At 35.7% G+C, this 72089-nt stretch overlaps 2 protein-coding genes and 3 non-coding genes across 8 annotated transcripts in view; 1 reads left to right on the forward strand and 4 right to left on the reverse strand.

Annotated features, from left to right (window-relative positions):
* Positions 1–31356: 31356 nt before the first annotated feature.
* On the reverse strand, positions 31357–38282 carry LOC136222099 (splicing factor U2af small subunit B-like). Of its 4 annotated transcripts, none has more exons than XR_010685502.1 (6): positions 37968–38282; positions 37490–37576; positions 37317–37398; positions 37105–37231; positions 35375–37024; positions 31357–32145 (listed from the first exon to the last, which is right to left on the reverse strand). XR_010685502.1 is itself a non-coding variant. In XM_066009579.1 (6 exons), the coding sequence occupies exons 1-5, from the start codon at positions 38202–38204 to the stop codon at positions 36667–36669; spliced, it is 891 nt and encodes a 296-aa protein (XP_065865651.1). In that variant the 5' UTR covers positions 38205–38282; the 3' UTR covers positions 34956–36538; positions 36623–36666. The 4 variants fall into 4 exon arrangements, 2 of the variants coding, with proteins under 2 accessions (XP_065865651.1, XP_065865650.1); XR_010685501.1 differs by lacking the exon at positions 31357–32145 and having other exon boundaries at positions 34956–35535; positions 35627–37024; XM_066009579.1 differs by lacking the exon at positions 31357–32145 and having other exon boundaries at positions 34956–36538; positions 36623–37024.
* A 90-nt stretch (positions 38283–38372) lies between these two features.
* TRNAL-UAA (transfer RNA leucine (anticodon UAA)) lies at positions 38373–38455 on the forward strand. Its single transcript has one exon. It is a non-coding gene; the product is annotated as a tRNA-Leu (tRNA).
* A 6164-nt stretch (positions 38456–44619) lies between these two features.
* TRNAG-UCC (transfer RNA glycine (anticodon UCC)) lies at positions 44620–44691 on the reverse strand. The gene has a single exon. It is a non-coding gene; the product is annotated as a tRNA-Gly (tRNA).
* A 71-nt stretch (positions 44692–44762) lies between these two features.
* Positions 44763–44834, reverse strand: TRNAG-UCC (transfer RNA glycine (anticodon UCC)). Its single transcript has one exon. It is a non-coding gene; the product is annotated as a tRNA-Gly (tRNA).
* A 25469-nt stretch (positions 44835–70303) lies between these two features.
* LOC136222822 (glucomannan 4-beta-mannosyltransferase 2) overlaps positions 70304–72089 on the reverse strand; it is a 7466-nt gene continuing 5680 nt past the window's right edge. Inside the window, exons 8-9 of the mRNA XM_066010531.1 lie at positions 71888–72089; positions 70304–70937 (exon numbers count right to left, since the gene is read on the reverse strand). The exon at positions 71888–72089 is cut by the window's right edge and continues 11 nt beyond it. Of these exons, the coding sequence (XP_065866603.1) occupies positions 70775–70937; positions 71888–72089 (365 nt within the window). The 3' untranslated portion in view covers positions 70304–70774. The remainder of the gene's footprint in view (positions 70938–71887) is intronic.

Below are 72089 nucleotides of genomic sequence, written 5' to 3' on the forward strand. Positions count from 1 at the left end.
TGGATAATAATAGGAGTATATTAATCTAATTAAAACTCCTAACTTAATTATCTCTTAATTAATTTAATTCATATTCCTAATCTAATTAGGATTAACAAAATCAAATTAATTATTCATGTATGTCACTACATGAATTTCGACCCCCTTATGTCCATGGGCCTTATTGGGCTCAATTGGGCTTCTATCAATTAATTAACATCTATCTCTCTTTTAGGTTCCAAGTCTTATGTGTGATCCATTAGGTTCTTATTGCTTTTAGCCGTATGCAACGTTATTAAATTAATTTTCAAAGAATTATATTTAATCTTTGCATAACGGAATGATGTACAAAGTATGTGATTAGCAAGTCCGTAATCATTCCCGCAGAGCTATAAGAAGACAGGTTGATTCTGTCGTTAACCTTTCCGTATTAGTTACAGTATAATTCGATCCTTTATCAACTACATCCTTGAACTTGAATCTTATGACTATGGGTGATGTCAAGTCACATATAGGGAGACGTTCATTTTACTTGTACAGGCCGAGTCAACTCAAAAAGATAGGTTAAGTGAACTCTGTATTTCTTACTCTTAAGCTATCACCTTGCAAGGATTTAGAGTCGAGTCTTCCACAAGCGATCCATGGATGTATCTCCCATTTATCGGGAGTGATAAATGCTCAATCCAATATATAACGACTCCGAAATTACTTCCTGTGATACCCAACGTCTACTGTTCACACCCCAGAGTCATCTCTGTTAAGGATCGTGTTACACCAGAGTCAAAGCATCACATTCCGTAATCCAGAATACCAATTAATATTCCTTTGAATCTGAGGATTAGTTATACCTATTAATACCAATGAGATGAACAGGTGACAATGATGAATCTACCCATCCTGTTATCTCAAATCGGATCCCCAATCCTAATGAACAACGTTTCATCGGATCTATGTAACTGTCCAGATATCTGTATATATGAAGCTTGTGAGATCAGCTTTCTGTCGGACAGAAGACATTGTTACATACAAGTCTCAACAGTGATATGTCAATCCCAAACATATCACTTGACTTGGGGTGGTTTTAAGTTTATCAGTTTACTATAAAGTTTTGTCTCACTTCATGCTTGTATGAACACTTTATAATCACTTTAAATAAACTTACGGGTTTCCTTTTATTAGACTTTATTTAGTGCTTAAAAGGGATTGCCTTTATATAGTTATAAAACATATATCTCATTAAACAAATGATATAAAGAACAATTCATTTACATTAAGTTTGTATCCTAGAACAATTGTCTATAGGATACTAAACCCCAACATACTCCCACTTGGACTAAAGCCAATTGTTTCTAAAACTTATCCCAGTAGAAGTTAAATGACGATCATGTATTCTCTGGGTTAAAGGTTTTGTCAACGGATCTGCAACGTTGTCCTCTGTAGGTACTCTTTCTATTCTCACATCTCCTCTAGCCACAATTTCTCTAATGATGTGGTATCACTTAAGGTAATGCTTGGATGCATTATGAGACCGTGGTTCCGTTGCTTGCGCAATGGCTCCATTGTTATCACAGTACAGTGTAATGGGATTGACAATGTCAGGCACCACACCTAGTTCTGAAATGAACTTTCTAATCCAAACCGCTTCCTTTGCTGCTTCCGCAGCTGCGATATACTCTGACTCGGTCGTAGAGAAAGCTACGCTTCCCTGCTTGGAACTTTTCCAACTAACCGCGCCCCCATTCAAGATAAACAGGTATCCTGATTGGGATTTATAATCATTCTCATCTGTGAGATGACTTGCATCTGAAAATCCTTATATTTTCAGATCACCTTCTCCGTACACTAGGAACATATCTTTAGTTCTTCTCAAGTACTTAACAATGTTCTTGATGGCAATCCAATGCTCGTCTCCCAGATTCCCTTGGTAACGACTCGTTACAGATAACGCGAATGCTACGTCAGGTCTAGTGCATAGCATAGCATACATAATCGAACCGATTGCGCTGGCGTACGGGACTACAGCCATGCGTCGTTTATCATCATCGGTTTTAGGACATTGATGATTGTTGAACTTTACTCCATGTACCATGGGTAAGTTACCTCGTTTCGATTCAAGCATGCTAAACCGATTTAGCACCTTTTCAATGTATGTAGCCTGTGAAAGACCAAGCAGTCTTCTCGATCTATCTCTATAGATCTTTATACCAAGTATATAAGCTGCTTCACCAAGGTCTTTCATTGAGAAGTTACCAGATAACCATACTTTCACTGACTGTAAGAGAGCAATGTCATTTTCCATTAATAATATATCGTCCACATATAGTATGAGAAATGCTATAGAGCTCCCACTTGCTTTCTTGTAAATGCAAGCTTCTTCGCAATTTTGTTCAAAACCAAATTGTTTTATGGTTTCGTCAAAACGCTTATTCCAGCTTCTAGATGCTTGCTTGAGTCCATAAATGCATCTCTGAAGTTTGCAAACTTTATTTGCATCGTTCGATATGAAACCTTCAGGCTACATCATATATACATCCTCAAGCAGGTTTCCGTTTAGGAAAGCTGTTTTCACATCCATTTGCCAAATCTTATAATCGTAGTGAGCGGCAATTGCAAGCATGATTCTGATTGATTTGGACATAGCCACAAGAGAGAAAGTTTCGTCATAATCAATTCCTTGCTTCTGACGATATCCTTTCGCTACTAACCTAGCTTTGTAGGTGCTAACCTTTCCATCCATGTCTGTCTTCTTTTTGAAGATCCACCTGCACCCAATGGGTATTATCCCTTCGGGTGGATCAATCAAAGTCCACACTTGGTTAGTATACATGGAATCCATTTCAGAATCCATGGCCTCAAGCCATGCTTTAGAATCTGGACTAGTAAGAGCCTCTTCGTAGTTTTCGGGTTCGTCGTCTAACACGGAAACCTCATTATCATCTCCCACTAGAAAACCATATCTAACTGGGAGTTCACGAACTCTTTGTGATCTACGAATAGGTGGCACTGGAGTCTCATCTAATGTGACTCCTTCGGGTACCTCAACCGCCTCTGTTGTTTCAGTCGGTGTTTCTTCTTCTTGAACTTCGTCAAGTTCAATCATGCTTCCCTTTTGTGTTTCTTCGAGAAACTCTTTCTCTAAGAAGGTTGCGTGCTTGCATACGATTAATTTCTGATCATCTGGATGATAGAAGTAATATCTCATAGTTTCCTTAGGGTATCCAATGAAGAAACATTTATCAGATTTCAAATCTAGTTTGTCGGACGCAATGCGTTTGACAAAGGCAGAACAACCCCATACTCTCATAAATGAAAACACGGGTTTCCTACCAACGAACAATTCATATGGTATGGAACTAGCGGATTTAGTTGGTACTCGATTTAGGGTGAAGGGGGCAGTTTTTAAGGCATAGCCCCAGAACGTCTTTAGAAGTAAGGCCATGCTCATTATGGATCGTACCATATCTAATAGGGTACGGTTTCTCCTCTTGCACACACCATTGTGTTGTGGTGTATAGGGAGGTGTCCATTGTGAGCATATCCCACATTCAGTTAAATAATTCAGAAAATCATCTGAAAGATATTCGCCACCTCGATCAAATCGAAGCGTCTTTATTTTCTTTCCTAATTGATTTTCTACTTCATTCTTGAAGCATTTGAATTTCTCAAAAGCTTCTGACTTGTGCTTCATCAAGTAGATGTAACCATATCGGGTATGGTCATCTATGAAGCTTATGAAGAATCTGAATCCTCCTCTTGCTTGGACTGACATAGGACCACATACATCTGAATGAATGAGTCCTAGAGTGTCTGATACACGCCCACCTTTATTGCTAAAGGGTGTCTTTGTCATTTTACCTTTTAAACATGATTCGCATGTTTCCAATGATTCGGGATCGATTGGATCTATAAGCCCATCTGAATGTAGCTTTAGCATGCGTCTCTTGTTTATGTGGCCTAAAATGATAATGCCACAAGTAAGTTGAATTATCTAGCTTATGTCTTTTGGTATCAATTGCAAAAGCAGGAATTTTGTTATCTAACACATAAATCCCATTTTGTGAAATTCCTGAAAAATAAAAGATCGAATCTTTATAAAAATTGCAACTCTTGTCTTTTATTGAAATATGAAAACCGTCGTCAACAAGACGGCTAATAGAAATAATGTTGCGAGACATTTGAGGAACGTATAAACAATTCCTTAATTCTATTACAAGCCCAGAGGGCAAATTTAAAACATAATCTCCAATTGCGAGGGCGGCAACTCTTGCTCCATTTCCTACTCGCAAGTTTATGCTTTCTTTCTTTAGTTCCCTAGTCTGATTTAGCTCCTGCATATTTGTACAAATATGAGATCCACATCCGGTATCTAATACCCAAGATTCAGACAGTGAAACTGTATTTATTTCAATATAAAACATACCAGATGTTGAAGTACCGTCATTTTCCTTCTTGTGGAAGGTCAGGTACTCCACGCAGTTTCTCTTCCAATGCCCCAAGTCACCACAATAGTAGCACTTTCCTTTGGACCTCTTTAATTCATTTTCCTTCGTTTCGGTGAGCTCAGCCCCCTTGCCTTTATCAAGATGGTTTGGATTGGGAGAGATCCCTTTCCTTTTTCTCGATCCTTCAATAGCAAGGGCCAGTATCTCCTCGTTTTCTTTTATAATGGGCTCGACTGACTCGAGCATATGCGCAAGCTCTACAAGAGAGGTTTGCAAGCCACTCATTTGGTAGTTCATGATGAACTGTGAGTAACTCTCGGGGAGGGACTGAAGAAGTAAGTTTTCACTTCGTTCATGGTCCATCGCATCTCCAATACTAGAAAACTTGGTGATAAGGCTGGTCATCTTTGCACAATGTGCCATTACAGATGTGCCCACCTGCATCTTGCTTTTATATAACTCCTTGGTTATTTCGAAGCGCTCGCACCGAGTTTCATTCACAAATAACTCTTTTAGGTGCTTGACCATGGAATAGGCATCCATATCTGAATGTAGTTGCCTTTTTACTTCCGGTGTCAAAGATGCAAATATGATGTCTCCCGTTTGATCGTCATCAGATTTATGTTTCAAGTAAGCATAAAATTCTTGGTAGGGAGCATCATCCGTTGGGTAAGGGGGTATCGGTGTATCAAGTACATACCCTTTCCTCTCGAACTTCAAAACAATTTTGAGGTTGCGATACCAGTCGGTGAAGTTTGAACCATTCAATTTGTTATCGGTAATAATGTTTCGCAGATCGGTGTTAGTCATGATTATAAGAGTGGGTTTAATTTAAACCTGAGAGTGAGAAAGAGTAAACGTATGTCATTCATTTGCTTAAAGTATATCAATCTAAAATTATAGGCCTTTTAGTTTATTTTAGATTGCTCCCACTATTTTGCCAAATTAATAGCCCTCCATATTAATTCGAAGAATTTCACAAATCCTTTAGTGAGCTAGGATCCTAACTCCTAAGATTTCGCCTTGAGTTTACTCAACAAGCTAGTCTCATTCATTAGGTAGATTCATGTAATCAATCACATCTTTAATGTGATTCCTAGGTTATTGGGTTACTAACCACATTAGTAACTAATATGCTATTCATATTAATCCCAACCGTCTTGCCCATTAGTTTATGACAACATGAGTTTACTCATCCAATTATCATAATCTAATTTAAGTATTACCCCATATTCATGAAAAATGATTTCCGATAATTCAGGTGTTACCGAAAGGACCCCGAGCTTGAGTTTACTCAACAACCCAAAGGCCCTCAGCACTGCCGGCTGAATTATAATATTAGGGAGGGGCAACCGATTTTAATAACTTGTTTATTTAATTAACTTTTTAATGAGGGATTTTATTTTAGGTCTCATAATCTAACTTAGTCTTGATTTGCTTTAGCATACATCAGACACATACATTGGCGTTATGAGCATATCATCTAAATTATTCCGTCGAGCCAGAGACGGAATAAAAGGGCAAACCTAAGGAAATACTAACTATTACATATTTCTCTTTAGGTCCTCCGTCTTCTCCATGGCGTCTTGAAATTACATATTAATTTCTATACTACTAAAGAAAACTTCAATTGAATTGAAGGGAATCAGATAAGAGGAGAAATTACAATAGATAGTAGAAAGGCAGGACTCGCAGGCCCTATTTCAAAAATACCAAAAGACTAAAGAGGGTCCAAATATGTCCATAACTCCAAACATGCATAGACTCAATTAAATAAATTTAATTGGTTGATTGCATAACTATCTTATGTAATATTTATGTTAATCACATTAACATATCAAATTAACTTTCATCCAATTTTACTTCTAATAGTTTCGTATCTTTTATATTAATCTCTAGATTAATATAACTATACAAAACTTTAATTATGCACGTCCCAATTATTTTGATTTTAATTCATTTAACATTTTGATTTACAAATTGGTAAAACAAACTTTTAAACAAATTTTCATTCGATAATCAAAACAGAAAACTATCAATTTCTGAAACATATATATTTAAATATAAAAACGATTTTAAATATATATATATCAGTTCTAAAACGATTTTCAGAAAATAGGAAAAACTACTATAGATTTCCGTTTTATCTTTAGAATTAATAAAACTGACTTTATCAATCTAACTATAAAACTAATAGATTTCGTTATAATGATTATCAACCAAAATAATTAGGAACATACGCATAATCTCTTTTAATTAACAATTAATTAAAACTTATTTATCTTTAGAATCAATTAATCAAAACAAGTTGTTAATTAATCCTAACTATAAATATTTATTCAATCCTATTGAAAAACTTCTAAATTTTCATATATGAAATAACGGATTTAACGATGGCTCTGATACCACTGTGTTGGAAATTAGGCTAAGGTATAGCAGCGGAAATATAAAATTTTTAACCTATTTTCATAAACCACAAGATCTGTTAACCGTTATTTCATATAAAGAGGGATAAGAAGAATTACCTCTTGATGATCAATCTACCGTTGTTAATGAAGTGCCCACAACTTCAAAAGAGATAGAAACTGTCTACCAATCTGCCCCTATCCGAAACAGACCTTCCAGACCTCCGAACGACAATCCCTTCGGTGGAAACGTGGAAGAATATGTCTAAAAGCTCCTGTCCAAAAATCGCGATGATCCGACGGTTCAATCTCCGGGAATCCGCGAAATCGTTAACTGACCTGATGTAGGAGTAGTAAAACGAATTTCTCCCTTTTGTTTGTTTTTCTTCTTCGAGTTCCCAAACACGAAATAAAACACGGGAAGATTAATTTAGTATCAACCGTTGAATAGCAACCAAAGTAGATTGCCTCTAACTAATCAACACAAGATCAAGGATAAAAAAAATAGATGAAAATCAATTGATCAAACGAAGCCGTAGAGAAATCTCGTCCTCGAACTAGGGGTGTCGAATTTTCTCTCTTTTGGACTAGGTGAATTTCGAAAATCACAAGTAGGGTATGGCTTGCTTGGATTTCGAAAATCTCAAGGGAATGGGTATTTATAATCTCTTGTATCTAATCCCTAGTTAGATAGAATTAGGTTACTGAATAGGAATTCCATTCGGAATAGAATTCCTAATTATTATCTCACTATATATCTAATATATTAAGGATAATAATAATAACCTCATTGGATAATAATAGGAGTATATTAATCTAATTAAAACTCCTAACTTAATTATCTCTTAATTAATTTAATTCATATTCCTAATCTAATTAGGATTAACAAAATCAAATTAATTATTCATGTATGTCACTACATGAATTTCGACCCCCTTATGTCCATGGGTCTTATTGGGCTCAATTGGTCTTCTATCAATTAATTAACATCTATCTCTCTTTTAGGTTCCAAGTCTTATGTGTGATCCATTAGGTTCTTATTACTTCTAGCCGTATGCAACGTTATTAAATTAATTTTCAAAGAATTATATTTAATCTTTGCATAACGGAATGATGTACAGAGTATGTAATTAGTAAGTCCGTAATCATTCCCCCAGAGCTATAAGAAGACAGGTTGGTTCTGTCGTTAACCTTTCCGTATTAGTTACAGTATAATTCGATCATTTATCAACTACATCCTTGAACTGAATCTTATGACTATGGGTGATGTCAAGTCACATATAGCGAGACGTTCGTTTTACTTGTACAGGCCGAGTCAACTCAAAAAGATAGGTTAAGTGAAATCTGTATTTCTTACTCTTAAGCTATCACCTTGCAAGGATTTAGAGTCGAGTCTTCCACAAGCGATCCATGGATGTATCTCCCATTTTTATCAGGAGTGATAAATGCTCAATCCAATATATAACGACTCCGCAATTACTTCCTGTGATACCCAACGTCTACTGTTCACAACCCAGAGTCATCTCTGTTAAGGATCGTGTTACACCAGAGTCAAAGCATCACATTCCGTAATCCAGAATACCAATTAATATTCCTTTGTGTCTGAGGATTAGTTATACCTATTAATACCAATGAGATGAACAGGTGACAAGGATGAATCTACCCATCCTGTTATCTCAAATCGGATCCCCAATCCTAATGAACAATGTTTCATCGGATCTATGTAACTGTCCAGATATCTGTATATATGAAGCTTGTGAGATCAGCTTTCTGTCGGACAGAAAACATTGTTACATACAAGTCTCAACAGTGATATGTCAATCCCAAACATATCACTTGACTTGGGGTGGTTTTAAGTTTATCAGTTTACTATAAAGTTTTGTCTCACTTCATGCTTGTATGAACACTTTATAATCACTTTAAATAAACTTACGGATTTCCTTTTATTAGACTTTATTTAGTGCTTAAAAGGGATTGCCTTTATATAGTTATAAAACATATATCTCATTAAACAAATGATATAAAGAACAATTCATTTACATTAAGTTTGTATCCTAGAACAATTGTCTATAGGACACTAAACCCCAACATGCCAACCCTGGACTCCTTACCGATGGCTAAGTTTCAGGCTTCTAGAGCTTCATTTGCTTTGGGGAAGATTCTACTGGGCTCTATCTACCATTAGATCCATCTATCTTTTACCAATGACCCCTTCTCTAGGCTGAGTGGCACTGTGTGGATCCTACAGCTTTAGATGTTCTCCTACTTCCCCACTTTGGTGGGAGAAAGCCCTTTGCAAGAGGGTTTTTGCTGGGCTGTGGGTGGCTCTTTGTGAGAGTTCTCTCGATACTGCAGGCACCAAACACTTCTTCTATTCTTTGCGGATGTCCAATACTGACTACCTTGTTTTTGATAAATCTCTTAAGGACTTGCCCAAAAGTGCTTGGACTTTTTACCTGAAAGATTCTGACACAACTTGCTCCTACCTCTGGCAGATCTTCCTTCACCAGACCTACTTGCAAGTTGGCACTCACAAAGATGCATGCCTTGGAACGGGGATCTATCCTTGCTTTGAGGGTTATTTCCCTACTTTGTGGGAAGACAGTTTGGGATCACTCAAATGAGGACAACGATCTCTCGTTCTTTCTTGCTCTCTGTTCCAAGGTGAGCCTAGAAGATGTAGAGCACCAGAGTGTCATGCCACTACCCCCCTTGTCCAGTCTGATATTTTCCTGTCCAAGGAACCAAGAGGCCATTCACCATGACTTTGAATTCTATTGGTCCGACTTATACAGTAAGTTGATCCCTACTAATACATGCAGTAAGTTCCTTTCTTCCTTTCTTCCTTTCTCCATATTTCTCTGTTTCTCTTTTTTTATCTTTACCTTTTCTATTGTTAGCTGCGCCTGTAGCCAAGGCTTCTACCCAAAAACAAAAAATCAAGATGGAGCAAGCCACGCAGCACGCAAAGAAAAAAAAGGTTGGAACTTTTTCCAAGCCTACTTCGAGTAGAAAGTCGAAGAGAAAGGCTTATCAACCTCCATCTAAGTCTAAGGCTCGTGTCTCTGTCGACTTGACAGATGATGATGTCAATGAATCTAACCAGGCTGAAGATCATGATGATGTTGTGGTTGGGGAGGACCTGTCTGAGGAGAAAGATAATGAAATGGAAGTTGATGATGTTGAGACTCACGATGACTGTGATGAAGAAGACGACGCAGAAGAAGCAGAGGTTTAGTCCGATAAGGCTGCTGCCCATGGAGGTAGTGCCGTGATGGCCATGGCTCAAGGAGCTGGTGAGAACTTCTCTTAGCTTGTGGTTTTTTTATACTGTGGCTCCTCATTTGTTGTTTGTTTATTCCCATGTTTCCTTTGGAAGATGTTGGAACTCATGAGCCGGCATCAAAGGGGAAGGGGGGGGGGGGGGTTAAAGAATTTGTGCTTCATACTCCATCTGTTGCTCAACAACCCATTGTCAAGGACTTCAGATCTACCTCCACCCTTGGCACAGACTCTACGGGCACTCCTTCTAAACTCAGGGTATATGGCTCATACATCTTCAGTACTTTGTTTTGTCCCTTGTGTTTCTTTGCGTTTGATTTTGTTGTTGTTTGCTTGTGTAGGGCTCTAGGGCTAGAACTCCTCGGCATGGGCTGGCTGCTCCTACAGACCCTTTGCAACATTTGGACTTGAGCTTCATGGCCAAGAGGATTTCTGGCCTTGGCAGTAGTCAGGCCCCGACAGCTTCTGCAGAGTCAATTCAAGTGGCTAAGGACACCATCCAGCGCTGCCTGGCCCTGGAGTTGCCTACTCTGGATTCTATGTAGGTGGGCATGCTAAAGTGAGCTGTCAGAGTGTTCTCTTCCTCTTTGTCTTCCCAAGCCAGCAAAGATCTCCTGGCTTCTCTAGCTCACAAAGCCTCTGATTTTTTATGATGATGATAACTTGTGGAAAAATCCTTGATCGGAGCACTTCCCTGTGAGGCGCCGTTGGGATCGGCTGGGGACACTCCGATGCCAAAGTCAGTAATATTTCTGAGAATAAACTGTAAGCACAAAAATAGAGAATCAGTAAGTGTACCTTTGATCCTAGGAAGCTGGGGTATTTATATAGGTTTCTGTAACCTTCAGCATTAATGGGGAAGCAGGTGAAGAGTCGTGTCATTACTCATCTTTGATTGCTATCAATTCTCCATTAATCCCAGCATTTAGCATTGAAACCCTCAGAGTCGAGGTATTCGAACAGTCAAGCCTTTATTCCCCTTTAATGGCTATTAATTGCCATTTAATTGTATTTATTCCCATTCATGGATGGTAATAAAGGCGCCTTTTCGTATTCTTTGATCCGTCAAGGCGTATGTACGCTCTCCTTGAGAGCTATGGCGGGTCTCAACTACTCGCTCTTATCGGGCGTATCTCGTTATGGCATATCTCACCATGGTCCACGTGATGTGGCATAATGCTAGAAACTCCTTCCTTTTCTTCATTATTTATATATTCACCCCTGCATTAATCCTGCAATAATTGTCATTAATTCCATATTAATCATGCATAAATATCTCTTTTAGAAGGAATAATGGTTTGCCATTATTTATATTAATTTTCCCTTATTCCTTATTCAAGAATAATTTGGGTTGTTATCAGATGAGATGCACACAGCTAACAATAAGTTGCTCCAGTTGGAAGAAGAGATTCAGGCTTACTCCGCCTACTTATGGACCATCCAGGAACTTCATGAACGAGCTGCTGAGAGGGCCAAGCAAGATCAAGAGAAAGAGGAGTAGTATAACACTCAAGAGAAAGAGCTGTTGGCCATCGAAGAACGTATCAGGCAGATCAAGCTTGACCAAGAGGCCGTGGACCATGAAAGAGCTCTGTTGGCTGCTGCACAACAAATGGATCTTGCTGAGTTGGAGGTTGCTGAATAAAGGGATGTGTCAGATCAAGGGAAGATGGAGCAACAAGTACACGATGTCGACGCCCTCAATCTCAAATGCGCCACCTGTCTAGAGGCTTGACAAGATTTCAAGAAGATTGACAATTTGATCCTTTCTGAATATTTTGAAGTGCCATGGTTTGGCACTCTTGCTTTTTTTTATTTTGAACAATTGCTTGAAAATGGCCCTTGGTTTTGGCCTATTTTATTTATTTGCTCGTTTTTCCCTTACTCAAGCTTTATGCTGAATGCAATAAATGAATGAATCAATCATTCGAAGATAAAAAAAAGCAGCATTAACGGGCCTGCGATTTATTATTGAACTTTCTAGTTACAAACTTTTAGGTAACCACAAGGAAACCTCCAAAAAGGACATAATGAAGTGGCTTTACACTTGTTATTTCCAACTCCCAATATAGTACCTTAACAAGACTAACCTAGTCTAGCCAGAACTTCCTGCGGGGCTATTGCCTTCGTTTCTTTTTTTTACAGCTTTCCCACATCGTAGGAAAGAACTTCTTCAGATATCTCCCATTTATAACTCTTTGATGTGGTTCCCCTTCCAAACTGGCTAGCCAATATGCATTTCCCTTCAATACTTCATAGATCTTGAATGGACCTTCCTAGTTTGGGGACCACTTGCCGAACTCCCTGTCTTTTGATCCCAATGGTAGGATAGACTTCCATACTAAGTCCCCTTCCTCAAAAGTTTTACTTCTCACCTTCCTGTTATAAGATCTGGCCACGTTCTTCTTTTGGATCAACATCTTATTAAAGGCACTCAGCTAGCTTGCTCCAAATCCTCCATTTCTGTCAGCATGGCTTCCATGTATCCTTCGATAGTTATACCTGCCTGACGTGTCACTCTGCATGATTGAACTATTAGTTCCATCGGTAACATGGCTTCAGGCCCATAAGTTAGCAGGAACAGACTGGTTCCAGTTGCCTCCCTTCTGGATGTTCTGTAAGCCCATAATGTTTCTAAAAGAGTTGTATGCCACGTCTTTGGATTATCTGTCAACATTTTCTGTACGATCCCAATCAGGATCTTATTGGACGATTCAGCTTGTCCATTTGCCTAAGGATAATATGGGGAAGAGTTGAGCATTCAGATCTTATAGGCTTCTGAAAACTCTCTCATTTTATCCCCCGGTGAAGATTATTCCTTGATCTACGATTAGCGTCTCGGGGATGCCAAACCATTGTATGATATGGTTCTTCACGAAGTCAATAACATCCTCTTGATCCACTTTCCTCATGGGCACTGCCTCTACCCACTTCGTGAAGTAATCTGTCGCTACAAGGATGAATGAATGCCCTTTTGATGAAGATAGGTAGATCTTCCCAATAAGATCCATGGCCCAACCCCGAAAGTGCCATGGTTTGATTACGGGATGCATGATGTCGGCAGGTACCCTTGAGATGGGGCCATGTCTCTGGCACTGTCTGCACCCTTTTGCATAGTTGACACAGTCTTTCAAGATGGAGGGCCAGAAAAACTCGTGTCTTCTAAGCAGCCAACGCATTTTGATCCCTGCCTTGTGTGCTCCGCACACGCCTTCATATGCCTGGCTTATAACCTTCAAGGCTTCAGGCATACCTAGACATCTTAATAATAGGCCATCATCACCTTTTTTATACAATACTTCCTCCAGCAGGAGATAGTGATGCGCCCTGATTTTAATCACGTACGGAGCTCTTTATGAAGGATATTTCAGGTACTTCTTTATTGGATCTCTCTAATCATTCATGTTATCGGCATCAATGTTGAAACTTTCTACCTTGATTCCTCTCTGGAAGATGGACGGGTGTCCTTTCCTCTGAACCAGGGTCAAACGCTGAGTAAGTTCTTCAGAAATTCTCAAGCCTGACGCCATTTGTGCCATCTCATTGGCCTCCCAATTTTCCTCTATAGGAAGGTGCACCATATATAGTTCTTCGAAGTCATCTGCCAGTTGCCTTTCCATGGTGTAGTATGGTGCTAAAGACAAACTTGTGCATTTGTATTCCCCACTAATCTGTCTTAGCACTAGTTGAGAATAACCCATCACCACATCTTCTTTGGCTCCGAGGTTTTTTAGCAGCTCCAACCCAATTATCAAAGCCTCATCCTCGGCTTGGTTGTTAGTTAAATCAAAATCCAGGTTAAAAGACAAAGCAGTTTTAACATTGGAAGGGAAGATGATTATCACACCTGCTCCCACAACTCTTTCTATGCTGGAGCCATCAAACTTGAGAGTCGAAGGAGTTCTGCTTGCTCCGCAAATAGGCAGATCCAATTCCTCCTCCTTTTCCATGCTAAGGGGTGCTCTGCCAGGAAGTCCGCCAATGCCTATCCCTTCATAGCTGTCTGAAGGATGTGCACCATTGTAAATTCTGCTAGCGCTAGAGCCCATTAACCAATCCTTCCCGTGATCAATGGTTGGGATAACATGAACTTTAGCAAATTTGTGGGAGAAATCACGAACACTCTAAATTGGATCAAATAATGCCTCAACTTGGAGCAAGCAAAATACAAGGCCAAACATTGTCTTTCTACTACTGTATATCTCTTTTTTGTGTCTGTCAAGCATCTGCTTAAACAATAGACTGCCTGCTCGTGGCCTGCCTAGTTATTCTGGGCCAACAAACAACCGATGGATCTTTCTGTTGCCAAGAGATATAACTTCAGTGGTACTTCTTTCAATGGTGGTACCAGCACTGGTGGACGCGTCAAGTACTCCTTGATTTTCTCGAAAGCTTCCTGGTGCCTACCTTCCCACATGAAATCACTTTCCCCCTTCAAGGTTAAAAAATTGGAAAAAAACGTGAGATTTACCTGCCAGATTGGCAATAAACCTCCTCAGATAGTTCACCAACCCCAAGAACCTCTGTAGCTCTTTCTTATTACTAGGTGGTTTCGCTTCAATAACTGCTTTCGCCTTGTTCTTGTCCACCTCTACTCCTCTTCGGTGCACTAAGAAACCTAGAAAGTTCCCAGCTCTGACTCCGAATGCACATTTCCATGGGTTCATCTTGAGCTTGTGCTCCTTCATTCGTAGGAAGCTCTTCCTGAGATGCTCTACATGATCATCATCTCTTTCAGACTTTACCAGAATGTCATTAATGTACACCTCCATGAACTTCCCTAACATGTCATGAAAGATGGCATTCATAGCTTTTTGATAAGTTACCCCGACGTTCTTCAAGCCAAATGGCATGACCAGCCATTCAAATGTCCCCAATGCTCCCGAGCATCTGAATGCGGTCTTTGCTATGTCTGCTATTGCTATTAGGATCTGGTTGTACCCAGAAAAACCATCTAAGAAAGATATGATATCATTTCTGGACACATCATCGATTAACATATCAGCAATGGGCATAACATACACATCTTTGGGGGAAGCATTGTTTAGATCTCTGAAATCAATGCAGACCTTGAGCTTGCCATTCTTTTTTACTACGGGAACTATGTTTGACAACCATTGGGCGTATCTAGTCGGACGTATGAACTCTACGCTCAATAACCTTTTGATCTCCTCCTTGATCTTCAACTCTACTTCTTTTGACATTCTTCTTGGTGGCTGGCAGTGGGACTCGAACTCGGGTTTAATTGGGATCTTGTGTTCTACTAAGCTCCTATCCAAGCCAAGCATATCCTTGTAGTCCCAAGCAAAACAATCTTTGAACTCATGTAAGAGCTCGATGATTTGCTTTCTCAATTTTGGCTCCAGGAGTCCGCTGATGAATGTCAACTTGGGCTCTTCTTGCGTCCCCAAGTTTACTTCTTCCAAAGGATCTTCTACCTGCCGGGGACTATCCTCCAGCTTCTGTGATGCAGCCTTGAGCTCATGCATTTGGATCTCTTCCTCTCCCTCTTCGAGCTCTTTCTTTTGCTCCCAAATGACTTTGGTCCCGACGCACTCATATTGTTCCACCTGTAACATCTTTTCAAGTAGCTCCTGTATATGCACTTTTATCTTAGCGGCTGTAGATATCGCCTTTTGTTCTTGAGAAGATTTAATCATCATCAATCTACTCGATGATTGGAGCATCGTCTAGTGGCCTGCTGGTGCTTGGGCCTACTAGAGTTCTTCTCTGTCTAAAAATTGTTTCTTCTTTAGCCGGACTCATAGAGATCCTTTTTGGCATCCCCAGCTTGCTCTGTCCGACAAATCTGATCGGGCTTATCTCCCTTCCGTAGAACTTGGCATCAATTGCATCTGACACTGCCATGAATGGTTTGTTGTCTGCCCAAACTACCTCCACCTCATTCCCTTTCCAGAACAAAAGAACTGCTGGAGAGAGGACGGTACGCACCAATTTGAGTGTATCCAGTCCCTCCCCAGCAAGACTTAGTAATTGGCTGAAGAATTCACCATAAAGAAAGCGAATAAATCTGACTTAGTTCCCACTTTTACCTCGAGAGGTAGAATGCCTAAGGACTTGGTGACTTCTCCATTGAATGTCGATACTGTAACCTCTGTGTCAATGAGATCTGCCTTAGTTTTTCCTAGGGCCTGCACCATCTTCCACGGTATGATGTTTATAGTTGATCCATTGTCTATCAACACCTGAGAAGTGGGTCTTCCGTTGAGGTGGGCTTTGATATACAATGGTTTAATGTGTTGCGTCATCTAGACGGAAGGCTTCTCAAAGACTACTTTCTTGGGGACACCATTTTGCAGGAGCTTGGATGGTGATTCTACTACTGATTTTGGGCACTTCTTTGGGTATCTCCCGAGCTTCGAACTCCACTATCACTTCCGACACTTCTAGCTTCTGTACTGTATAGTCCTTCTTATTGTTCTCTCTTTGGAAATCTGCAGGTAGGGTCAGTGATATTGTGTTGATTGGGATCACAAAATCACCTATCCTTATTTCGATTGGTCTCGAGAATTTGGCAACCTACTGCTTTGGTCTCCATAGTTTCTCCTTTTTCTCTGCCTTATACTTCTTGGCCAGTTTCTTCCTCAACAACCTGCGCTTCTGAGTCATGGTACTGGGACTGGGATGAGGGGAATTTTTGTGCCTCACCACCTGCCACTCCTTGCTGACCTTTGTCGAGGCAGGAACCACAAACCTAGACTGCTTCCTTGTGAATTTAGGTTGTGGCTCTTTTCTTGTGGTGCTAGCCTTGCTCTCTGGGAACTGTAATCTCTCATGGATGCTAAGCCTCTTCTTTGGCACCCAACGATTGTTCTGAGCTGTCTAGGGCCCACTTAGCTTTTGTTCCGCCATGCTCCTTCTGTTGTTTAGAACCTGTCTAAGATCAAAAGAAGCCATGTTAACCGAAGTTGCTGGCGGGAATGGATCTTCATCAATGATTATGGGCTCTTTCTTTTTTGGGAACTTCAGTATCCCCTTCTCAATATGATCCTAGATCAGGTTGCGAAAAGTCCAGTAAGCTCCGGTGGAATGTGTCCACGCATCATGGTATTTGTAATAAGTCTTCTCCTTTAGCTCATCTCTTCCTGACATTTTATAATTCGGCAGGAAAACAATAAACTTCTCATTGACTAGGTACTCAAAGATCTCTTCAGTTTTCTCCACGTCGAAAGTGTACTGGACGACATTCTTCTTGGGATCTACCTCATTGATTAGACGAAAATGATCTGGGCATAATTTTGCCCCTTTGCTCAAAATTTCTTCCACTGCCACCTCCGGTTTGTTGGTTTCCTGATAGTAAGAGCCCATCGAGGTCTTTTTCTGATAATTATCCTCTCTTAACAAATCTTCATACTCAGACACTTTCTGAGCCAGCTCGTAGAAATCTCCAAATTCCATCCATTGGAACTTCTTTTTGGAGCTCTATATCTAACCCTCTCTAGGCCATTTTGACGAATTCATGCTCTGGCAGGAAGACTCTGCAGTGACTTCTCAGTCGCTTGAACCACGCGATGTAATTGCCAGTTATCTCCCCATTCCTCTCGGACATCCTGGAAAATTCAGCCACACACACCTCTGGTTCCGCATGATTGAACTGAGTATGGAACTGTCTCTCCATGTCCTGCCATGTAAATATCGAATTTCGCTAGAGAGACAAGAACCAAGTGAAGACCAGCCCCGTGAGAGAATTAGGGAACAATCTCAACTTGAAGTAATCGAAGTTAAAAAGGTTAGCTAATTCCCCATATTGGATAGTGAATCTAGCCACATGCTCCAGCATAGATTGACCCTCCTCTGTAGAAAAAAAGAGTAAAGTCAGGAATTCAATATCCTCGGGGATAAGGGTCATCTTTGTCTATAGCCATAGGGTACGATTTGTGGAACTCTGGCCTCCCTACTTGTCGGAGCCCGGGTCCATAGAGTTCTTGAACCATGTCTCTTACTAGTTCCATGTTCATAGCCAGATTTCCTACTTGGTTCAAGTGGGAACTAAATTGAGGGCCATAAGAAGCTCCACATGGGCTGCCTCCTCCTCGCAGTTTGCCCCCTTGCTCCTGAAGCATATCATCCTCCCGGTGATAAAGCTGGGGACCAATTTGCATGCTAGTATGTGCCTGGAAATGCATTAGTGGTGGAGCGGACTGAGTGATTCTAACCCCAACAGGGTTTTTTCATCCACTCAAAAAGCCTTTGTGGATTCTGTCTTCTCTTAATGGTGGTATCTGGTACTTCTCTGGTGGACCTTCCAGTAAGATCATGTCTTCTTTTCTTTTGGCCAGTGAAGAAATCTTGTTCACCTCAATGGTGACTTTCCTGGCTCCAACTGGGGATTCTGGCTGCTTCTGAGAGAACCCTTCTTCCATCATTTTGATCATCAGGTCTAGGGATTTCTACAAGTTGTTCAAAGCACTTGCCACAGTTAGAGATGACTCTGGCTCCGGGATTTGTTCGTTGCGCTCCCTTGCCCTGTTTGGTCTGATATGTCCCACATCCTAAAATTCTGGGAATGTTGCTTCAGTTTCATCAGTCACCTCTACAAGACCTTCTCCTTGCCCTGTAACTCCATACATGTCTGCATCCACCGATGCAGCAGTATTCTCCTTTGCATTCTTTTTGGGTGCCATCTCAGTAGTGTCCCACTGGGCGTGCCAAAAATTGTTTCATGCCTTTTTGGTGTGGATTGGATCGAATTGCGAGCGTCCTAGTAGCTTTATTGAAAAACTACAAAAAGAGCTGATAGTTGAGATCTAACTTCTAATCAAACAAAAGTGTAAAAAGCTTAAAGGACATAAAATGCTTAAAGTTCGTAGTGGAACCTGGAAGACTGGTTATGACTACACTAAGATGTTGCAAGAGAAAGAATTCAAAGAGAGAAACGTGAACTTGAATTGAATTGAGATGTTTATATTGATCAATCTGAAAGACTAGAGCTAGAGCTTACAAGTTGAAAGTAAGATTCAAATGAACAAACTAAGGCTGTAGAATAGCTAGAGTCCGTAATGTGAGAATTGTTTGAATTCCATTAGGATTTGATTTGATTTGATTTCATTGTTGTTGAATTGGTTGAGTTGGATCCCTCTTGCTCTTTGTTTCCTCCCTTAAATACTACTTCGTGGTGCTAATAACTGCTGCTCCCACGTTCTCTCTCCACTACTCACGTTCTCTTCATTGGCTCCCTCTCCATAATGAGCTCTGGTTTCATTTGTGGATTCACACCACGTCTCTGAACCACCCTATCCCACATTCTTGTTCATTCTCGGTTCATGGAGTAAGCTGTCGTCTTGAAGAAACACTGTTTCCTCTGTCGTTTTGGCCAGCTTGTTCTGCTTCTCATGGGCAGTGCTAACTGAGCACCATTCTTTGGCTCTTTCTCTTGCTGGCGCTTTCTCCACGCTAATCCCTCTCAATTAGTCCCATCATAATTGTAGGGGAAACAATAAAATAGATAAAATTTTATAATTATGTTGTGGCTAGACTTGTCTATTTTCTTTCAGATGCCTTACTGGGAAACCAGAGCTGCTACTGTGTGTAGAAAGCTCTTCATGCTAGCCATCTCATTTAGGAGAAGTGTGGTTTCACTAAGTGACGAATGACCAGAGGTGGGCATAGGGATGGCAACGGGTAGGGTATCCGCGGGTAATATCAATCCCAAACCCTTACCCGTTTATTTTTTAATTACCCGTACCCTTCCCATTACCCTAACGGGTATATGTTTTGCATCCCATACCCATCCCATTTAATTCACAGGTACCCACGGGTACCCTTACCCGTTAAGAATCACTAAATAAAATAAAAAATATTACAAATTTAACAAAGTATAAATTTAATAAATCATTCATTTAAAAATTGAACAAATTCAACCTTAACCAATAAAAATAAAATAGCTTAGTGTTATCACTTAATGGTCGAAGAACAAAAGGTTGGTGTTCAAATCTCACATCTTATATCTAAAACACAATAATATTTTTTAATATATAAAAAATTATGACGGGTAACGGGCACCGGGTACCCTAGGGGGTCTTCCCATACCCGTCCCATTACCCTAACGGGTAATGATTTTGATCCCATACCCGTCCCATACCCTTTTACACAGGGTACGGGTAGTCCCATTAGGGTCGGGTAGTGCCGGGTACCCGCGGGTAGGGTACCCGTTGCCATCCCTAGGTGGGCATCAGAGGAGTTAGGGAAGTGGAATGGGCCCTGATCATTTCAGCCACCAATCCATGGGCATCATCCAGAGTCTTCTGAACCTCAGATGGAGAAGCTTATTGAGAGGTAGAAGCACACTGGTTCTGGATGGTAGTGGAAAGAGTAGCACTCTTATCTTTCAGCTTTGAAGTAACCTTGGGAAAAGACAATGTCACGTCCATGTCCTTAATTTTTATCTATTATACCCCGAATCTTAGATTATATTATAGTTGGTTTAAGATTGTTGGATTAATTGGATGTTATGGGTGTAGTTTAGAGGATAATTGCATATTTTTAAGAATAATTAAAAGTTTATGGTAAGTTTTAAAAAAAAATTAGATTTTTGAGGATCAAAAAGGATATTTTTAAATCCTTCTAATACCTATATAAAGCATTAATTCTAAATTTAAACCATTTAGATCAAAACGGTTGTGCTTCTACATTCTTCTTCCTCCTCCATTCTCTCTCATTTCTCATCCATCTTCCACCACCGTCCAAAACAGGGCAGCTCCACTGTTTTAAATAATGGCAATAAAAAACATTAATTACTACTGAATTTATTGGTTTTAAGTTCTTATTATTGGTATTGTAACTTAAAAATTTAAGTTATATATTTTAATGTACCAGAATAAGTTATTAAACACATTTAAATTTAGTAACTGTTGAAAATATTTATTTTTAAGTGATTTCTGATGGGTGCCGAATCACCAAAAATAATCACAACTTTCCCTAAACGAATAACTTGTAATAGAGCAAGTAGAGGTCGAACCCAAAGGAATAATATTGATTTAAAACTTCTAACGACCTAACAAAATAATTAAATGGGGGTTTTAAAATTGTGGAGCTTATTAAATTAAAGGTAGCAAGTAAAAGATATGACAAAAACAAAACAGAAATTAAAGAAGGTTTGTGAATAATATTTGGAAAAGTTCAGTTAAGGGGAATTGCAGGGTAATTCATACGTTAAAGATCATTGACAGATAAAATTACATCCTCATGTATTGTCGGGTCAGTTTGACATGTTCTTCCTTAATAGTGAACTAGTTAAGCACGGCTAATAACTTGTTCCTAATCAATAAACAACCCTATCTCAGCGCCTACGGTTCGATTTACTGACAGCTTAAGAAATAGAAGAACCTGATCTTAGTTAATCGTCTCTCAGCGTCGGCGATTATAGACTAACTTATCTGTTCATTTGACTTTGATAAACCTAGCTTGATTCATGTTAATGTCACGCGGAATAAAAACTCAGGTTTGTCAGACTTGGGTCCGTTCTTCCAAACACGAAACTAGCTTGGTTCAAATAGTCAATAGCTACTTTGTTCGGTTGTCTTAGGTGAAACTCTAATAAACCAAATCAGCCTTATGATTATTCAATTCGACAAACAACCTGCAGTAATCATTCATGGAACAAATAATCAATTGAGAATAATTCTCTAAACACGATGAACAAATAAACGACTTAATAAATGGAGAAAAGTGAAATACAACGATCTCACGATAACGGAGAAAAATCTCTTGAATTATCCCTTAACCAAAATTAAGAAATTAGCTATCAATAGCCATGGAACGTATGTGTTTTTCTGCTAGAAAAAAAATGAAAATGTAAAAGCTCGTCCCCTGGACTTGGAAAATCTGCCGTTCTTAAGTCTATTACGGCTCCTCAAAATTAGGGAACTAAATCCCTTCAATTAGCTTTAGAATCTCTTTTCAAATTTGAACTCATTTGTCTCCTACAAATTCGTGCTCTAGCTGAAAATCTTGTTCTCAAATCGTCCAATCCGGATCAGGAAAGCAATCCTATTTGAAGTAGGGAACTGTCAGCCCGTAACTACCTTAGTCTTGTGCAAGACTAACTCTGACTCAGACCAATATCTGCCCAATCAGCTCCGGATCACGACCCGACATCAGCTCGGCCCAAATTAAGCCCAATTTATCTCCCTTTAGTCATCATTGGCCTGTAGAGATGAAAATACCAAAAACAAACAATAAAACCCGCAAAAATAACAAAACATGACAATTATAAAGCACAAAAGCGGGGTTATTTATTGTCGAATTATGCACTTATCAATTTCCTTGGTTATCAAACGGTGCCTCAATTTTTCATATATAAAGTAAATGAAAATTTTCATATAAAAATGTGATAACTTGTGGAAAAATCCTTGATCGGAGCACTTCCCTGTGAGGCGCCGTTGGGATCGGCCGGGGACACTCCGATGCCAAAGTCAGTAATATTTCTGAGAATAAACTGTAAGCACAAAAGTAGAGAATCAATAAGTGTACCTTTGATCCTAGGAAGCTGGGGTATTTATATAGGTTTCTGTAACCTTCAGCATTAATGGGGAAGCAGGTGAAGAGTTGTGTCATTACTCATCTTTGATTGCTATCAATTCTCCATTAATCCCAGCATTTATCATTGAAACCCTCAGAGTTGAGGTATTCGAACAGTCAAGTCTTTATTCCCCTTTAATGGCTATTAATTGCCATTTAATTGTATTTATTCCCATTCATGGATGGTAATAAAGGCGCCTTTTCGTATTCTTTGATCCGCCAAGGCGTATGTACGCTCTCCTTGAGAGCTATGGCGGGTCTCCACTACTCGCTCTCATCGGGCGTATCTCGTTATGGCGTATCTCGCCATGGTCCACGTGATGTGGCATAATGCTAGAAACTCCTTCTTTTTCTTCGTTATTTATATATTCACCCCTGCATTAATCCTGCAATGATTGTCATTAATTCCATATTAATCATGCATAAATATCTCTTTTAGAAGGAATAATGGTTTGCCATTATTTATATTAATTTTCCTTTGTTCCTTATTCAAGAATAATTTGAGTTGTTATCAAAATGATAGTGTTCATGACTCGACCAATAAAACTATTTGTAAAATGTGTTATAAATATTATTATTTTGATTTGATATTTTCTTTTTTCCTTTTCATATTTCAATATAAATTATCAAAAATTAAAAATGCATGAAACTAAAATTTAATTTTGTAATAATTTATTTTCATCACTATTATAATTTAAATTTATTTTATCTTATTTGTAATCACTTATTCAGGTGTTGATGATCTGGCGTGTTGCTGCTGTGACTTGCATCTGGTTAATCTGGCATTGCAGGAATGAAGCAATCTTTAAGGAAGTTTCTCCTTCTATTCAGCACTCGAAGATCACCCTCTTTCGAATGATTCGAGAGTCCTTGGCCACTTCTAAAGGTTTTGCCTCTTCTCGGAGAGATGCTGCTATCTTATCCCGCCTTCTGGCTTCTCCTAGGCCGCCTCCTGCTCCCAACATTTTTCCGGTCCATTGGCTTAAACCTCCTCCGGGCTGGGTTAAAGTCAATGTGGATGGCTTTGCTTTTGGCACTCCTGGTGAGGCTGGAGCGGGAGGCATTTTTCGCAACTATCGTGGCTTTTCTAAATGTTGTTTTGCTTTTTCTACACCTCCTTCTTTTGCTTATTTGGCTGAATTGAGAGCCGCTATTTTCGCAATTGAACTTGCTTGGGAGAAAAATTGGCATCAGCTTTGGGTTGAGTCAGACTCCATGTACGTAGTTAATCTGCTTCGACATCGTTCCATGGATGTTCCTTGGAGTATTCGACAAGAGTGGTTGCATTGTCTCAACATTTGCTCTAGGATGAACATTCTTTTTACACACATCTTCAGGGAAGGAAATAGAGTTGCTGATGCATTGGCAAAGTTTGGAGTCTCTTCCTCAGTGATCAATTGGTGGCCTTCAGCTCCTGCTTTTTGCCACAGGTTTATCAATGACGACATTTGTAATATTTCTCACTTGCGGTTTTCTTGACCTTTTCTAAACTTTTCTCTTTCCCCTTTCTTCTTGTTTGTTCTCCTTCCTCTTCTCTTGTTCATACACTCACTTTTTCTTTTTTAATATATTTTTGGGTTTGTCAGTTCTTGGGCCTCGGGTGCTCATCCACCCAAGTTCTGTCTCGTCCCAATTTCTATCAAAAAAAAATATTATATTCTAAAATGTTATAGAAATTTAATTTACTCAAGTATCACGCGGGCATACGACTAGTCATGTTAATGTAAATACACAAGATTATTGCTTGAAAATTTTAATATATAGATTTTGTTTTCTCAAATAAAAATTGACCATCAATTGTAAAATTTGGAGCCTTAGAAAATGCGAGTCCTAAAACGTTTGCTTTAATAGCTTTATGGTTAAGCTGATCCTGTTTAGAGGAAGAAAAAAAGACCAAATTGAAAATTTAATAATAGACTCGTGTGATGATGAGTAAAATAAGTAAAAAATGAGATAAATGTCAGTTTTGTTGGAAAGTTAAATTTTGATTTTAGTTCATTTTGCTAGTTAGAGAACATATATTATAATTTTACTTTTTCTCAAAGGAATTTTGTTTCTAGTTTATTTTTATCTTTAGTGTATAAAATAATTCAAATTTGTTTCTATGGTAGAAATTATATCGTAATTTTACTATTTTTTTAAGAAATTATGTTCTAATTCTTACCAACATTCACTTGCATAGAAAAGGACGGATGGAATTAGATATATTTTAATCATAAAAACAAAATTAGTTAAAATTATAACTATGAGAATAAAATTGGATTATTTTATATGATAAGAATAAAATAGATTTTTCTCCAATAACTTTAGGGGCAAAATTAACTCATACAACAACAACAAAGCCTTAGTCCCGAAATGATTCGGGATCGGTTAACATGAACCATCATATAAAACCGTGAAATCAAGTCATGTCAGTGACATAAATTCTCTCCCTCCACACCGTGCTTTCCACTATCATATTTTCCTTAATCCCCAATAAACTCATATCACTCTCGATCACCATCTTCCAAGTTTGCTTAGGTCTTCCCCTACCTATCACCTTCTAACCGGCGCATCAAGCGCTCTTTGTCTTACATTGCCAAACCACCTTAGTCGGTTTTCCCTCATTTTATTCTCAATAGATGTAACCCCTACTTTTGTCCTAATTATTTCATTACTCACTCGACTTTTCTCGTATGCCCACACATCCATCTCAACATACGCATCTCCACCATTGACATCTTATGAATATGACAGTGTTTCACTGCCCAACACTCCGTACCATATAACAATACATGTCTAATTGTCGTGCGATAGAATTTTCCCTTCAATCTATTAGGCATGATGGGGTCACAAAGGAAACCCGTAGCACTCTTCCACTTCGACCAACCAGATTTAATCCTATGAGCAACATCCCCATCTACTTCTCCATCCGTTTGGATAATAGACCCTAAATACCGGAAGCAATCCGAGCCCTAGACAACTCTCCCATCAAGGGTGATTGTCCATGCCTCCCTACTCCTATCACCGCTAAACTTACACTCCAAATATTCTGTCTTACTTCGGCTCAACTTAAAGCCTCTAGATTCCAAAGTTTGTCTCCATAGTTCCAACTTCCTCTCCACGCCTTCTCTCGTCTCATCAACCAACACAATATCATATGCAAACAACATGCACCATGGTATACCATCTTGAAGTGAACTCGTTAGTTCATCCATAGCGATGGCAAAAAGAAATGGGCCAAGTGTGGAACCTTGATACACTCCAATCGTAATAGGGAACTCTTCAGTCTTCCCAACATTGGTACGTACACTCTTGCACGCTCCCTCATACATGTCCTTTATGATGTCAATATATTTTCGTGAAATGTCTTTCCTTGTTAAGGCCCACCAAAGTACTTCCCTCGATACCTTATCATATGCCTTCTCCAAGTCAATGAAAACCATAAGCAAGTCTTTCTCCTTATTTCGATAGTGCTCCACTAATTGTCTCATTAGATGCATGGCTTCCATAGTTGATCTTTCCGGCATAAAGCCAAACTGATTTTCCAAGATCTTCACCGTCCTCCTTAGCCTTTGTTCGATCACTCGCTTTCAAAGTTTCATAGTGTGACTCATTAATTTGACTCATCAACGATGGCAAAATTAACTCATATCCAAGAAAAATAATGAAATTATTACAAATCTAATAGATAACGATTCTACATTAATAAAAAAACTGAGAAAACATTATCCAAACTAATTGATTCTATTTATATAAAATTGAGTTTAATTACCTCAATGAAACATTGTATAAAAAACTTCATTAACCGCTAATGCTTTCAACACGAAAAACTACTTATAATAATTTGCTATTGCTATTGGGAAAAAATCCAACATTTCATAGTCACATTCATTGACTGTTACTCCATTGTAAGAACAACCATATTTCGATTTGTTACGTCTGTACCAACCATACCAAAAATGTTCAACATTGTAATAACAAGACTTTCCTTCGTGAGTAAATCCTTCTTGCCAGAAATTTGGAACATACCAGAAAATTAAGTCACCTCCCATATTCTTAATATATGAAAAATACCCACCTCCTATCAAATAATAAGGTCCCATCTAAGCGAAATGGTCAAGGCTTTCACAAACCTCCAACATAATCAGACCCCCCTCTGACCAACGATCAAACTATGAGCTCAACCACCATCATCTTAAATGAGCTTGCCAGCATCAAGAGTCTGGTTCATACAGTAATAGTTCTGATGTCTTAGCAGAGCATCCACACCTATGTAGAGAGAATATGCTCTATTCAACTGACTATGCTTCAACATATGTCTCTTTTTGAGACTATGAGCAAGAGCATCGCCTCCGGGTCCGACACAACTAAAGTTGGCTCTGCCAAACTAGCTGCTGAATTTGGCAAGATGGCCTCTAAGCTCCAAAACATCATTACTCATGTTGAAGCTCATGACCCTACTAACCAGCTGACTGAAGCCATACATCTTCTAACCATAAACCGTGTTGCTTTCGAAACATTAGACAAGAAGGTCACAATATTCTACTCTCAGCATCAAATGATGAACCAGAACCTTCATGCTATCATCAACCAGCATAAGACTATGGATGTAGCCATTCTGAGCATACGTCAAAAGTACATTCATGCATTGGCTGATACTTCAGTCTGGAACACAAAAGCTCTATAACTTCTGCTAAGTGAAGCTGTTAGGTGTAAGGAATTTTGTCCAAAGGCTGTCACCTTGAGTAAGGAAAACTTTGCCAATCTACATGTTCAAAAGTCTGGATTCTTTGACTATGAGTATATTAGCACCACTGAACCATTTTTCTTCATGGATTAGAGCCAAGAAATGGGAGAATGTCTTTAATATTCCCAGCACCATTTACCCCAAACTTTTACTAGAGTTCTATTAGAACCTCCACGTCAATCCACAGAACAAAGACCAAGTGGTCACTACTGTTCAGAAGACAACGTTCTTTGTAACTACCCAAACATTAGCAGATCTAATAGATGTAGATCTTACTAGAGAAGAACTCTGGAAGGCTGGAGATGAAAAACGTGTCATTGAGTTCCCTACTGACTACTTGACTCCGAGTGATCTCTATAGTGAACTCATCCCTACCTGTCTCCCAACAGCACCTCGCTATGCCCACTACCTCATCATTAACTACATTCTACCCAAAAAGGGCTTTGTTAACTCAGTATCAAAATTTGAGCTCTGCATGCTGTGGCATATTCTCGAAGGGAAAGCTTTGAATCTGCCAGTGCTACTGATTGCTGCCATGAAGAAATGCAACACTTAGTTCATCTATGGATCTCTGATCACCCTCATCCTCATCGATAACAAGGTTCATATCCCAACTAACATGACACCAACATCCGGAACCATTATCAATGAAAAGATCATAAATGCTCTAGAGCACAGCAAACCCTACAAGGATCTCTCTTCTACACCTGAAACCAAGAAGATTCCGAAAAGAAAGGCCTCTGAAGCCCAAGCCTCTGAACCCACAATTGTCAAACCACTAAAGATTAAGCTCAAGAAGCATAAAACTGTTGAGCCTCCCCTCATCTTTTTTGATATTGCTCCAACAACTGTCAAACATATTGCTAAGAAGGCATCAGTAGCTGTTGAACTAACAGCTACTGAAAAAGACTACAACCGTGTGGAAAACTTACGTCTTACTGGTTTTCCTAAAGAAAAAGAAAAGTTCGTTTCTGCTCAGGCACTTCTAAAGGGAAAAGGAAAAGCTCAGGGAGCAAAGAATCCAGAAGCCAAGATTACTGAGAAGGAAGCCTTTGACATTCAGAAGGCTATGAACCTAAGCAAAACCAGCCTCTAGGACAGTTGCCTCGAAAGCGGTTCCAAAAAATCACCGCCTAAACAACCTACATAATCACCACCTCCTGCTTTATCACCTCTCAAGACTCTTGCTACTGTATCAAAGTCAGCAAGGTTCAAAAAGGTCTCCTCTTGAAAGCCTTTGAAAGAAATCATACATGATGTTGAGACTAACTCAAAATTAGCCAACATTCCGAAGGTAAATAAAAATCTTGAACTCTATAAGCAAATTTATTTTGCTATATATCACGTGGAGCCTAACATCTTAGAACCTCATTCTATTGTCCATTCCCAAGAAAAGCAAGCATCTGATCTTGCTCTCGAAGATCAAGCCTCTCATTTGTTTCAAAATGAGGGTCTGCCATCAACTCAACCAGAAGAAGTTTCTGCTCAAGAGGAAGAAAATTTGACAAAGGATGATGATCAGCATCTCATACCTTCCTCTGACACCATCCCTGCTGATAATAAAAAAATCCTCTAAAACCACTGAGCCCCTCGACAATCTTGATGAGCCTATCATCGAAGATGACTCCTCTTCATCTTCCGGTTTCTCTACTCCTCCTCCAACCAAGAAACCTAAGATCGTTGATCTTCGGACTCCCACTCATTCACCTGAAAGATAAACTCTCCCAAAGAGCAAACTCTTCCTAGAGGTACTGCGGCCTCTAAATCCCTAAATACTGCCAAGTCTCATTTGCCTAAAAATCCCATAGCCAAAACAAAGACGGTCACTTTTGATATCCCAACTCAATCAGAAGTTGATGCTTTAATGGCTGGTTTCAAATCTCCTCATCCCTCTAATACAACTCTTGATGGGAATGTGGTTCAGCTACCCAAAACCACTGCTAAACTTGCCGCTGCTAGAACTCAATTTACAAATCAAGTTTAGAATGTCGTTGCCTCTACTTTTGAGAACTTGACTACTCTAGAAGTAGTTGAAACCTTAGCAGCAGCAACTGCTCATCTAAGCAAAATGGCCAAGGCTTTCACCAACCTCCAACATAATCAGACCCCTCTGACCAACGATCAAACTTTGAGCTCAACCACCATCATCTTAAATGAACTTGTCAGCATCAAGAGTCTGGTTCACACAGTAGCAGCTCTAATGTCTCAGCAGAGCATCCACACATATGTAGAGAGAATAGGCTCTATTAAGCTGATTATGCTTCAACATATGTCTCGCTTTAAGACTATGATCAAGAGCACCCCCTCCGGATCCGACACAACTAAAGTTATCTCTGCCCAACTAGCTGCTGAATTTGGCAAGATGGCCTCTGAGCTCCGAAACGTCATTACTTATGTTGAAGCTCAGGATCCTACTGATCAGCTGATTGAAGGCATACGTCTTCTGACCATAAACTGTGTTGCTGTCGAAACATTAGACAAGAAGGTCACGACATTCTAAGCTCAGCATCAAATGATGAACTAGAACCTTCATGCTATTACCAACCAGCATAAGACTACGGGTATAGCCATTCCGAGCATACATCAAAAGTACACTCACACATTGGCTGATACTTCAGTTTGGAACACAAAAGCTCTACAACTTTTGCTGAGTGAAGCTGTTAGGCGTAAGGAATTTTGTCCAGAGGCTGTCACCTTGAGTAAGGAAATCTTTGCTGGCCAGATGAAAAGCTATGAACGCCTCCGAAGATATACGGAGCAAATTATGGCAAGAACTCCCTCTAGACCCCTTGCACTTGAAGTTTCAAAAATGGGTATATATATATATATATATATATATATAAGTAAAGAGTTAGACAAATCTGAGGCCTATATTAGCCGTTTCCTTAAGACAATGTCGTCGCTATTGACGGTCATCTCCCAAGGTTGGAACAATTTTAGACATCATTACGAAATACATATATTTTATTTTTTATTCTGCACAAGGTTTTATTTGTTGCTTCTATAAGGTATTAAAATGATCTTAAAATGGCGGCATCAAGAATGGCCTGTTCTGTATGTCCTCTTGGATGCACGTTTGGGAAATGGGTGCCTTCCCTAGGTACCTTGGATTACCAACTATTATAGGCCGTAGTAAGAAAGCGGTCTTTGAGGCAGAGCTATCATTTTTGCCTTAGACAAGTTTAGATCTTATCTTGTGCTATTGGTAATTTATTACATTTATTTTAAACAAAGCAAAGTTTAAAGATATATATATATATAATATGATGCTTCTGAGTTACAATTCTGAATTAAAATATCAATAGTTCCAATATGCATGTGTCTTTTAATCATAACCTCTGAACTATTCTAAAAACATCTCACATATCCTAACTTAGAACAAAATGACTTAATTGTTTAAAATTAATTAATTGCTTCTGATATCAATTCTGTCTTCTAATACTAATATTTGCATATCTTTGTGCCATTCTTGCAATACTATTGCAAATTGTTTATCATTAAATCTCTAAGCTTTTATATGCCAAACATTTGTCTACTACTCATTCTCTGAAATTTTTGTCACCTTCAAAAGGAGGGAGATCGTTGAAACACAATTTTCAAAAGTTTTTTATTCTGACAAAAAGAATTTAATCAGAACCCCAAAATTAATTAATCAAGAATTCTAAATTTAAATTGATTTGTTTTCACTAATCTTGTTGTTGAATAATTTAAGACAAAGGCATTATTTCTAAACAAAAGGAAATGGGCTTACAAAAATTAAAAGGCCCAAAGACTACCTAGAAGCCGTTGTGAATCGGAAGCCCAGAAGCAAAACGTAAGGACAGCTGGCGTTGACAAAGGACATCACGCGTGTTCCCAAGTTTGACAATAAGTACATGCTATAGAAGCAATGTCCCCTCAACAGTGCCTTTGTCACAACTGCAGCAAAAAGCTGGTAGAAAACCACGGCTCAAGACAGAAGAGCCTCTGGAGTCTGGAACAAAAAATTTTTTGCTAAGGACAACGGATGTCGATGATTTTCTAACTCTACCCTACTACTTCTGATTACTTATGCTCTGACTCTGTTTCTCTACATATATATTGCTTCTGTTTGACTTTGTTTTTTAAACGTCATATATATACACACGCATTATCATCATAAGCTCTGTCCAACTAAAAGGCAACTACAAGCATAATATCTAAAATCAGAACCATACTCAGTAGACGATACTTTGTGCTTATCTGAACTTGCTTCTGATATTAAATATTTGCCTCTGTGCTCTATAAATCAAATCATGCCAAGTGAGTATTTTTAAAAAAGGATTAAAATTAACCAATAGTTCCATTTACCACTCATTTGGAACTAATATCACCTCACAAGGGACCAACATAAGTCAACTCTATGATTTTTGTCTTCCGGTTGATTTGCTTCTGGGATTGGATCAGCTTCTGGATCCTTCTTGCTTCTGGGCCGTAATAAAGCTTTGAGCCTTTGTTATTGCTTAAGCCCATTCTTTGGAATTCTTTCTCTTTTCTTTTTAATCAAAATACTTAACATAATCATGTTCAAATAAATCAATATTTATTTTTATACTTAAACTATTTTAGGGATTTTAATTTCCTATTGAATATTTTTGTCATAATAAAAAATCACTGTGAAAATCATGTTTCAACAATCACCCCCATTTTTTATGGTGACAAAAATTCAGAGGATAAGAACATTTAAATAACTCCCCCTAATAGTTGAACTTGCATTGCTTCTGGGTACTCCTCCATAATAGTTGAACTACTGAAAAAGTTTCACTTAAGATCAAAAAATATTAGAAATAAATTGATTCAATAGTAAATAAAGTTCAGAGTCAGAAGCATAATATATATCGGAAGCAGTAGTACTATGCACATAAGAGATAGCATGGTTATTGAAACACTGTGTAAATTGGTTAAGTGTTGATTTGACATACTTATACACTAAGAAAAAGAAGCAAATAAATGCGTTTAGAGGCAATATTGGAAGAAAAGATATTCATTAAGTTCACATAGCAGCATTAAAGAAATATGAAGCCTAATAGCTTATAAGTACATAAGAAAGAATCCTATTCATATCCATAATAGATCTTGTATCTCAATGAGGTAATTATGGTTTTGTGTTAAGAGACTCTGCTAGTTCTACTCACGCTCAAAATGGTAGTCTGTCTTTTACATCTGATGTGCTTATCGTTGAGGGCATCGGTGTCTGGAAAGCTTTGAGTTGGTTGAAGGATAGTTTTCAAAATGTTATTGTAGAATCAAATTCTCAACTTTTAGTCAATAATATCAACGATCAAGAGAATGTGAATTCTATGTTAGAGCTTATTGTTTCTGATTGTAAATTCATTATAAAGGAATTTCATAACTATTATGTTCGGTTTGTCAAAATATATGCGAATCTAGTAACTCATACTTTAGTTAAGACAATGGATTCTATGTTAGATTACGAAAATTTGAGTACTTTACTCACTCTCTTTCTTGTTTCAATTTTAAGAAGTGGTCAATAAATTTCTTCTTTTCTTTAAAAAGCAAAAAAAAAGTTTCATACATAATTAAATAAGTTAGTAATTACACATCTTACCTTGTAAGTTTACTGTTTGACATTTTGGTGTGGTGCATACATATAAAGTAGGTTTTATACATAATCAAATAAGTTAATAATTGCATATCTTAACTTGTAAATTTTTTTTGTTTGACATCATGTAATTATACTTGAACATTTCACATACCCAAACTTGTCAATTTTGACATATCACAAATCAATTTTGAACATCTGGCGCCCTTATTTACTAATTCGGCAAATTTAAAATTTAACATGACCATTTTTTAATACTTGGCGTCAAATCAAGAAATAAAAGTATAAAAAAACTTAAATTAACCAGTTCATAATACATGTTGCCAAACTGATTGAATGACAGAATCCTAATGAATTGTAACTAACGAAGGGTGGATTTTAGGTGCATGTTCATGAAATGCCTATCGGATTCATATCAGAAAAAGTTGTTGTCCATATAACAAATTACATGGGTGAATTCATAAAGGCATATTCAAAGAACTTTAGAGGGATAGAGAGAACATATATGAGGATTTATATTGTTTTGAAAGTGATGATGCCATTAAAAAGGGTAAAACGGGTGGAGAAGTCTCGCGGATGCAATTCAAATATGAAAAACACCTAACGTTTTGTTTCTTTTGTAGGCCAATTGGGCATATGCTCATAAGTTCTGTGAAGCATTACTTGATATCCCTAATCCGGATAAATCTTAACGCTTGTATAGGACATGGCTTAGAGCTCCAATAAAAAGAAATGCGAACAATCAACCAACGTTACAATGGCTATTGTCATCGCTGTCGTCGGCTGTACTTCTGATCATGGTGGAAATCCGTAACAGATATCAATTCCTATTAAGCCGCAGTCTAAGGGAGTTGTTACAACTAATCAAGACATTGAAAATGAGGGTGAGAAAGGCAAGTCTATCTCTTTAGAGATGGAAACAAAGCAGTAGTCTGGCAGAATTAATTGAGGAGGGCGCTGGTAATAAATGAGACAAAAAGAAGACATAAAGATGAATGGTTGGGTGAGGCGTTGGGTGGGCTTGGAACTGGTAGCAACAGCCCAATCAGTTGTTATGGACAAGTGGATTTCATTAATTCATTTTTTTTAGAATATCGATTGTTGGCAAAGAAAAAAGATCTCTATAATTCTCGTGGTGGACAAAGCGGAAGTGAGAATGTTGGCTTTCAAAGAATGAGGATTCAAAAAAAACGAGATATTGATGGGTTCTGGTACCCGAGCCCGCCAGACGCCATGAGTACTTTAAGTTGAAATTGACGAGAAATAGGTTATCTTCAGACAATACATACACTAGTAGACCTTGTGTCTCAACGAGTTAGTTATGATTTTATATTAAGAGACTCTACTTATTTTATTCACGTTCGAAATGGTAGTCGATCTTTTACGTCTGATGTGCTTATCGTTAAGGGCATTAGTGTTTGGGAGGCTTTGAGCTAGTTGAAAGAACGGTTTCAAAAAGTTATTATGGAATCAGATTTTCAACTTTTAGTGAATACTATCAACCATCGGGAGAATGTAAATTCTATATTAGACCTTATTATATCTAATTGTAAATCCATTATAAAAAAAAATCTGTAACTGAGTTAATAATTGCATATCTTAACTTGTATATTCTTACCGTTTAACATCATATAATTATGCTTGAACATTTCACATACATGAACTTATCAATTTAGATATATCACACACTTAAATTTTTCAATTTCGAACTTCTGACGCCCTTATTTACTAATTTGGAAAATTTGAAATCTGACATGACTATTTTTTAATACTTGGTGCCAAATCAGCAAATAAAAAGTATAAAACACTAAAATTGACAAGTTTAAATGTGCATACAATGACAAATCATTGTAAATTCATGTGTGTATAATTATGTATTAAGCCTAACAAATAGCATAAATTAGTTGTTTGTTAGTCATTAGAGGCAACACGATCCGGGTTAGTATGTCACAATTATGTTATCTATAAAGAAGCTTTTTATCCCCAAAGTCGAAATAGAAACTGGAACGGGAAATGATCTCCAATTTCGTAAAGATCCTCGTAGTGCAAGAACAAAGAGAATTTCTTTTTTCCAAGTCATATACAAAGATAGAGATTCCCCAAAATATTCGAAGACCAGAACGGAAAACCATTCCCTTGCTATGCCTATGAATTTCTTGCAACATTCTTGGACAAACCGTCCTATGTATAAATTCCTTTCAACATTCTTGGAAATATTGATATTATTCTAATAGGGGCAGAGAGGGCCACAGAGGGTACGATAAGATTCCCATAAATAGATTAGATTTCGCGCCAATGACATAATCTTGAACCGAAATGCCATCGCGGATTCTAATAATCTTAAAAGTCTAAAGAAGAGAAGATAAAACAGCTAGTAGTCTACAATGCATAAGGTGTAACATATTAGAAATCAAACCTGTAAATAAAACCAGCTAGAAAGCAATTCCTGAAACATCTTATAGAATTACTCCAATCCAATCATCTGATGCTTTTCAACTCGATGTATCAGAATCGAGTTGAAAACGTTAGCAAGAATTCCGATACAATGGTTTGGTCTATAGGGATGGATGCCTGAACCTGCAAAACACATACTAATTCTTGTGAGTGTTTTGTAATAACAAATAAAGTTGGGGAATAGAAGGAATTCACTGAATAAGCAATACAGAACCGGGGGAAATTGATCGATCATTAGCTTGAATGCAACTTGCAAGTAGTCACAGAATCCCTGACTGTAATGCTAAAACCACATTAAACAGAACAAAAAAAAAGAAGCAAGAAATAAATTACACAATGCATGCCATTACAGTATCCCCAAGCATCAAACATAGCTTTAAACAGTCATAACACAGCTTTATGCAATCGTCTGAAAGAGTGAAATGGACGGGTAAATCTGACATTAAAGGATTTATTGCTATACAACACTCAACCGAACATATTCTATGCAAGAAAATAATATAATTGCCTAGCTTGAATTCAATTCAATTCATTTACCAAATGATTTTCTATGTTGGAAAAGCATTTCTAATATACAAGAATTCAACTACTAACTGGGCTAATATGTCCACTAGAAGCTACTCACAACTGAATTCTCACAAAATCACGCCATATTTGACATTATGTGACAAAATTTTCAATTCTCAACCGGGTTATCATGTTATATGATCTATATATAAGACATGATTATATATCATATAAATGTAACAAACCTGATAATTATATCAAACAGATTGCCTCTGTAAAGTATGTGATCATGAATACAATTGACAGCTCTATGAGAGAATTCATATCTTTTAGTGTCTTTTTTTTTCCAAACATAATAACTGAGTATATAGAATTCCACTCAAAATGGGGTTTTCAAACACTGTCAAAAAATTTAGAAATGCCTGATTTCAAAAGATTTAGATCTGAGGGGTTAAGATCATTGTCGTTTTGGGAACGTATTTGCAACTTAATTTAAAAACTTGGTCAATAATAATCAGAAAACACATTATACACACAGTCAAGCAACATGTATGCAGATGATAAATGCAAATGAGCACAATTCAAATTCCATACTACAACTTGTGGATCAGCACACCACCTGCACAGTGGAAATTGCGCTGTAAGCTACATTTATTGAATTGGCGTATAAAATCACGAAACAGAAAAGAGATGGAATGCTAACCGAATGACCAAAATGGGTCAATATGCATATTTTCCTTTCTGTGGTTACTGCTGATAGTCATTGTTGCCATTGCCAGTGTTCACGTTCTTTGCGTTTTCTTGCTGCTGTTCTCTTTCCTTGTTCCATTCGGCAATTCTAGCACGTCTCTCCTCGCTGCCATCTCTAACCGACCGCTTTCCCCCAGGGCTTCTGCTTCTTCCTCTCCTGTGCTCAGGGCTTATAGTCCTACGCCTACTGCTCCGACTTTCATAATAATGCTCCCGGTCGTCATATTTTCTACTAGAACCACGGCTACCATAGTAGTATTCTTCATGGCTGCGATGCCTGTGGGGGCTTCTACTTCGGCTACGGCTGCGGCTACGTCTTCGCCCATACCTCCCAAATAATTGATGCCTCAACTCCCTAGGAAACATTAAGACAGAACAAAGTTCACATATAAGCATCACATAAAAAAAGAGTTGCAGAAAATATGAATACAGTACCTGCCGATCCTTTTGAGATGCATGAAATTGCAATAGCCACCACGATTGCACGAATGCTCCTCATATTGCCTGCATGTGGCTTCACGGAAGTCTGTCACCGGGGAGAAATCGACAATGATGGGACGTCCTGAAATCATCAATATCCAACCCAAATATATTCAAATTCACAACACAAACTTAAACTTAACACATTAAAACAAAGATATGCTGACCAGCATAGAATCTCCCAGTTAAATTTCGAAGAGTGTTTTCAGCATGCTCCTCCTTTCTAAACTGGACATAGACATTCCCAACCTGCATATGGACAATAGGTCAGCTTTAAGAATCAGAAAAACAGAAAGGAAATTGGCCAAAAGAAAGAACTACTCAAATTTAGATAATTTACCATATGATCAGCAAGGTTATCACACACATTCAAGCTCTCAATTTCACCATATTTGTTTAATTCCTCAAATAGATCCTCGTAAAAATCCTGCAATTTCAAATGTACAGAAAATGAAGTCCAGAATCTATACAAGGTAAAGGCTATCACAATTCACAAACAATAGCCTCTACAACAGCAATCAGAAATACTAATCAAACACTAAGAACATGTGCAAACAAACAGTATAAAATGGCAATCCAAATTACTATATGAACAGCTTCAACAAATTACTCAATGAAGCCTCTTCTATTATACTTCAGAAGCAAAGAGAAGAGAAGCCCAAATTACTATATGAACAGCTTCAACAAATAAAATAATAGCTCAACTTGCCAATCCAATAACAAATAAAATCCGGTGATTAGCATAATCCAATAACGTTTGAAATCCTAAATTGAGAATTAAAAGAGCAACATAGATTTTAAGAAAATGAATGCCAAACCTCGAAATGTTCCTGTATCATGCGGGGATCAATAGGATTGCCTTGTGCATCGACACCAGGGGTGATCATATCAGGTCGCTGGTACATATTCGAAAGCAGAAGCGTAGGGCTAACGCTTGGTTTTGTATGGAGCCTCGAGCAGCGGTCACCGTGCCTGCAGGCTCCAATCTTGAAGTAGAAAGGGCAATTCACCCTGTCTTTCTCTGTCCCAAATATAGAAGCTAAGTGCTCCGCCATTGATTGATTCAGAAGCTAAGGTTTCGCTGGGGAAAAAACGCCGGTGAGTTTTCATAGTACGGTAGAATTGGCTTTGGTTCAGCGTTAAAGCCACAGCTCCGATTTCTAGATGTTTCTGCGATATAAATTCCGTATATATATAGCCATATTGATTAATATTCCATTCGAGCTGGTTTGCCCGAGAGGTTAAGGGGGAAGACTTAAGATCTTCTGTGTATAAGCACGCGTGGGTTCGAACCCCACAGCCAGCAAACTTTTGCTGCATTTCGAAAATGAGTCTTTTTTTTTTCTATAAGGATCCACGCTCACAAAAAGCTCACAAAATAGGATCCACGCTCATCGAACCAAAATGTTTAGTTTGATTCGAGTTTTGGACGGTTGACCCGACTTGATGTTCATTGACATGCTTCAGGTTGAGCCCGTTGGGTACACTCCAATGTTTAAGTTAGTAATAAATAAGAGTGAGAAAGTGGAAGTTACAATCAATAAGGAGAGAGAAAGAGAGATATGATTTACCTACTTATAGGTTTCGGTTATGTAAAAGTATAATTTTTTCCCTGGTTATGGTGGTGGGCGGTTTCATTTTTGGACTTTCTTACTGAAATGGGGCATCAGAAGTGTATGGACCTTTGAAACGTTGTAGGTCTCTTATTGGCCTTAGTCTGAAATAGAAGGTTTGTCGTCATTAATACATTACCTTATGAATCATTAACTATCAATTCTACCATACACGCAACACCATTTTCCTTCCAGGATACATCCCAATTGATTTTAATGACACCATACGGATGAAGTTACCATTGATTTTAATAACGACATATAGATGAGGTGACCATTGATTCGAAGGGTGTGGGTTCGAACCCCACAGCCAGCAAACTTTTGCTGCATTTCGAAAATGAGTCTTTTTTTTTCTATAAGGATCCACGCTCACAAAAAGCTCACAAAATAGGATCCACGCTCATCGAACCAAAATGTTTAGTTTGATTCGAGTTTTGGACGGTTGACCCGACTTGATGTTCATTGACATGCTTCAGGTTGAGCCCGTTGGGTACACTCCAATGTTTAAGTTAGTAATAAATAAGAGTGAGAAAGTGGAAGTTACAATCAATAAGGAGAGAGAAAGAGAGATATGATTTACCTACTTATAGGTTTCGGTTATGTAAAAGTATAATTTTTTCCCTGGTTATGGTGGTGGGCGGTTTCATTTTTGGACTTTCTTACTGAAATGGGGCATCAGAAGTGTATGGACCTTTGAAACGTTGTAGGTCTCTTATTGGCCTTAGTCTGAAATAGAAGGTTTGTCGTCATTAATACATTACCTTATGAATCATTAACTATCAATTCTACCATACACGCAACACCATTTTCCTTCCAGGATACATCCCAATTGATTTTAATGACACCATACGGATGAAGTTACCATTGATTTTAATAACGACATATAGATGAGGTGACCATTGATTCGAAGGGTGTGGGTTCGAACCCCACAGCCAGCAAACTTTTGCTGCATTTCGAAAATGAGTCTTTTTTTTTCTATAAGGATCCACGCTCACAAAAAGCTCACAAAATAGGATCCACGCTCATCGAACCAAAATGTTTAGTTTGATTCGAGTTTTGGACGGTTGACCCGACTTGATGTTCATTGACATGCTTCAGGTTGAGCCCGTTGGGTACACTCCAATGTTTAAGTTAGTAATAAATAAGAGTGAGAAAGTGGAAGTTACAATCAATAAGGAGAGAGAAAGAGAGATATGATTTACCTACTTATAGGTTTCGGTTATGTAAAAGTATAATTTTTTCCCTGGTTATGGTGGTGGGCGGTTTCATTTTTGGACTTTCTTACTGAAATGGGGCATCAGAAGTGTATGGACCTTTGAAACGTTGTAGGTCTCTTATTGGCCTTAGTCTGAAATAGAAGGTTTGTCGTCATTAATACATTACCTTATGAATCATTAACTATCAATTCTACCATACACGCAACACCATTTTCCTTCCAGGATACATCCCAATTGATTTTAATGACACCATACGGATGAAGTTACCATTGATTTTAATAACGACATATAGATGAGGTGACCATTGATTCGAAGGGACAATAGTTGAAATGGGATAAAAAAAAAGGTAAAGTAAAAAATAAAATATTTTATTTGACCAATTGGTAAACACACTCCTGTTGTTTAAAAACTTGCAAACAAAGGTACATGATTTGTGTAGTTTGCAGTTAAAAGATATGTGAGTCAATTTTTAGTAAAAAAAATATTTGTATTTTAGTTAATTTACAAAGTTGTACCTATATATGAGGTAATTTACAAAGTCAACATTTTTATTGCTCCAAGTCACTCCTTTTTAGGAAAATATACATGACAATAATTTTTAACTTGCGAAATGTATAAACCACGTTGCATATTTGCAAGTTTTTAAACCATATACTGTATTTGCAAATTGTCCAAACCATGTGTTTTTCTTTTTCTACTTTACCTTTAAAAAAACAAATGTTAATTAATCAAGAAATTTCATACTAATATTGAGATAAAAAAAATAAAAATGAAATAGGGCATATGTAAATGTACATGATTAAAACTAATAGTTTAGTTAATTTACAAAATTTAGTTAGGAAAATTATAAAACTGAGTCAAATGGGAGGCCCATTTACATATTTAACTCATTTACTCATCCTACTATATATCTAGACTGATTTTGTGTGACTTTTCTATAATACCCTCAATATTTATGCGCGTCTGTCTCTCTACCGTCTGATTTCGCATATTCGACCATATGCGAAGCCTGCGAAGCTAATGTTTGGATTTACTTAATGAATTTAGTTCGCATATGCGAAGCCTGCGAAGCTGAAGTTTGTTTTGCTTTATGAATTTAGTTCGCATATGTGAAGGCTGGATATGTTTTGAACCTAAAACAAAAAATGGCAAACAACAACGAATTCTAATATTAAAATCATAACATTATCAAACTTTACAACAAGATTGCCACAATAACAACATTCAAATCATAACATTATCAAAATTTACAACAAGATTGCCACAATAAACTCCTAACAAATCACTTCAAAGTGAACCTAACTAATCTGGTACCAATTTTAAACCGGATGAGTAATCTTGGTGTGCACCATGAGACACATCCATCCCAAAAGGTCTGGACTTCCATTTCTCATCCCATAAGGTCTGGACTTCCAGACCTTTTGGCATGGACGTGTCCCACGGTGCACACCAAGATTACTCATCCGATTTAAATTTGGTACCGGATTAGTTAGGTTCACTTTGAAGATTGGCACCATGGGATGGATGTGTCCCATGGTGCACCCCAAGATTGACACAACCTCTCCTAACCAACCATTTTAGGAGTGAATGTGTCAATCTTGAGGGAAGTTAATCCCTATACAGGAAGGAAAATCATCTTCCCTGCAGCCCAGTACGTCGCCTTTCAGAAAGGGATGTTACGTATTCAACCACCTTCAGAAAAAATTAATCGTGTTAGGCAAGGAAAAAGACGATTTTGGCTTCGCGAAATGAAGATTAGCGAAGCATGCGAATGTAAATGTGCAGGAAAAGAGGTGATTTTACTTCGCTAATCGATTTTTTCGCGAAGTCTGCGAGGTCTGAAACGTGACTATCTACGTCGCATATCGATGCTTTCGCGAAGTCTGCGAGGTCAGAAACATGAGGATCTATTCGCAAACTTCGCGAACTAATTGATTCGCGAGGTAGATCCATACGTTTCAGACTCTTTCTCTTCGCAGATCTTCGCGAAATTATCGATTCACGAAGTAGATCGTCACTTTCCAGGCTCGTTCTCTTCGCAAAGTTTCGCGAAACCATCGATTCACGAAGTGTATTCATGAAAAAATAACAGATACTTACATTTTTTACCCCTTTCACTCTCAAAAGCGACAATAACAATATGATAACATGGGAAGAAGGAAGGAAATAATGTAGAAAAACCATTTCTTTGATGGTAACAAGAAGAAAGAAACCAAGCAACGAACAGGAAGATGAAAAACCATGGCTTCGTTTTCTAGGGTTGGGAAATTGCAGAATCAAGAGATGAAGAGAGGAAAAAGAGAAATTCATTATGATTTTGACGAAATGGTGCAGATTTCGTGCAATTTAAAGGAAGAAAGGAAAATCAAAAGTCTTGAAATCATTAATGCAGGAGCAACTTTTCGCGTAACCAAGGAGATAGAGGGAGCGATCGTTCGCGAGTGGTGGGAAGTGGGAAGGTTAGGGGTATTATGGAAAAGTCACACAAAATCAGTCTAGATATGTAGTAGGATGAGTAAATGAGTTAAATATGTAAATGGGCTTCCCATTTGACCCAGTTTTGTAATTTTTCCAATTTAGTTTTATGCGGAGATTAATTTGTAAAGTCACCATTTTTAATCGCTACCTTTCGGGAAATGTCAATGACTAATGTTTGAGGGAATGCTTGAATTTGTAAAATGCATAAACCACAAGTGTTTATTTGCAAGTTTTTAAATCACCAATTGCTTTTGCAAATCACACAAACAAAAGTATGTGGTTTTGTGCAGTTACGCAAGTCAATTTTCTAGTTAAAAAATACTTGTAGCTTAGTCAATTTGTAAGTCGGATCTATATTTAAGTTAATTTACAAAATTAGACTTTTAATTGTTTCAAATCATGCCTTTTTATGAAAAATATCCACAGTGGTAATTTTTTATGGAATGTCTAAATTTACAAATTTTACAAACAATATGTTGTTTACTTTACTTAAAAAAAATGTTAATTAATTTTGGAATTTCGTAGAGATAAAAAAAATATAAAAATGAAATAGCATACAAGTATTAAAACTATATGTATTTTAAACCATATGTTTTTTACTTTACTTAATAAAAATGTTAATTAATCTTGAAATTTCGTACTAATATTGAGATTAAAAAATATATATATAAATGAAATAGCATACAATTAATTAAGGGTTTTGCTATTTGTCGCCTCTATTTTCCTTACCGTTGCCTCCTGTTTGACATTTTTGCCCTTTTCATTTTTCATTCAAAAAATTGAAATTCTCTCAACCCGAAGAACAAAACGAAGAAAAATCATGCCTCCAAAACAATGAAAAATACTTAAACATCTAAGTTTCGTATTAACCAATAATCTGAAATTTAACGAATTTAACTTGAAACGAACTTTTTTTTTCGTTGAATTTACTCTAAACGGGTAGTCCATACGGTCCGGTCCATGGACCGACCGTATGAACTACCAGTTTTGCCTAGACAAAATCGGGTAGCCTACCCCGTTTTACCTAGGCAAAACGGGTAGGCTACCCGATTTGCCTAGGTAAAACGGGGTAGGCTACCCGATTTTGCCTATGCAAAACTGGTAGGCTACCCGTTTTTCTTTAGAAAAATGGATTTATTTTTTTTTCCTTAATTATAATAAATATTAAAAATTAATTGGACGCCTCAATACGTATTTTTTATTTCCAATTTATCTATACGTTTTTCTATCCAATCAATACATAATTTATCAATAATTGAATTTACGTTCTAAAAGGTAAATAAATATAATTTACCAAATAAAAATTAATTGGACACTTCAATACCGTATTTTTTTTATTTCCAATCAATAATTTATCTATACGTTTTTTCTATCAAATCAATACATAGTTTATCTATTTTTAATATTTATTATAATTAAAAAAAATCCGTTTTTCTAAAGGAAAACGGGTAGCCTAACAGTTTTGCCTAGGCAAAATCGGGTAGCCTACCCGTTTTGCCTAGGTAAAACGGGGTAGGCTACCCGATTTTGCCTAGGCAAAACTGGTAGTTCATACGGTCGGTCCATGGACCGGACCGTATGGGCTACCCGTTTAGAGTAAATTCAACGAAAAAAAAGTTCGTTTCAAGTTAAATTCATTAAATTTCAGATTATTGGTTAATACGAAACTTAGATGTTCAAGTATTTTTCATTATTTTGGAGGCATGATTTTTCTTCGTTTTGTTCTTCGGGGTTGAAAGAATTTCATTTTTTTGAATGAAAAATGAAAATGGGCGTACAAATATCTGCTTCGAAAAGACCACGAGAGATGCGAAGAATAGCCCTTAGCTTGGTTGCGGGGGAGAAAGACTAAGGATCAGTCTACTGGGACCTAGAGGAGATAGAAGCTGTGGTTAGTGAGTTGCCTGCTTTACTGAAAGGCTTAACTGCTTACTCTAGAAATTTCTTCTTAAGTTAAGAGTAGCCTTGCAATGCTCAAAGATCCGGGAAGGGTGTCATAACTTAACTTTTGCAATTTCCATTTTTCTACTTTTGATAAGGAGCAAAAATGTAACGGTAAGGAAAATAGGGCCGACGAATAACAATCCACTTAATTAAATCTGAAGACATAAGCGTGGAACACGTTACATATATATAATAAAACACAAAATGAGAATAAAAAATGCGTCTGCCGGGAGTCGAACCCGGGTCTATTGCTTGGAAGGCAATTATCCTAACCGTTGGACTACAAACGCTTGATGGTGTGGGAGGATATTTTAATAATTACCTACTAAATATAACTACCAAAACGAAGAAAAAATATATATGCGTCTGCCGGGAGTCGAACCCGGGTCTATTGCTTGGAAGGCAATTATCCTAACCGTTGGACTACAAACGCTTGCCCCTATTTGGGTGAAATAGCCTTTATTAATTAGATTTTATATTATCTTTTTCAGGTGTGTTTCAGAAAGAAATCACATGTAATAACTATATTTCTAGATTGTCAAAAAGAAAATATATTTCTATCTATACACACATGTATAGAAAAAAGAATTATATGAATACACATAATTTACGTACTTAATTAACACTAATGTATATATACATATTTAAACTTATTTATGATTTGAGTATATGCTCAGTTTATTCAGTTTTCAGTTCGGATGATAAAAAAATTTTGTCTAATAGATGAGTTTATAGAAATATATCGAATTCGGACATAAAAATCACATTGGTTGCATTGAAATTTAAACCTCTTTATTTTTATATCGAACTGAAATTTATAAAATAGAATATTCAGATAAACCTGATAGTTATATGATTAATAAATAATTATTGTTATTGTTATAATATAAAAATGGATATAAAGAGATGATTTATTTGGGTTGATTTAGAATTTAATTTTTATATATAAAAAAAATTAATTTTTATGTCAAAGCTAATCCGGGCTCAATTAAATTAATAATATAGGTTGGACTAAGCTTGAACGAAGTACTTTTAACGGATATGCAATTAAATGGTCGGAAATAATATTAGTTGTGTCTTACCTTTTGTTGTAACATGCTTGGATTTATAAAAATATGTTAAATTTGGAAAGAACAAAAAAAATTAGTTGAGACCTGATTTAGACTGATCTATTTTTTTTATGTCGAACTTGAATTTATAAAAGTATAATGATCAATTTATAATCCAATTAAATTGATAATGAATTGAAACGAACTTGAATATAATATTTTTAAATGTAAACTGGTGAAATCTTATTTTTGTTTCGAACTTGAATTTATAAAAATAGAATGGTCGGTTCAACCTGACAGCTTTTCGAAGTCAACAATCAAGTCAAGTAATTAGTGAATTTTGGTCTGACTTAGCGTTGATCATTATTCTCTTTCATCTTTTTGAAGCAGTGTGGGGAAGACTGTTGTTTAAGTATCTGGACTTGCACGATATATACATATAAATATCAATTATTATTATTGTTATTATATAATTTAAAATTGAATTTAAAGAGATGAATTTATTTGGGTCGGGTTAGTATATAATTTTTATGTCAAAGCCCATCGGAACCCAATTAAAATAGTAACGGGTTGAACTGAGATTTGAACAAATTATTTTTAACGGGTTTGCATTTAATTGGTCGAAAATAACATTAGTTGCGTCTTGGTTCAATCTTACCTTTTGTTGTGACAAACTTAGATTTATAAAGTAGATTAAATTTGGACAGAAAAAATAGCATTAGTTGCGGCCTGATCTAGACCGATCTATTTTTAGTCGAACTTGAATTTAAAAAAAAAAAAGAATGACCGAATCCAATTAAACTGATAACCGATTGAATTCAATTTGATTACACTATTTTTTAAATGTAAAATGTGTTAGGAATTTAAATCGTTTTTGGTAAATCTCACCAATCCGATTTTGTGAATATTTAGTTAGATAATATTTGCTTATTTGAATTAGTCATTATCCTATGGATTTAAGATAGTTACTAGCGTAACTAAACACGTGTAAACTCTATTTAAATTGTCTTTCATTATCAATACAATTCAAGTTAAGGTCAATTAGTTTCATGGTACTAGAGCCTCTAGAGGTGTAACAACCTCAAAACTCTCCATTCTCCATGTGTTTCGATTTTTTCTTTAAAACAATGGCACTAAACGGAAATATGTTTGCCTCTGAAATAGCCACAGCTGCCATCTCTTTCTCACTATCTCATGTAACTAGCCAAGATACGCACATACTCACCTCCATAAACTATTTGTTATGGAAATCCCAGATGGCGTGCAAGTTTTTAAGGGTCTTCGCGAAAGTACGGGTCACATGCAACATTATTCATCTATACTGACTCGTGCTGTTCAACAAGAGAAGTTCCTTGCACCCCCCCCCCCCTTCAATCAAATGATGCTGGCAAAACGGGGGAGAAAGGCCAAGCTAGCCAAGCTAAGCAAGCTGTCGGAACTCAGCAGAAACCAGGAGAAAAAGGTAAAGCTAAACAGCCAGCTGCCGGAACTCAGCAGAAGCCTCTTGGCTCAACTTCTGCCGTTCCGAGCACCTATACTCAGCAACAACGGACAGTCCAAACCAAACCCAATTCAAATCAAGTTCAAGCTAATATCAAGAAATAGAACTAGCAATACTCTATAGTCCTTGCTTGTAACTTATATTTTTATGGCGTGTTCTCGATGAGCTGAGTAATTCAATATATAAGCATCTTTTATCCAAACTGATTATATTTATGCGATGCTTACTTGCTGTGTTTATATGCTGATTGAACACATGGCCACTCATTGAACAACAAATTAAAACTTGTGAACATAAAGATTAAAACAAGTAAATTATACTCAGTACACCCCAACTTTGATAGATAAATCCAACTCTGATACCTGAACTTAATGTAATATCTCTGATATCTAAAAATAGATAAGTATCAAAGCTGAGTAATGACCTTATGTTCCAAGTATTGACCTTCTTCGCAAGCTGACCTTAGGCTCTTTTCGATTAAATCTTAGAAGGTTTAGAATTGAACTAAGTCAGTGACTTAAGTCTTAGATTCACTCAATTAGATCTTAGAAGGTTTAGAGTTGAACTAAGTCAACAGATGCAACCCTTACGGGGGAGTAATATCAGAAGAATAAAAAGGTCATCAATCATGAGGGATGCTCAACACTGAGTTTCTTAATTAAATACTTTTGCCAACATCAAAATGGGGGAGTTTGTTGAAACACCTTTCCACATGATTTTGATTTGACAAAATTATTTAAGTTAATCCCATGATTAAGACAGTTAAATTTAAGTGCTTTAATTTAATTATACTAATGTATTTGTTCAATGTTGAGTATATTAACTAATGAGAACATGAACTAAGTGTTCATAAAAAGAAAGACAGAATGAAGTCAGCATAAGCAAAGACACACATCAGAAGCTGAGTTGAGTGTAACTCAGCCTTGTTAAAAGAAAAGTCTTCTGTGGAATAACGCTTGAAGGCAAAGCCGATCAAAGAAGCTGAGTAAGATGTAACTCATTCCTGACAAAGGAAATCTTAAAGGCAAAGTCGAACAATCAAGTTGTGTATTCGTCAGGTCAGCGCCAATGATCCGTTTACTAAAAGATAAGGTCCGACAGATCTCTGCAACAAATTAGAAGCCTCGAAAATGTGATCAAAGACCTTTTCGAGACGCATGGACCGTTTGGCGTTTGGCTAGAAGACATACCTGACGCTAGAAGATGAAACCTGGTGCAAGAAGACGAAACTGGCAAGTATGCCTCCTGCGCAAATCAGAAGACAGGATTGGCCTGCAGTTCTGGAAGCTGACCAATGCATGACGAAAGAAGACCATTTACTCCAACGGATATGTCTTAATTCAAATCATTGAAGCTTCAGAATTCAGTATAAATGGACAAGTTTATTACTTGGATCATCACCGAACACATACAAGAGAAACAGACAAGCAAAATCTTCACTAAGTCAAAAATTCCAAAAGAGAAGTTGTCTGAATAGAAAAAGCAAGTTCTTACACCCAATTCCAATCATTATGTAAAAGTCTAGAGCGAATTTGTATTCATCTAAAGTGTTCTTCGCTTTGAGAGAATAATTTTGTATCAATTGTAAAGGTTAGAAGAGTGGTGCTGAGTACTCGGTTATAGTACTCAGCGGTAGAGAAATTCTGGATACTCGGTTATAGTATTCGGTGTGAGATAGGATTGAGTAGACGAATAGAGGACGGTACTCTTGCATACTCAGTTGCTATTATAAACGGTTTGTGCTCTACCTTTAAAGAGCTCAGTAATGGATTGAAAAAGCCCGGAGGGATTCTGGGAACTGGACGTAGGCGGTGAGGCCGAACCAGGATAAGACTGCTGAGTAATCTCTACCCCTTTCTCTTGATATATACGTATGTGTTGTTTGCTTAAATTACTCAGTATATAATTTGTACAAGCCGACGCTGAGTAATCAGAGTGCTGAGTTGGAAGCTGATCTAAAGTGTTATTTCCCAACTCACGATTGAAACAACTCTAGTCAGTGTCTGACTAAAGCTGTCTCACACTTCACTCAGCCTTGCTAACATAAAGCTGAGTTAAATTATCAAAGAATTAATTAAGTCAGCATTATTAAATGAAAAAGTTATATTAGTTCCTAACCCCTCTGGAACTAATCATATTAAGTTACACGGGACCAACAACTATCTCATGTAACTAGCCAAGATACGCACATACTCACCTCCATAAACTATTTGTTATGGAAATCCCAGATTATGCCATTGCTAAAAGGACAAAGGTTGTTACATCACATTGATGCAACCGTTCGAGCCCATTCCAAAGAGTTTCCCATCGGAGCTGACAATACGGCCTATAAGATTTGGGAACATGAGGATCAACAAGTTCTCTAATGGATCGTTTCTTCCTTATCATCGAGTGTTCTTCCCGAAGTTGTTGGTGCAAACACAACTCTTGGAGCATGGACTAAACTTCTTAAGGCTAATTCCATTAGCGCCTGATCACATATATGACTCTATTATTGAATATTTGTAAACCAAAACAAATCATTGACCAGCTGACTGTGTTTCAATCTTCAATTTCTGAAGGCGATATGGTTGTGAGATTGAATATGAGATAGAGAATACAATCTGTAATGATCCATGTTCAATCAAAAGGTTATATATCTCCAAAGAGTATATAACGTTAGAGCTTTGAGTGTATGCATGTAGCACAAACTATTTGTACATCAACATCAAGTTTAATTATTATTTTTATTTTATATCAAAATTAAAATAAATATATAATAAATATTTCATTTGTAATTCATATAAAAAATTGCATTTTTAGTTTGTTTAAAAAAATATGATTTGTTATAAGCTTAAAAAAACTTAAAAAGAAAATAAAATAATTTTGAATCGGGTGGCGTGGGAGAGCAAATTGCAGCTTCCAAACCAAGTCGTGTTTGTAGTTGCTCGGGTCTTGTCGGAGTGGCGGTTATCTCGATCGGCTGGGACTGGCAGTGCCAATCAACTGGGCGCAAGCTTGGGCTCTATTGGTTCATGCGCTCCACTATCTGGCAGAGCGGCTCCCGCCCGCGTTTCGGTGCAAAGTGATGTTCGTCTCCAAGCTGCGGCTGATCAGTCAGCCTCCTCGTCTGGATCATCCTCTTAGAGGCTTGCGCCACCGGCTACTGCGATCACGTCTGTTGCTCCGCGTGGTCCTCAATTAGTTGACAACGTTCGCTTGGATGATAGTTCAGACCATGATGTCGTCGGTGCTGTTATTTCTGGGACTTACGACCACCAAGCATGTTGGTCCTCGCCCCCATCAGGAGTAGTTAAATGCAATTGTGACGCCGCCATTTTTCAAAGTGCTATTGCTTCGCTCTTCGAATGGGTCCTTTATAGCTTGTCAAAGTCGGTTACTGCCGTTTATTAGTGAAGTGTGTATCATTGAGGCACTAGCACTTAGAGAGGCTATTTTTTGGTCTGTTGATTTAAATTGTGTCAATGTTTTATTTGAATCCGATTCTTTGTCAGTTGTCAGTAATGTCAACGTTGTTGTTCTGGATAGGTTGATCTTTGACAATATTATTTAGGATTGTAAAGTTATCTTAGATCACAGGCACGACTTCAAAGTGTCTTTCGTCCCGAGGTTAGCGAACATGGGAGCACATGTCGTTGCATGACATGCTCTGTTCAATACTAACGTCTTTGAGTCTTTTTCTGTTCCACTTTGGCTGCAGGATACTCTCTGTTTGATTTGATTAATTAATTTATTGGTTTCCTTTAAAAAAATAAAATAATTTCATACAATAGAAAATATCTCATTCTTTGTATTGAATCCCTTAAATCCATGTAATGCTCGTTAAAAGGAGATAAAAGAGAAAAAAGAAAAAAGAAACGAGAAACGAGAAATTATAAAAAAAAAAACAAAGTCAAATGTTATATAATATATGGTTAATAATAACCGTGACTTTTATGTTAAAAAATGTAAATTTCAATGCTTTTTATGTTAAAAAATATAAGGGTAAATTTCAAAAACAACCCATGTGGTTTGATGTTGTTCCAAAAACAACCCATGTGGTTTGATGTTGTTCCAAAAACAACCCTTGTGGTTTGTTATTACAAAAAAAAAGGACTGTGGTTTGCGCCGTTAACCAAAAAACGGAAAATGGCTTAACGGTGTTAAAATGCTGACGTGGCACAGGGGTAAGGTTGGAAATTCGATTTTTTTTATTTTTTTTTTAATTTTTCTTTTTTCTTTTTCTTTTTTCTTCTTCTTCCTCTCCTCCTTCTTCTTCTCTCTCCTCCTTCATCTTCTTCCTTCTCCCTTCTCCCTTCTTCTTATTCCTTCTTCTTCTTCTTCCTTCTCTCCTCCTCCTTCTTCCTTCTCTCCTCCTTCTTCTTTCTTCTTCCTTTTTCTTCTTCCTTTTTCTTCTTCCTCCTTCTTCTTCTTCTTTTTTTCTATTCTTTTTTTTAAATTCCCTTACTCGAAGAAATCTGGAAATTTCCGAAACTTAAAAAAAAAGAAAAAAATAAAGGAAGAAGAAGAGGGATGAAGAAGAAGAAGAAGAAGAAGAAGAAGAAGGAAGAAGAAGAAGAAGAAGAAGAAGAAGAAGAAGAAGAAGAAGGGAAGAAAGAGGAGGAGAAGAAGAAGGAGGAGGAGGAGAAGAAGAAGAAGGAGGAGGAAAAGGAAAAGAAGAAAAAGAAAAAGAAAAAGAAAAATTAAAAAAAATAAAATTTTAGAAATTTAAAAAAAAAGAGAAGAAGAAGAAGAAGAAGAAGAAGAAGAAGAAGAAGCAAAAAGAAAAAGAAAAAAGAAAAAGAAAAATTAAAAAAAAATAATTTTTTTTCCAACTCTACCCCTTGCCACGTCAGCATTTTTAACGGTGTTAAGCCATTTTCCGTTTTTCGGGTAACGGCGTAAACCACAGTCCTTTTTTTTTGTAAAAACAAACCACATGGGTTTTTTTGGAACAACATGAAACCACAGGGGTTGTTTTTGGAATTTACCCAAAATATAAATTTCAATAAATTTTGTGTTAAAATTTGAATTTTAGTAGTCATGTTATAATAGGGATGCAAGTGGTGCGAGGATTCTCCGTCCCCGTCGGTGGCCCATCTCGACGGAGATAGAGAATCACCGATAAGGGATGGGGATGGGGATAATTTTATCCCACGTGATGGGAATGGGACGAGAATGGACAATGGTATCCCCGCCCCCGCCCCCGCCCCGTTAATCTCCGAAGGGAAATTCCCGATAAATCCCCAATTATTCCCCATTATAATTAAAATTATACTTTAAATATTATAATTTATAACATTTAACTTAAATTAAATAGACTTATTTTTAAATAAAAAATTACATGAGATAAATAAAATATTAGCTAAGGACTAAATTGATATTTTTTTAACCTAAACTAAACTAAAGACATAGTATCTCTGTCATTCTTTCGAACAAAACCTAGAATTAGAAAGGAGAAGATAAATGAAATATATACTGATTTTTTAAAAATATAAATGGTAATTCCCCGCGAGAACGTGGATGTGGAATAGAGAAAAAATGTTTTTAAACGGGGATAGGGATCCCCACGAGGATGAGGATTCCCTGCGGGACGGGGATGAGGGACAAATCTATCTCCGTCTAACTCACGGGGATGGGAACGGGGTTGGAAAATGCATTTCCTACCTAGTCCCGCCCCGTTTGCATCCACCCCATGTTGTAAAAACGAGCAAAGTTCAACAGTGGTCATAAATGTAATTTACCCTATAAGGTTGAGAACAAAAACATTATTTTATATTTCTAACTAAAGGAGTCGAATGGATTAAAAAAAATTAATTAATCTCGGGATTTCGCGCCAATATTGAGATTAAAAAAATGTAAAATGAAATCAGTCAAGTAATTCTGCAAAAATTAAAACTAGTTCTTTATTATACACAGCTTGTTGAACTTATCGCTTTTTGTCATTTTGCTTTCTAAACATATAGGACGACTTATTTGACCTTTTAACTTTTTAAAAGTGGTATTAGCAACTTCTTTTTTTATTATAACGAAAACAATCATGACATGTTCTAATTGTAAGTACCAAGGACATAATAAAAAAGGTTGTGTAGTAAATACTAAACAAACAGCAAATGGGGTTACTATAAATAGTGCACAAATTCTTTTACAAAATTGCATATAGCTTGGAAGACGGTTGTCCTAACCGTTGCACAAATTCTTTTACAAAATTGCATATAGCTTGGGAGTTGCTTATAATTTAGGCCTTAAAACTAATATTCCCCAAATTTTCTTAGCTGCACAGCAAAAATGAGTAGAACCCGGATCTTATGCTTGGAAGACGGTTGTCCTAACCGTTGGGCAAAAGACATTTTATGAAGTAGAAGATATTTCAATAATTAATATTATAACTGACAATCAAAACAAAGTATAAATATGCGTCTATCGGAGTCGAACCCAAGTCTATTGCTTGGAAGGCAATTCCGTTGCACTACAAACGCTTGATGAGACAATTATCCTAACCGTTGCACTACAAACGCTTGATGAGAGCTCCTTGAAATAAGTTCGATTTCTTTCATACTCAAAGAGATAAAAGGTCCCAAGACCCATTATAGCTTGCATTATCATATAGTATTTAATAAGTGTTTTCTTGAAAAAAGTAAGAATTATATTTCTATATAGTCATGTATAGAAAAAAATAGATATAATATATCCTTAATACATTATTTACCCTATGAACTTGTTCAAAATGGTTGATTGGTCTCCTGAACTTTTAAAGTGTCTCGATAACCTCATGTACTTACGTAAAATATAATCAATTAATCACTCGGTTGTAAAAAAGTAAGTTTGCGGAAGATATGTTGCACGCATATTAAAAAAGTAAAACGACTAAGATCCGGGGTATGCGTTTATAATATTAGAAAAGAAAATGTTTTATAATTGAATAAGTAAGAAATTCTTTTTTAACATGTTTTAATCTATTTTGTGACGTATATGTAATAACATTCTAAGGCACGTGTAACATATCTTCCGCATTTTACTTACTTTTTTACAACCGAATGATTAATTGATTACATTTTACGCAAGTTCATAGAGCTAACTGAACATTTTATGAAAGTTCAGAGAGCTATCGAGACACTTTAAAAGCTCAGGGGGCCAATCAACCATTTTGGACAAATTCAGGGGTAAATGATGTGTTAAGCCTATAATATAAGCTTAATACATCATCATAAGCTCCTTGAACTTATTCAAAAAGATTGATTGGTTATCTGAGTTTATATAGTGTCTTTTTAGCCCTCTAACTTGCTTAAAGTATTATGATGAAGTCACTAAATCTATAAAAACACCATAAATATGTACAAAACAGATAGTTAATTTGTTTTTAAGATTTAGAAGCACGAATTAGGCCTATAATATATCATGAAACTCTGAACTTAGCAAAAAAAAAAAAAAAAAAAAAAGAAAAAATGGTTAACTCTTTAAACATATAAAGTGTCTTGTTAGTCTACTAAATTTGTTTAAACTGACATGATTAACCCTTTAAATTCACGTAGTAAAACAAAAGAGGTTTTTGACAAAGTGAAATGTATATCACTTTATGCAAATTCACGGGCTAATAGATAAATATAAACAAATTTAAGAGACCAATAACTTATTTTAAAATTTTACCTAGTCAATGTATTAATTTAAACAAGTTTAAATGACTTAAGTTTAAAAAGAAAATCAGTTTTTTTTACTAAGTTTAAGGGCTTATATATATTAAGCCAAAAAATATTGGAAAATTTACATCGAAAATTAGTTCTAAAAGATTATTTATAAGTAATAATTTAAATTATATTAAATTAAGTAAATTATTATTTTTAATATATTTAGGGATAAGTTATATTTATACCCTAACGTTTATAGTTATCAGTAATTTTATTTTTAACGTCTAAAATGGTGCAATTTTACTCTTAACGTTGATACAACAACAACAACAACAACAAAGCCTTAGTCCCGAAATGATTCGGGGTTGGCTAACATGAACCATCATATAAAACCCTGAAATCAAATCGTGTCAGCGACACAAATTCTCTCCCTCCACTCCGTCCTATCCACTACCATATTTTCCTCAATTCCCAGTAAACTCATATCACTCTCGATCACCCTCCTCCAAGTTTGCTTAGGTCTTCCCCTACCCCTCACCACTACATCCCTTTGCCACTTTTCGGTTCTCCTAACCGGCGCATCAAGCGCTCTACGTCTCACATGGCCAAACCAACTTAGTCGGTTTTCTCTCATTTTATTCTCAATAGATGTGACCCCTACTTTTATCCTAATTATTTCATTACTCACCCGATCCTTTCTCGCATGACCACACATCCATCTCAACATACGCATCTCCGCCACCGACATCTTATGGATGTGGCAGTGTTTCACTGCCCAACACTCTGTACCATATAACAATGCTGGTCTAATTGCCGTCCGGTAGAATTTTTCCTTCAATCTATTAGGCATGCCGGGATCACAAAGTAAACCCGTAGCACTCTTCCACTTCGACCAACCAGCTTTAATTCTATGAGCAACATCTTCATCTACTTCTCCATCCGTTTGGATAATAGATCCTAAATACCGGAAGCAATCCGAGGCCTGAACAACTCTCCCATCTAGGGTGATTGTCCCTGCCTCCCTACTCCTACGGCCGCTAAACTTACACTCCAAATATTCTGTCTTACTTCGACTCAACTTAAAGCCTCTAGATTCTAGAGTTTGTCTCCATAGTTCCAACTTCCTCTCCACTCCTTCTTTCGTCTTATCAACCAACACAATATCATCTGCAAACAGCATGCACCATGGTATACCATCTTGAAGTGAACTTGTTAGTTCATCCATAACGATGGCAAAAAGAAATGGACTTAGTGCGGAACCTTGATGTACTCCAATCGTAATAGGAAACTCTTCAGTCTTCCATACACTAGTACGTACACTCGTGCATGCTCCCTCATACATGTCCTTTATGATGTCAATATATTTCCGTGAAATGCCTTTCCTTATCAAGGCCCACCAAAGTACTTCCCTTGGTACCTTATCATATGCTTTCTCCAAGTCAATAAAAAGCATATGCAAGTCTTTCTTCTTATTTCGATAGTGCTCCATTAATTGTCTCATTAGATGGATGGCTTCCATAGTTGATCTTCCCGGTATAAAGCTAAACTGGTTTTTCGAGATCTTCACCGTCCTCCTTAGCCTTTGTTCGATCACTCGCTCCCAAAGTTTCATAGTGTGACTCATTAATTTGATTCCCCGATAGTTGGCACAATCTTGGACATCGCCTTTGTTCTTATACAAATGGATTAAGATACTTTTCCTCCATTCTGATGGCATCTTATTGTTTCTCCAAATTTTGTTGAAGAACGTCGTCAACCATTCGATTCCTCTTTCTCCCAAACATCTCCAAATCTCAATAGGGATGCCATCAGGTCCTACTGCTTTCTTCAACTTCATCTTACTTAATGCCATTTTGACTTCACCCTTTTGAATTCTCCGCAGGCATTCATGATTTATCATATCGTGATGGATACTTATATCTCCAACATATTGTCTGTGATATCCATTAAATAAGTCATCAAAATAGGATATCCATCGTTCCTTGATATCCTTATCTCCAACTAGGACTTTCTGGTCCACATCCTTCACACATTTAACTTTTTCGAGATCTCGCGTCTTCCTATCTCTCATCCGAGCAATTCTATATATGTCTCTTTCCCCTTCTTTCGTATCCAATCTGGTATACAGATCCCGATTCACCTTTGCTCTAACATCTCGTATAACCTTCTTTACTTCCCTTTTAGCCTCTTTGTATTTTTCGTGGTTCTTGTCTCTCCTACATTTCCCCAATATTTTATAGGATTCTCGCTTACTCTTTACTGCTTGTCGTACTTCTTCTGTCCACCAAGATGTGTCCTTACCCGGTGGCATGCTACCTTTAGATTCCCCTAGAACTTCGTTCGCTACTTTCCTTATACTATGCTCCATATTAGTACATATCGAATCTATATCTAAATCCATATTACAAGTCCAAACATCTTTTTTGGTCATCTCATCCACAAATTTTTGTTGATTCTCTCCTTGCAATTTCCACCACTTAATCTTAGTCTCTACTTGTGGTGTTTGTTTTCTTATACATTTCCTACTTCGAAAATCAAGCACCACTACTCTATGTTGGGTTGTCGTACTCTCACCAGGGATCACCTTACAATCAATATAACTCTTTAACGTTGATAATAAAAAGCAATTTTATTCCTAATATTGACAGGTTTGGTCAATTTCAAGTGTAGTATAATAAAACACAGATATTCAATGCTTTATTTTGAACCAATTGCATGTAAGTTGATTTTTTTTTAAAAAATCGTATTTTTTGTGATTTAATAATAGAATTGGAGATTAATATTTTTAAATTCGGCGAAATATTTGAATTTTTTTTTTGTCCAACTCGTATAAAATACAATATATTTTTTAACTTATTTTTAAAAAATCATTTTTAATCATGTGTTTGTGATGTGTTACTAATGAGTAATAAAATAACGATCCGGTCCGGAGTGGGTGGTGCCGAGGTAGAAGGCTTGAGCAAGGAGCGGCCATAAGGGATGGCGATGGGGACAGGAATGAACTGGATCCCACATCGAAAAGGGAGAGAGAGTGACTGAAGCTTATTAATAAGATGAGAACCCAATACATGAAGACGAGTTTTAAAGTCGTGAGGTCCAATATGTTGGATCGTTTTCGTGAGCAGTAAGCAGCAGATCTCCCCGTTTTTTTTTGAAAAGTTGGTGGTCGCGTGTGAATTCTTTCAAGGCAAGGGGCAGCCTGATTCTACATTGTTGTTTATTTTGATCCGGTCGAGGTGGTTTTTGTTTACCAACGCGTAGGTGGTCTAAGTTCCTATGATCGAGTCTTTCTGGCCCCTGTGAACATCTTTTCTTAATGTATTAAAGAGGGTCTCTCTAACCGTGGTGGGTGTCCACTAACGGCCATTCCTGTCTCGGCTCCGATAACGCAATTCCGGGAGGAGTCGGTAGTTGGGCACTGGATCCCTTTGGACCTGGAAAACGTGTGACACTGGGTCGGGGTTTGGTGAACCAAGTGGTCGCTCCTCTAGTTGAAGTATCAGTCCCATTTATTATTGCCTAGGTTACACCTTCGGAATACTCCATAAGGGCATTTTTTTCTACTTCCCTCAATCTTCACTTTACGCCACGCCGACTCCCTTTTCGTCATAAGGCGTGGAATTAGACCAAGGGGAATCCCCATAGGAACTAGTCCTTCAGATTTCGAGAGCGGACAATATCTACATGGTATTAGATCAATGTGTTACAAAAATGACACACATGTGAAATGTAGATGATAAAATTCATGACCGAGAAAACAATTTGATGAACAATTTCTCAAATTGACCAAACTTATCAACGTTAGGGATAAAATTGCTCCCGGATGCCAACATTAAGGGCAAAATTGCACCATTTTAGATGTTACGGGTAAAATTGTTGCTATGTGTAAATGTTATGAGTATTTTTGCACCGTATCCCTATATTTTAAGGACTAGTATTTATAAATTAAGGGTTTAGGATATATTTCTTAACGTTTACAATTTATGAATTAGGGTTTAATTATTTTTTTTAATTTGTTGTTTTATGTAATTTATGATATGTAAAAAATAGAGAGAAATTGAAAATTAATTTTTATAGTAAGAACTTGATAACAATGATTTTCAAATGTAAATTAATAAAACCTGGGCCATGTATATGCATGTGAGAACCCAACTGGTAAGTGAATCTCATAATTCATAACTAACTAGTTGTCATCTCTAAAATGAAACTTTGGATTTTTATGTCATCATCTTAAATTCTGATCCCAATTTTGTTATTTTACGTCACTAGTATGACTATAAACTTGGAATTAAATTCTAAAAAATAAATTCCAATTATATAAAGTACATAAACTCTCTCTTCAACAAATTATTTGTGAAAAATAAGAAATTTGATAAAACAAAATTCAATTGAATGAATTTCAACATGAACGGATTATAAATAAATAATCTGAATATAAATACAGGTTTAAAGCTTATTTTTTATAGAACAAAATCTATTAAGAAGAAAGGTATCAGAAGAAACGGATCACCACAATCTCGTATTAACAATCCTGAATCACCCACACTATTATTATTCAGGAGGTCAAAACAAAAGATCCACGAACTAAACCGGATGTTTAAGATAGAGAGGGAGGAGACACGGGGGAGAGTGTTGCGTCATTTTTATTTTTTTAATTAGAGCTAGATAGTTATTTACTTATAGCCACTGATTAGGCTATAACCATAATTCTAATTCTCCATATTTAGATGGATTTGACCCGATTCTATTTCGGAGAGATTAATTATTCCCCCAATACCATATCTTGATTAAATATTTTTAAGTGATTTTTATTCTAATTTTTATGTAGTGATTTATTTATATTTTGGATTAAATTGCATTTGCAGTCACTAAAATTTAGATTAGGGACGTATATAATCAGTTACTCCGTCTATTAATAAAAAACTATTAACCAGTGTATTAGAATCGGTCAATTATATATTGGCTAACTTATTACTTCGATCGGTTAACCATTAGTTTTTATAAAGAAAATATTGTCTATAATTATTCAATTTAAATTAAATATATAATTAACTAGATATTATATTAAAATAAACACTTAAACAAATAAAATCCGAAGTTTTTGTTTATAAGCTCATATGCCCAAATGACAGTCGAGGGCCGCACAGAGGATGTCGCACATGCCCCCACATGCTTCATACGCACTTTGTGCATGCGATCCACGCATGGATAGGTGGCAGTTTGCCACATGTCGCAACACCTTTGGCGCGTGACATCTTGTCTCACACGTAAGAGACGCATCAACCCCATAAAAGGCGAGGCAAGCCATGCAACGCCTTGTTGATCTCTGTTGGTCCTGAATTTTTTTTGATGTAGGGTTTTTGAGATATCCGATCACGTTTGTAAAGTTTGTTTGTGTATACGACAATTAGAAGCGGGGGGTTTCAGATAATATATACTATGGTGAGAGTGGTACAAATCTAGAAACAATACCAAAAATATGGATCTCTAAAAAAATTGTGCTGTAACACAGTTCCAATATTGTTTGCACTGAAATCAGTGCCAAACAGTAAAATAAAATAAAAAACGTTTTTCCAATAATGATCATGCATAAAAAAAAAATTAATTTTACTCAACCAAACAGATCAAAATTAACAAAATATGCAACTATAGGCCCTAATATCAATGAAAGGATTATCATATACATAATTTGAATACAAGAACGGGTTCACGAGTTATCTCTTATGGCGCACAATCTGTTGAGATTGATTGCGGCAGAAGAACGAACCTTGATTGTGTATCACCAGTTACGAGTATATTACACCGAAGCATACTAGGAGGAGATACGATGATCCAAAAAGTAAGAACATACGAGAGGGGCAAAGAGAGAGACGACATGCGGGACACAGAGAGAGAAGGAGAAAGACTATTTTTTTCTTTCTTACTTAGGTTAATTAATGATTAGCCTCTATAGAGTTTTAGCTTAAGTAAGTATATATATATATATATATATATATATATATATATATATATATATATATATATATATATATATATATATATATATATATATATTTAAACTTATAAGTTAACTTAACCCATTAATTTGGATCCGTTCTACATCCGTCATGAACAAACTATTTCGTCCATGTCAAATTTCTTACAAAATGTTACCTTTATATTTTGATACGAGTCCTTGCAATTATTTATCTATTTATGATTTAACAAAGTTATTTGATTGATGAAATGTAACGACTCGGTAAGATAGAAGGTCCGAGCAAAGAGCGACATTAAGAGATGACGATGATGACTGGAATAAACTGAATCCCATGTTGAAATATGGAGAGATACTGAGTGAGTGAGACTTATTATTAAGGTGAGAATCCAATACATGCAGACACATTTTAAAGTCGTGAGGCCGAAGATGTTGGATTTAAGCCAAAACAGACAATATCTACATGGTATTAAGCGAGATTGTTACACAAAAGATGAATATGTAACAGATAAATACATGGTTGTTCGATCCCTGAGAGAAAAGAAACTATATTATGAACAAAAATTCCATTGCGACATTACCGATTGTAATTTTGTGGGGCGTAACGGTTTTAAATTGGCGACTTATTTTCATCGCGACATCTTAGTCCCCAAAAGTTCATATTTCTTAGTGAAAATGTCTCTATTGACCTCCAAGTATATGCCTTGCGTCATTGGATAAATATATAACATGTGCTTTGGCAGAATTTTCGCTGTCGGTTGTGATAAAAGTGGACCATAATATGATATACTGAAAATTCCAGTTTTTATTTTTATAAAAAAATAATTTTATTGTACTTATTATTTATTTATATATTTATTAATTTTCTCTAAGATGTTTTGTTCCACACTCTTTGGCAAACCCCACATCACATGAGAAATTCTGACTTATGTCAGTCCCTCAATGACTAGGTCCACTATTTATTCTAGTTTTGGTTATACATGAAATTAATAATTCCATTTCTCAATTTTAAATTTATAAAATGGATTTTATTTAATTCTGTTTTTATATATATTGAAATTCAAATTGCAATATGAAAATAATAAAATTGAAAGGGAATAAAAACAATTACACTACAAGAAATTTTAGTATGGATCAGTAGTAACCTTTTGACACAGATAATATCACATTAACAGTTGGAATGATATGACATCATCTTTAAATGGAGACCCCATTACTTTCTCAGTCTATAAAACAATTTCTTTTACACTACATAGTTTAACTTGAGTAATGAGCATAAATTGAGCAACATTACATCATCGTAATGTACTTTATATTAGCATTAAATTTTGGTACTCTAAGAGCATCCTTAGTGTGAAGTGAGAAAGTTTGTGACTTCAGCTATGACACATAGGAAAGTAAGAGGTAGAAAGAAACAATCCATTAGAATAGGTTGTTATTTGAAAGTTATATAGGGTAAAAAAAATAAATTAATTAATTAATATATAGGGATCAAAATGGTAAATTTCCGAAAATAAAAAAGCAAATCATTGTTGCTTTTGGGAGGCGACACCGTGATGGACAATCTCTGCTTTTTTATTGTTTTTTAAGTTTTATACAGATAAGAAAAAGGTTGTAACCTTTTTTGATAATTAACCATGAAAAGTAACAACTGCTTTAATGCTAGGTTATAACCCCACATATGAAAGTAATAACCAATATGTATGCAGTAGGGATGCTCTAATAGAGTTGTAAAATCTTGGGTAACTTTAGTATCAACAACCTCGAGGCAAAATTATAGCAAGGGTTTTAATATTATTTTATTATTAATTTTAAAAAATAATAACGAGGAATATAATCTCACATAAGTGTAGGATAAAACCAATGTAAGATCCACGAAAGGAATAAAAAGACTACAAAAAGTAAAAAAAAATGAACAACTAACACAAACAAACTATAAATTATATACTTTTCGTAATCTATAAATTATATACTTTTTGGATCTGAGTCTTTTTTTTTTGTAACTATGTAGATATAGTGATTTATGGACAAGATCAATCTTTTTTGGTCTTGTTAAATCCAGAAAACATATAAATGAAAGAATTATAGCTAAACATGTGCGATCAGATGGAAAAGAAAATTTGATGAGATATATGGATTTTAAACCAAAAGAAACTACAAAGAAAGAAAAATGAAGTGCGAGAACAAACACATAAATGGAAGGAGACTTCATTCTTCTTCCTCTAGTTAGATATGTGGAAAGGATAACACATGCTAGGAAAACCTAAGTTGTACAGGTTCGACGTGGAAAGAGAGAGAAGTAGGGTTAGAGATGTGCGTCTCTTTTTTTCTCTTTGTATTTTTTAATCATAATTTGGTTTGATATGTGTAAATAATTAATTGTGATTTTTATTTATTTAAATGTTTTTATACTTTTAATTGTTGTATTTCGTAGGAATAAATGGAGTAAACAGACCCTGACCCATTTACTGATCTATTTATGGTCCGTCTGTAACCTAATCAGTTAGGGTTAGGGTTAAGCCTTTAAGTTTAACCTAGTTATAAATAGATAACTATGGAGGCTAAATCTAACACCCTAATAACACAATATTCAGATATACTGTACAAGACAATTTTCACTCAGTTCCCTCTCCCTAGCCGCCACCCCCCTTCTGTTCTCGGGTAGCGTTCTTAGTTCGTGGAACAACGGAAATTGCTCTTTCGGTGTACTAATCTCCTAGATCGGTAATACGAAGCCAAGATTGATTACTTTCACTGCTGTTCAACGGATCTGCGTTACAAAAGGTAAACCTAAATCTATTGATTTATTTATTAATAGATCCGGATTCATAAAAGATCACATCCTAGAAACCAAAAACTTATATGCATTCATATCATAAACTTTGTACCTTTTAGTACCATGGTCATGACCTATAAAAGTACACTTAGTAGCTCTTGGATCAAATTATGTCCTAGCTCTTTACAATGTGAACATAAAATATAAACAACCAAAAGTTCTAAAACTTAAATAATCTAGCAGTTTTTCATACAAAATCTCATATGGACTTTTTGCTTTCAAAATAGGAGTTGGCATTCTATTAAGAAGAAAAACAACATGTGCAATAAAATACTCCAAAAAAAAAAAAAAAAAAAAAGACCACTTTGAAACTTCAATACTCTAGCAACATTGAGTATGTGTTTGTGTTCTCTTTCTGGAACACCAGGTGTCTCAACACAACTAGTTTCGAGCAAAACACCTTGTTGTGCATAAAAACTAGCTAGTTTGAAGTCATGACCATTATCTGTCCTAATAAATTTTTTTTTATCAAATTGTGCTTAGACTGAAACACAAATTTTCTGATTTTTGTGGGTTTGGGCTTTCCAGAATGACCCGTCTTTAAGGGTCGGTTTGTTTTTGGTGTTTCCTCGAGGTTAGCCCCTCCATTGTAACAAAAAAAAAAACACAAAATTTCTCAATGAAATAAGGAACTTTTTTTTTTGATAATAATGCTAATATTTCATTAAGTAGTAAAATTGCAAGTACAAGATAAGACCAGTAAGGCATAAAACCCCACATATATATAGGCTAAGCCTAATACATAGTCCACTAGGGCAAAAAAATGACTATTAAAAGCAAAAAGGGTCATCAAAGGCACATAAACATAAACAACAGCTGAAACATATATTTATCATAGCTCCAAATGCGCCGTAAAGCAACTGTAGACCAATCTTCAACATTTGAACCATTCTGAAACTTCGGATCTAAATCATTTCTTATGCAACCACGTAGATCCAGTGATCTACGGATAAGATCTACCGTTTCTGTCCTTGCTAAAACAGAAAAAGCTACAAAAATAAAGATTATAGCCACCAGATGCAATTTCAACAGATCTAGAGATCTGATAAGATATAGGATCCAACTAACAAAACCAACACGAACAAAATGAGAAAACAACTACAAAGACAAAAAGCAAAGAAAAAATAAAAATGGTGGGAGGAGGAAGAAGGAAGACAAGCTTCCTTCTTCCTCCTCAACTAGGCTACAACAAAGAGGAAGACAGCTAATGGGAAGATCAGCAGATTCGGCTGGAGCAAAGAAGAAAAAAGAAAAAGAAAGAAGAAAGCGGTGGGTGGGAGGCGGGGGTGGGTATGTAAATCCTAGAGAGAAGGAAGACCTCTCTCTAGGAGCCTTGTTTATGAAATAAGGAACTTTAGACTTAGGTTTAAGAGAAAGGGCTCATGTAAACGTGATGTAATCATCCACTATAGTTAAAAAAAATGCATATAACCTTTAATAGGAACTAATATTGGTCCCCAAATATCCATATGTACTAATTCAAAACAACTAACTGTAGAAGATAAATGCACGAAAAAATCTATCATTCAATCCTTTAAGAAAACATGGCACATAATCTTTCTTTAACAAATGTTTTAATCGATTCAACTGCATTACACACATAACCCTCACAAACACAACTTGGTAAAGCCCTTACCATTGTGTATTCATCCCAGAAGATTTGCAATCCAGTAAAGTAATCTCTAAGAGACTCAGTACATTGTTTGATAGTGTAAATTTCACCCTGCGACTCTGCCATTCTGAAGATATCTCGTTTTGAGAATCTTTCCTCTAATTTTTTCCCAAACTTCTTTGGTTGTATCGAACCAAAGAATACTCTTGGCTATGGAATGAGAAAGATATTTATTGAGCCAAGAAAGTAAAAGATCATTGCATCTTTTCCATGAAGCATTGCATTGATATGAGAACCAGCTGTTGGTTTCGCAATGGTTCCATCAAGAAAGTCCAATATATTATTCGAAATAAGCACATCTTAATACTACGACTCCATGTGTGATAGTTTGTAGATCTTGTAAGCACATAATCAACTAACACTAAGAATGATTCTCGAAAGGATGCATACAAAATGGACTAAATTCATCCATTGGATTCACCATTACGAAACTCTGTCAATTTTAGTGTATAACGGAGAATGACTAAGAAAAGAAGAAGAAGAAATAAGGAATGAGAAAAGCTCTAATACCATCTTTTTTTTTTCTGAAACCTTCTCTGATACCATCTTGATAAAGTAATAAGAAAAGAAAACTTTCCATTAACGAAGAATTGATTTACAGAGAATGAAAGATAAAGAAAAGGAAAAAGCGTAGAAGACGAAGAAGAAGTAAACAAAATAATCCTAATTAGTCTATTAACACGCTTATATAGTTATTCAGAATAAGAAATAACTAATTAACAATAGTAATAAAGATACTAAATAGTCCTTATACTATTTATTGTTGAACATTTTGTACACAAATCGATCAAAATGAATTTATTAAAATCAAATGTGAAGTTTAATTTATGAAACAGACTCCAAATTTCAGTGACGGGTCGATGTACTATCTCCACATTAATTAGTGTCACCTCTAGTGTTTTTTTTTTTTTTTTAATATGAATTCATTTTGAGACATTAGAATTAATGGGGTTGCTTTTTTGTGTTTGAAGAGTGGCAACAGAAGTGAAGTCCAGTCCTTGTTTGTCTCAATCAAACATATAAATAGGATTCTTTTTTCCCATAATAATTCAGAAAGCTACATTATATATATTAATGCAATAATACTATAAAGTTTGGTTACCCTTTATCACAACACATAAATTTTATTTCATTTTTTTATTTTATTTTTTTGAAATGTTTATTTATTTTTTTAAATTGCTTACCACATTAATTTATAAATCCATAAATAATAATAATAATAAATTAATTAATATATTAGTACATTATAAAGGCATATAATTAAATTGGCAAATCATTGATCCAAATTTTTTGGGAAGAAGAAAAAATAGTGGTTGGTAATAGATATAAGTCTTATCCTACCAAAAAAAAAAAAAAAAGATATAAGTCTTATTCATGTCAATATTTCAGAGGCATAAGATTTGGGACATCTATTATCTTTACAATATAGTTTTTATATTGCCAGCTGGAGAAGGGGATGGGGTTACCATGAAACATAATGGTCTTACACAGTACTATACTAAATGGTCCATTTATTATAATATATAGTTGTCAGACTCGAATCAGATTGACCTGATCAACCCGGTTCAACTAAAACCGATCACATTTTCGAGTCGGAAGTAGTTAAAAATTTTAACCCTTGAAAATCGGTTAAAACTACTCAAACTGGTCGGATTAAGAGTGAACCGATTGATCCAATTTTGATTGAACGTTTTGTCCGATTAACTTTTCAACCACCTTTACTAAAAAAAATGTATAATAAAGGAGTTAAATCGAATCTTTAACGCATATACTTTATCTTTAGGCTATGTTTTAATTAATGATTTAGTATTAATAGTATATATATGTAGTAATAATATAAATAAATAGTTAAAACATTATATAGCAATAATTTTTTATTTTAATAAATATTATAAAAAATATTGTTTTATTTTTTCAATTTTAATAAAAATTTAATTAGTATTTAAATTTTAATTATATAGCAAATAATTTTTAAATCTAATAGATTATTACTCCATAATTTAAATTTGATTATAAAATGTAGAACGTATTTATTTATTTATATGATAATAATAAATATTTAGTCAAATCATATATACTTTTAACATATATTTAATTTTATTATATATTTAATTTATTATGTTGAATCCATTCATTTGATATCTTTATATTTTAGTATATTTTTATTAATTTTATTAATATTTACTATGTTAGAAGATTAAATGAAAATAAAAGTATGTTACATTAATTCTAAAACACTGATTAAATTTTTATTGAATTTCGGTTGAATCTCTAACTCTTAGGGACCTTCTGTTTGCCTTTTACTTCTGAAAAGTAGCATTTTATAAAAGCAGAGAATCTCTGCTTTTTACAAAAACATTTTTTTCCAACAGGAAACCGTAATCCTTAACCTTTTATTTTTTTTCGATTCCGTGACTCGTAGGATTTTGATAGCTATATATATATACACATATATATACATATATATAGGTGAGTAGTTAAGCAAATGAAAAGGCGGACATGATGATTGGAATGCCTTTTTTTCCTGACATTATTTTTATTTTTAACATCAAAATAAACCTATCATAATAAATTGCTTAGAAGTTTCCATAATCTATGGCTTTCAAATTAAAAACTACTAATTTGTTTGTTAATTATTGTTATGATTCTCTAGGAAAATAAAATAATAATTGTTTACATTCCCAATGCTCAAGCAATAATTAGTAGTAGTATTTATTAATTACCATAGGGTTGTAGTTACATTTTTTTTATAATTGTTACTCAATTGTAAATTATAATCATGCCTATATATACCTTTCTTTCCCTTTGATTAAAGTAAGAAAAACAAAGTTATTGACACTTCTAATGGAAGAAACCAATATTTTAGCATCTTTTCTTTTTTCTTTAATTAAAGATTGTTTTTGAAAAGGTTGATACCTCAATTAAAATAAAATAATTCTGAATTGAGATCTCAATTGGATTTGTTTTTATAATGTTTAAGGATAAAGTGTAAAATATATATTTTACTCTTAACGTCCAAAATGATGCAATTTTATCTGTAGTATTGACAGCTAAAAGCAATTTTACTCTTAACACTGACAAATTGGATCAATTTTAGATATTATTATAAAATACAGATATTTTATTCTTCATTCTGCACTAACTTCGTATCAGTTGGTTCTAAAAAAATTATATTTTTTGTATTTTATAATAGAATTGGGATTAATATTTTAAATCTTTTTTGTCCAACTCATAGAAAATACAACATACTTTTTTTATTTTTATTTTTAATTTTTTCACATCTAATCATATGTTTGCAATATGTTATTAATGAGTGATAAAATGACGCACATGTGAAGTGTAGATGACAAGATTCATGACGGAGAAGACAGTTTGATGAATTATTTTTTAAATTGCTCAACTTGTTAAGATAAGGGGTAAAATTTCTCTTAGAAGCCAACGTTAGGGGTAAAATTGTACAATTTTAGACGTTAGGGTAATATTGCTTCTCACCGTAAATGTTAAAAGTATTTTTTTTGCACTATATTCCTAATTTTTATATTTTAAAGGGTGTAGTATTTAGTGACTGTTTAGTTCTATTTTTCGGAACTACTTTTTGCTTTTCGATTCCAAACAAGAAATAAAAAAATAGTTCATCTAGCAGAAAATTAAAGAGTAAATTACATTTATGGCTACTAGTTATAATATTAGAAAGTGTAATGTTAAATGACTTTTATATTACGTTTTGATATTTAATGAACATAATGTTAGTAGGGGCGAAGTTCAATGGCCATGTGTATAATTTACCCGGAAAAGAAACTAATATCTATTACTTATCGATAACAACAAATAATAAACAGTAAACGACTAAGGTCCTGTTCTTTTTGACTTAATTTCAGCATAAGTAAGTTAAGTTAAGTTCAGTTAATTATTTGGTGTAGTTAAGTTAAGTTAAGTTCAGTTCAGTAGTATTCAGTTCAGTTCAGTTAAGTTAATTTAATTTAATTTAATTTAATTTAATTTCAGTAAAAAAGAACAGGGCCTAACAACAATAATAAAAAATACTTAATTTTATTTCAAAGAGACTTTAACATCAAACTACTTGTAAAATAGAATTTTTGTTACCATATGAAATGATTAATTTCACAGGCTACAAATGATTGGAACAGAACATGAAAAGTCACCATAATTAGGATTTTATTAATTAATTAATTAGCAAAGCATAAACAGCAATTATGAAATGTTTTGTTTATTACAATTTGCCACACTTTGCTTACAAGATTGGTTTACTTTTATTTCTCCTTTTTTTTATCCTAATAAAATATATACAAAGGGTTTAGATCACTTAATTATTTATATATATTTAGATACTTTTAATAAGATGCCTAATAACATTGGTGAAATCATAACATAATACTTAGAACTTTTAGTGACAAAAAATAAGGAATATTTTTTTAGAAATAAGCATTAGCAACGGATATTTCCGTCGTAAAACCCGCTTCAAATTCTAAATAGATTGGGTTGCATAAGAAAAATATACATTAACGATATCATCGCTAGTTTAAATTTTCTTTAGTTTTCCTCTTAATCGAGTGTTAAGTAACTCTTCGTGACCTTTTCTCTCCGTCTTACCTATGAAGGTAGGCTTAACACCAAGTAAATAACTCTTCTATCACTTATTTGAGTTTAAGGGTCTGTTTGTTTTACCTATTGTTTAATGTTGCTGTTGAAAAAAACTGTTTTTCAAAAAGAAGAGATTCATTGCTTTCGTAAAATGTTACTTTTTAGATGTAAGAGACAAACTAGATGTCATTAACCAAACACTTAAAACTCTCAATTTTGAAATAAAAAGATAAACAGGAGCATGAAAATGAACAACCAAATACTCTCTAAAGGCCCATTTATTTTACTTATTGTTTGCTTTTACTGTTATGGTTTGCTATAAGAAAAAACTGTTTTTTCAAAAAGCAGCGACTCCTTGCTTTTGTAAAAATTAAAATCTCAATAAAAAAAATATAACAACTGCTTCTATTCAGTGGTTTAAATAATTTGAAGTATTAAATGTTCATTTAGTTTTTTTTTTCAATTTAATTAATTAATAGCTTATTATGTATGTCATTTATAGTGTATACTGAATTTGTGACATATATATATTTGACATGTCCCAATTATTGTGCCCATAATGTCATATTTTTTTAAAATATCGTTTGCCGCATCCGCACCAACACCCATATGAGTACCATGACAGTGCTTACTAGTTATATACGAAAAGAAAAAGAACACGAAAGGATGTGAAACTCAATAATTTAAAATTTGACTAAAGATACATTTCATTTTTCAACATCTTTCAGCTGAAACTATTGAGAACTAACAATTTCTCAAAAAATAAATAAAAAATCTCACAATTACAAGCAAATCTAATTTTATAAACCAAAGATACCCATTATTGTTGCTATAGCAAAATCTTGCCATTTTTTTTTTCTTTTCTTCTTCTCTTTCTGCTATTTTCCTAACTTCCACTACAACTTCTTCTTCTTCACAAATCAATCTTCCAACACGTGTCGCAGAGTCACCCGAATCCATCCTGAAAAAGACGGTTTTCCAATACAGGGGTGCTATAGTTGCACCCCTGACTCTTTTCTCTGGCTCTGCCACTGGTTGCAGATTGAAAAAACATATAAAACAAATTAACGTCAAAAATAGGAAAATGGATGCTATAGTAATTCTTGTCTATTAACTAGCGGTTGTTGCTAATTAATCAAGAACTCGGGATGATTGTTCCCACATAGCCGATTCCGGTGATGAAGAAGGTCACTGTTTGCATGAAAAGGTATACGAAATAGCTGTTCTTTCCATGAACATAGTCGTAGCATCCGCATATGAATAGAAATGCCGCAAATCCTAGCTCCAATGTGTTCATTCTGTCGCAAAATCAAAATCAAAATTTAATTAATCGGTGCATATAAATTCGAGCTTAATGCTCTTATTTGGATTATCACAATATATACAAATTGGCATTCAAAATATCGGTTTCAGAAGCAAACTACACGATGATAGAATCACCAGGTTTAATGCTATATTCCGTTGAAATTGATAAAATTGTAGCAACTGTGAAATTGTTTTTTTAGATTAATTTGTCAAAAACTTATTAACTACAAGATGAGTTGATATCTAAATTTCGATTTGGACTGTTTAATTTTTTTTATTTGGCAGAACCAAGACGCGTGTCATTTAGTGATTGGTTGTGGCACTTGTCAAAAGATATCTAATATTCCTAGGAATATGCTAATCATTATTATGTAGTAATTAAATAGTATATAATGACAAAAAAGAATCTTAAAACATGTTTATTTGTCTTATGCAAGATGTTTTAATTAATATAATGCAATTAAATTAGATAGATCAAGATGCAATTTTAATATTTAAATTTTTAAATTGAACAAAAAATTCCTAAAATCTTATAAATTAAAGTATTATTTTTATGGATTTAGTTAAATTGTTTTATCTGCTCCACCATTCAGAAACTGACATATATTAGATTGTTCACCAAATTCTATATTATTAAATAATATTATCATATGACACAATGAATCACACATAATAAATATTTTGGACAGATCTATAATTATTTTAAAAAAATGAAAAAATTATGAAACTATATTATAAAATAATTTAGTTTAATTGTATCTTATTTTAAAAAATAGAGCTAGAATTTCTATCGTATAAACAAAATTGAGTGAGACGATTTTAGTTTTACAAAACACGTTAGAGTTAAAGTTAAACCGTATTCTGGACGGGTTTATATACTATTATATGCACTGTTTCTTAAATAAAAAAGTGAGAAATTTATGGAAGTGGTAAAAAAAATTACCTGTCAGTAAATTTGAAGCGAGGTCTTTTAAGTAATTTGAAGCCGGTTTTCTTAGCAGCATCTGCATTTTTCTGCAATGTACTTCCTAATTTCTCAGTCACAACCCATTCATTAGCTCTTCCGTATTCAAATAACCCGATTAAGGTTGCCTTTGTCCGGTGTAAGGACATCACGTTCTCGAACAGAATCCAATAAAACAGCA

The sequence above is a fragment of the Euphorbia lathyris genome, chromosome 3, assembly GCF_963576675.1.
Source record: "Euphorbia lathyris chromosome 3, ddEupLath1.1, whole genome shotgun sequence".
Lineage (NCBI taxonomy): Eukaryota > Viridiplantae > Streptophyta > Magnoliopsida > Malpighiales > Euphorbiaceae > Euphorbia > Euphorbia lathyris.

Excerpts from the sequence above, each read along its gene's own strand:
- LOC136222099 (XM_066009579.1), bottom strand. The coding sequence starts at position 38,204 with ATGGCGGAGCACTTAGCTTCTATATTTGGGACAGAGAAAGACAGGGTG. Across the intron at positions 37,577-37,967 it reads TGATACAGGAACATTTCGAG|GATTTTTACGAGGATCTATT; the intron begins GTTTGGCATTCA and ends TTGAAATTGCAG. Across the intron at positions 37,025-37,104 it reads CATCTCAAAAGGATCGGCAG|GGAGTTGAGGCATCAATTAT; the intron begins GTACTGTATTCA and ends AATGTTTCCTAG.